The sequence below is a fragment of the Amblyomma maculatum genome, chromosome 10 (assembly GCF_055883805.1).
Source record: "Amblyomma maculatum isolate TAMU_Amacu chromosome 10, ASM5588380v1, whole genome shotgun sequence".
Classification (NCBI taxonomy): Eukaryota; Metazoa; Arthropoda; class Arachnida; order Ixodida; family Ixodidae; genus Amblyomma; species Amblyomma maculatum.
Genome location: NC_139353.1, coordinates 100268695 through 100340783, shown reverse-complemented (window position 1 = coordinate 100340783; position 72089 = coordinate 100268695). Strand labels below are relative to the sequence as shown.

Below are 72089 nucleotides of genomic sequence, written 5' to 3'. Positions count from 1 at the left end.
TTGCAAATCTTGTCCGAAATCCGCCACCAACAGTGGCGGAATTTGAAACGGAAGCGTCTGCCATCGAGAAGACGTTGTACAGCCGGATGCGCCACTACGAGCGACCACTTCAACCAGACTACTCATGCCACTACCCCAGCGCATCTGCAAGCGGAGAGAACCTTCGGGACATCATCCGGGAGATCGTGCGAGAAGAGCTCCGCAGAATGCAGCCATCATCGCAACAACCCCAGGTGGCGACGCTCGCGGACGTCGTCCGTGAAGAAGTCCAGCAGGCGCTGGGCGTTCCTGAAGCGACGGCTGCGACTGTTTCAGCACAAGAGGCAACAGCGATGAACTACGCTGGTGCATTACGTCGCCCTCCGCCCCGACGTGATGACTTTCCGAGCCCTCGCCGCAACCTGCCTGTTCCTGAAAACCGCCCCTTGGCTCCCGCCCGCCAAGCCTACCAACGACCAACAAGCCCCAGGAAGTGCGACAGCGAACAACTGCCCAATATGCTTCCACTGCGGTGAGGCCGGCCACATTCTGCGGCACTGCCCGTACCGACGAATCGGTCTCCGCGGATTTGCAGTCGACGCTCCACGACCACGCCCAGGTGAACGACCACAAGAAATTGACAACTACCTGCGTAGCGGTGAGATTGCGCCACCAAGCCGCCGGTTCAGATCTCCATCGCCGTACAGGGCCCGCTTTGCGTCGCCAGGCCGTAACTATGATGAGTGTATGCGTGGAAGGTCCCCAAGCCCGCGCAGGGGAAACTAAAGGCAGCAACCTTTGGAGGTGAGGTTGCTCAACGGCGAAAAGACGAAGATCCTCCGCCGCCGACGACCACTAACGACGACGCAGCCATTTCACTGCCGCTCCACACGACGTCATCGACGACAACACGAGCAGACTGCAAGCAGACACCGCCGCCCAGCGAAGTAACAACGGTATGCCCCGGCCATGACCTGAAGAAACGACGGAGCCGAGATCGGACACTTAGGCCCACGTGCAATGCGAGGACGCGAACAAGTGACCTTGAAGTTGATATCGACGGTCGCAGAGTCACTGCCCTTGTAGACACCGGAGCTGACTATTCATTCCATCTCAGGAAAGTTACAACCGCTTGGGATGGCCCGCTGATTCGCACCGCAGGTGGCAACCTGATTACGCCATCGGGACGGTGTACTGCAAGAATAACCGTAAATGGGCGTACTTACCCCACCAGCTTTGTGGTCTTACAGCAGTGCTCCCGCGATGTGATTTTAGGCATGGACTTCCTAAATGAAAACAGGGCTATCATTGACCTCCGATCCAAGCTCATCAAGCTCTCTGCAGACAAAGCCATACCTGCTACGACGACTTCGACGCAACACGTCGCTCTAAACGTCCTCGACGGAGAATTGACCGTGCCGCCCCGATCAAGCGTCGCCGTCAGCGTAGGTAGCACAGACATTGAAACCGCTGAAGTCATCGTCGAAGGAAATATTCAATTGCTCTTGGAACGAGGTATCGGCATCGCAAGAGGCATCGCGAAATTCCGGAAAGGACAAGCTCAGGTGCTGGTAACAAACTTCACTGAAGAATACCGGCATCTAAACAAGGGCACGACCGTCGCTTTTCTCGACGAATTAGCGGACCTCAAAGACGTATTCGCCCTCCACGACCAACCACTGGAAGACGCACCGGACCAATTCCATCAGCCCACATTTGACATCAATCCAGTATTGACCCACAGCAGGAAAAACCAGATTCGCAGTCTTCTTCGAAACTGCGGGGAGTGCTTCTCATCGTCATCGAAGGTACGACAAACACCACTGGCCAAGCATCGCATAATAACGGACGAACACGCCCGACCTCTGCGCCAAAGCCCTTATCGTGTATCGCCGCGAGAACGCCAGGCCATTCGCGATCAAGTTGAGGAAATGCTGCGTGATGACGTAATCCAGCCATCGAACAGCCCCTGGGCGACACCAGTCGTTTTGGTCAAGAAGAAAGACAGCACACTTCGCTTCTGCGTTGATTATCGCCGCTTGAATAGCATAACGAAGAAGGATGTCTACCCGCTTCCCCGCATCGACGACACTCTCGACCGACTCGGCAATGCAAGGTACTTCTCATCGATGGACCTAAAGAGCGGATATTGGCAAATTGAGGTCGACGAAAGAGATCGCGAGAAGACCGCATTCATCACACCGGACGGCCTATATGAGTTCAAGGTGATGCCATTTGGCCTCTGCTCCGCACCAGCCACGTTTCAACGAGTAATGGACACAGTCCTGGCAGGGTTGAAGTGGCAAATTTGTTTGGTATATTTGGACGACGTTGTTGTCTTCTCGTCAAACTTTGAAGACCACCTAAAACGACTACAGACAGTGTTGGAAGCCATCAAGTCATCGGGACTAATGCTAAAAGCAGAGAAGTGTCACTTCGCCTACGAAGAACTCCGGTTCCTAGGTCACATCGTTAGCAAGGACGGTATTCGCCCAGACCCGGAGAAAACAGCTGCAATCGCACAATTCCCACCGCCTGCCGACAAGAAAGCTGTGCGCCGATTCCTTGGGCTGTGCGCTTATTATCGACGATTTGTCAGAAACTTTTCGCGGATCGCCGAACCGTTGACGCAGCTTACAAAGGCTGACGTACCTTTTAAATGGGAAGCGCCGCAAGGAAAAGCCTTCGACGAACTCAAGCGCCGCCTGCAATGCCCTCCCGTACTTGGCCACTTTGATGAAAACGCCGAGACCGAAATTCACACCGACGCGAGCAGTGTGGGCCTAGGAGCCGTTCTCGTCCAGAAGAGTGCCGAACAGGAGAAAGTAATCGCCTACGCTAGCAGGTCACTCACAAAAGCCGAAGTCAATTACTCGACGACCGAGAAGGAGTGCCTTGCAATCATCTGGGCCACTTCTAAGTTTCGTCCATACCTATACGGCCGACCATTCAAGGTGGTAAACGACCATCACGCGCTCTGCTGGCTGGCTAATTTGAAAGATCCTTCCGGCCGCCTTGCCAGATGGAGCCTACGACTTCAAGAATTTGACATGACTGTAGTCTATAAGTCGGGCCGAAAGCATTCCGACGCAGACTGCTTATCCCGCGCTCCCGTCGATGCTCCCCCGAAGGACGATGACGACGACGCCTTTTTGGGACCGGTAAGCGCCAGCAGTTTCGCAGAACAACAGCGATCAGACCCTGAGCTGAAAGCGCTATCCGATTACTTCGAAGGAAAGACCGCTTCCCCTCCTGGTGTGTTCAGGCGACATTTATCATCCTTCACGTTAATCAATGGCCTCCTCGTGAAGAAGAACTTCGCACCCAACAAGACCGCGCAGCTTCTCGTAGTGCCTAAAACCCTTCGGCAAGAAATTCTGCAGGCGTTGCACGATGAGCCCACAGCAGGCCACCTCGGATTTGCGCGCACGTTGCGTCGAATCCAAGAGAAGTATTACTGGCCGCGACTGCCTGCCGAAGTTGCCCACTACGTGAAGACGTGTCGTGAGTGCCAACGACGCAAGACGCCACCGATCAGACCAGCAGGACTACTAAACCCGATTCCGCCCCCAATCCTGCCCTTTCAGCAAATTGGGATGGATCTCCTCGGCCCCTTTCCATCTTCGTCTATGGGTAACAAGTGGATCATCGTGGCCACTGACTACCTTACCCGTTACGCCGAAGCTAGAGCACTACCAAATGGTACCGCGGCAGAAGTCGCCAAATTTTTTGTCGAACAAATTCTCTTGCGACACGGCGCCCCAGAAGTGCTCATCACGGACAGGGGAACGGCGTTTACGGCAGAGTTGACGCAAGCCATCCTGGAATACAGTCACACAAGCCATCGACGAACAACTGCGTACCATCCCCAGACCAATGGCCTCACGGAGCGCCTGAACAAAACGATAGCGGACATGATCGCTATGTACGTCGACGCTGAACACAAGACCTGGGACACCATCTTGCCGTACGTGATCTTCGCGTATAACACGGCAGTCCAGGAGACGACCAGAGCGACCCCGTTTAAGCTTGTGTACGGCAGGGAGCCCACGACGACGCTCGACGCAATGCTGCCGCACGTAACCAGCGAAGACAACCTTGACGTCGCCGCCTACCTGCAGCGTGCAGAGGAAGCCCGACGACTCGCACGGCTGCGTATTAAAGACCAACAGCGCACCGACAGTCGACGATACAATTTACGACGACGCCATGCAGAGTACAATCCAGGAGACCAAGTGTGGGTTTGGACACCAATTCGCCGTCGCGGATTAAGTGAAAAGTTGTTGCGTCGATATTTTGGGCCATACAAAATCCTTCGCCGCGTCAGACCACTGGACTATGAAGTCATTCCCGACGGAACGTCAGCATCACAACGGCGACGCGCACGCCCAGAAATTGTACATGTTGTACGACTGAAGCCATATTACGCGCGTTAAAGAATCTGTGGTGTTTAAACTTTGCAGTGTTTATGTTTAAGTTTCTTTGTTTTGGAACATCGAGGCGACGTTTTTTTTTTAAGGGGGGAGTAATGCCGCGAAACCTTCAAACAGTATTTGTTGTTTTTTTAACAGCCGCCGGCATACAGGCTTATCACTCTGATTCTGGACCGCGTATCAGTTCCGTAATCTTTGTTTGTTAATGCTCGATGTCGCAAGTCACACCTTTATCAGTTTTGTTGTAGCGAAAGATGCACCGAGATCTGTCTCGAAGGTTCCGGCCACTCGGGTGTCTTTCCACAATGTTCCAGCCCGTGCTGGTAGCTGTTTGCGACGTTATCTAGATTGTTCTGTGCAGCCTTTAAATTGAGCGTTGCCGAGTGTGACGGGCATTCTTTGTTCGACGATCGACGAGCACGTTTGTTTCTATCGCCGCCGCCGAGTTGCTTAGTTCTTTTGCGGGCGCAAGTCAGCCCAAATAAAGAGTTTCTTTAGTGCAATCATCGACCCTTCATTTGTGTCGTCGCCCTCGTCACCACTACGTGACAATATATATTTCATTTATTATATTTAGTTGAGTAGAAAAATACGGCACTAACGCTTTCGCCTTTCACTTCTTTAGTTGCTAAAGTCGCTTCGTAATTTTTTTTTTTTTTAGTAACCAGCAATGTTCTAAATGTGGATTGCTTTTTCTCGAGGAAGAATTGTGTGCTCACATAAATTGAGAAGGCAGAAAGCTTTTCAAGGGGAAATGATAGGTCTAAGGTTAACAGATTGGAAGCATGCAGAGCGCATGAGCGAATAAACTGGAGGTACTGATATTTTAGTCGAAATAGCGAAGACGAAATCAGCGTGGACAGGCCTTATAATCGAAACCTATGAAAACTGTCTACGTTTTCGCTGGCTGTCTACGTTTTCAGAATTTAGTGACGTATTTAAGGTTCTGGTTCCTCGTGATTTTTAAGGGTTTTTTTCTGGCCGAATTCGCGGCAGAGAACACTTTTATTTTAGTGCAAATTAAGTTTTCAAAATCTGGTTTCGTGGGTTAAGCGAAGAAATTTCTAACAGGAAACTACACGTGTGAGTTGTGATTAGACGCGCGCCCTTTGTTATTATTTTCTTTTCATTTCACAAACTTGCCGTCAGTCATACTTTAGGAAACCCTCGATAATTGCTCTGCGTTTACAAGTGAGTACAATTTCACTTCGCTGATCAGCATTTTAGAGAGATAATAACCAATAAGTTCATTAACATTCGCCCTTTTAGCCCTACATCGCGGACACAGACGTTTTGGGGTAGTATCTCACTGAGCTGCCTGTCGTGATTTCTGGCATGGGAGAAACTTAGTATTCGTTTCGGTTTCCTCTTAATTGCTCTTTTAAAACACTTCAGTTTCGTATTTTGAAAAGCATCTGCTTTGTGTCGCAAAGGGGAGATTCTAAGGGGTGCGATTTCACTACCAACTCAAAATGTTAGATCGAGAACACGCAGTTAGCCTTTAAGTGTATCAAGAGGAGCCTATCGTACCAGCGGCCGGTAGGGAGAGAGGTGGGCCTATTCAGATTAGGAATTTCGCCGGAACAAGCTTAATCGAATGGCTGCGGAAGAGTCCGTTGCCCCTGAGTGAGCGTAGTGCGGCAGCTGTAACTGCACGCGTTGCTACAATTACCAGGATAATTAGTAAAGGTATGAATCCGTTTGCGTCTTTCCATACCACGAAAATGAAGCCTTCAAAGATAAGGAATCACTTGGGAGACCTCCCTTGACTTTCCCAAGCAACAAAGTAGATTATGTGAGACTTCTCTGCCTTTTAATTTCTTCAATCGTCCTCGTTCGAAATTCTTACATCATATTCATCAGAAATAACAGACCAAACAAAACACGGGGACCTACTTTTGGTGATTAGACCTATTGATGAAGGAAGCGGATTGCCGCGATGAAAGAAGAGAAAAAAATATTCACGCACTATGCTATTAACCGGGGCGTCGTTACAAAAACAGGGCAAGTCAGTTTGATAAGATACGTCAGCTAACTCTCCTTTCAGGCCTAGAACTATGTAGTTTCGAATCATACCGAAGGCGGAAATTATAGACGTTTGTGATATCATTCATTTATGCTTAGCAAAATGTTATAACGAAACGGAAAAGGCGGAAGCTGCCTCAGTCTGAGTGGGCACCTATATTCAATGCTATGTTAGTAATAATCTAGATGGATTGTCCAGAGTATGGCATACGTATAGAGTTTGCAGGGTTATTTATCTGATTCCAACTTATATATAAGAAAGCCCAAAGCTTTCTCGAAATAAAAATAAATCGAATGTTATTCGCATTAATGCGAAATGAAGTAAACGATAAAATCTTACCAACGCTGCAGCGTTCAATTCAATGACAACACGACTACACAGACAAGCCACTCTTTCATCGTCATTTCTCTAAGTATATTCTTATTTGAGATTATTTGCTACAGTTTTTGAGCAGTGGTAAACCCTCAATAATAATCAGTTGCTATTACCAAGCATATCCAATATTCCTCCTTTTTCTGATATCATATTTTTTCCGCCTGCTCTAAATATTAGTTAGCATGAACTAATCACTCTTTACAATTATGACTTCAAGCACACCGGTGTGAATAGGAAATTTGTCGAACGCACCGAAATCGGTCCAACCCAGTTGGTTCCGATGAAGCAGCATTAGCGTGGCCCTTTTTATTCAGCGAAAGCGAAGGCCGCAAATGTTTTCAAGTACCACGTGACAGCGGGCTTCATCGTCACCACGGAGAACTGCTTCGCACTCCCGAATGCACCGCGATTACGGCGCTTTCGTTCGCGACCTCGTAAAGCGCTGCCAGATTCCACAGCGCAGCTTCCTATTAGTGCGTCGACGAAATAAGCTGAGCAGCCGCCGGCGGCTCCTTTTATGGGCGGATGAAGTCAACAAGTTCGCAGGGGTCAATTGGATGCAGCCAGCACAGGAACAGGGAATTTGAGAAATATGAGAGGCGCCTCTATTCTATAGGGGGTAGAGTCTGGCTGATGATGATGAGTATGATAATGACGACGATGATTGATGCCGTTGGAATCGATTACGGGTAAAGTTTGTCAACACAGCTGCGCCTGGAATCCAATAAAGGCTCCGTTCGGGTTCCTAGACGTCAATTAACGTTTTTGGTATGGTCAATAAAAGAAGCTTCTTCAACTGTGCGGAGCCATTGCCGCTACAACACTAAACAGCATGCCATCAAACCTCGCGCTTCGTCTAGTAGAGGAATTGTTATAATGGTATATTTAAAATTGTTTTCATGCTCATCTAGCGCACAAACAAGCTGCGGTTGGACAGTAGTCGCGGCGCTCGACTACTGAAGCACGGACGCGGCATCGACTCCTGGCCTTGGGCGGCCACTTTTCGATAAAGGCAACAAAGAATGGCGACCGTGTGCTGCGCAGTTCCAGACTCATTAGAGAACCCTAGGTGACCAACATTTCCTGCGCCCTCCACTACGGCGATTATCAGAGCGTCGGTCGCTTTGAAAAGTTGAACCCCGTAAACCAAACCTAAACAACCTATAGAGCAAAAACAATTAAGAGAAAAGAAAGACGGCAAACATGGGCATTACTCCTAACTGCTTGCTTAGAGGAGAAACAGTACAGAAACAAAATAAATGACATGTTGATCTAGTATGACTAAACACAAGAGAACACTTTACACGAAGAAGCTAGACAGCACTATCGCAGTCACCGTGCCTTTACCTTAGCCCCCTCCCGCCCACTCCCACCAAAAAAAAAAATCACTTGGTACCAATTCAACATATTCGAGAAGTGTCATTGTCATGTGATCTTTCCACCTAATTCTCAACCACGAGACAATCCGTCACGTGACCACTCCAGTGGGGTGCGATCACTTTTTACAAGTCCTCCTAAATTACGTAAAATCCCTTTTCCAGGTGACTCTGATGCGGTGTCATAACTTTTTGCAAGCCATTCTCAATCACTTGACCCTTCTTTCTAATGTGAATCAAGAGTGACGTCATCATCATCATCATCATCATCAGCCTGATTATACCCACTGCAGGGCGAAGGCCTCTCCCATATTTCTCCACTTAACCCGGTTCTGTGCTAGCTGCATCCACTTGACCCCTGCGAACTTCTTAATCTCGTCCGCCCACCTAACTTTCTGCCGCCCCCTGCTACGCTTTCTTTCCCTTGGAATCCAGTTTGTTACCCTCAGCGACCATCGGTTATCCTCTCTTCGCACTACATGTCCTGCCCATGTCCATTTCTTCTTCTTAATTTCCACTAGAATGTCGGTAACTTGAGTTATTTCTCTGACCCACTCTGCACGCTTTCTATCTCTTAATGTTACCCGTACCATTTTTCGTTCCATAGCCCTCTGGGGTGTCCTCAACTTAAGTAGAACTCTCTTGGTTAGCCTCCACGTTTCAGCCCCTTAGGTGAGTACAGGCAAGATGCAACTGTTGTATACTTTCCTCTTAAGCGATACCGGTAAGCTGCTAGACATAATCTGCGAGTGCTTGCCAAATGCGCTCCATCCCAATCTTAATCTTCTTGTTATTTCCTTTTCATGGTCCGGATCTGCGGTTACTACCTGTCCTAAGTAGACATATTCGCCTACTACTTCCAGTATTTCGCTACCTAATGTAAACTGGTGTTCCTTCCCGAGGCTGTTGAACATTACCTTAGTCTTCTGCATATTGATTTTCAAGCCTACCTTTCTACTTTTTCTGTCTAGGTCATCAATTATTATTTGCAGTTCATCCCCCGAGTTGCTTAGCAAGGCAATGTCATCAGCAAATCGCAGATTACTGAGGTATTCTCCATCTACCCTTATCCCTAACTGCTCCCATTCCAAGTCTCTGAATACTTCCTCTAATCAAGCTGTGAATAGTACTGGGGAGATTGTGTCTCCTTGCCTAACACCTTTCTTTATGGGAGTTTTGTTACTTTCTTTATGCAGAACTATGGTTGTTGTGCAGCCACTATATATATCTTCCAGCACTTTCACGTACGGCTCGTCTACCCCCTGATTTCGCAATGCCTGCATCACCGCCGAGGTTTCAACTGAGTCAAATGCTTTTTCGTAATCAATGAATGCTATGTATAAGGGCTGGTTATATTCCGAGCATTTTTCTATCACCTGATTGATGGTATGGATATGATCGATAGTAGAGTGCGTTTCCGAAACCCTGCTTGATCCTTTGCTCGATTGCAGTCTAAGGTTGTCCTGATTTTATTAGTGATTACCTTAGGAAATACCTTATACGTAACAGACGGTAAGCTGATTGGTCTGTAATTTTTAAGGTCCTTAGAGTCCCCTTTCTTGTGAATGAGGATAATGTTTGCGTTCTTCCATGGTTCCGGTACCGTCAATGACACCAGGCACTGCGTATACAGGGTGGCCAGATTTTCTAGCACGATATCCCCCCCGTCCTTCAGCAAATCTGTAGTTATCTGATCCTCTCCAGCTGATTTCCCCCTTTTTATAGTTTCTAGCGCTTCCTTGACCTCGTCCTTCGTCACTGGTGGAACGTCTGTTTTTCCCTACCGCCAATCTCATTACGGTCCTGACTACTTTAGCTACTGTAGAGATCTCTATAGAACTCGTCTGCTACTTTGACTATCTTGTCCATATTAGTGATGACGTTGCCCGCCTTGTCCCTTATCGCATACATCTGGCTTTTGCCTATGCCCAATTTCTTCTTTACCGCTTTAAGGTTTCCCCCGTTTTTTACAGCATGCTCAATTTTGACCATGTTATACTTCCTTATATCGGCCACCTTGCGCTTATTGATTAGCTTTGATATCTCGGCCAATTCGATCTGGTCTGTTGGATTGGAAGCTTTCATACTCTGGCGTTTCTTAACCAAATCTTTCGTCTCCTTAGACAGCTTACCGGTATCCTCTCTAAGTGTCCTACCGCCTATCTCTACCGCGCACTCAGTAATGATATTTCTGAAATTATTGTTCCTTGCCTCTAGGGTAATGTCGCCATCCTCAGCTAGAGCTGAATACCTATTCTGTAGCGAGATCCTGAACTCTTCTGCCCTCCCCCTCACCGCGAATTCGTTGATGGGTTTCTTTCTTACTAATCTATTGCGTTCCTTCTTCAGATTTAGGCTAATTCGGGACCTCACCATCCTGTGGTCACTGCATCGCACTTTCCCGATTACCTCTACATCCTGCACAATGGCGGGGGTTGAACACATTATGAAGTCGATTTCATTTTTAGTCTCTCCGTTAGGACTTTTCCATGTCCATTTCCGGTTCTTCCGTTTGATGAAGGAGGGATTCATGATTCGTAAGTTATTGCGCTCTGCAAACTCAACTAGTAACTCCCCCCTGCTATTCCTAGAACCAATGCCATAGTCACCTACTGCCTTGTCTCCTGCCTGTTTTTTCCCTACCTTGGCATTGAAGTCGCCCATTAGTACAGTATACTGCGTTTTTACTTTTCGCATTGCCGATTCTACATCTTCATAGAAGCTTTCAACTGCGTGGTCATCATAACTACATGTAGGGGCATAGGCCTGTACAACCTTCAGTTTATACCGCTTATTAAGCCTAATTACGATGCCTGCAACCCTCTCGTTAATACTATAGAATTCATCTATATTAAACGCTATATACTTATTGACAAGGAAACCTACTCCTAGTTGTCGCCTCTCTGGTAAACCTCGATAACACAGTACATGCCCATCCTTCAGTACAGTATATGCCTCATTCGGCCTCCTAACCTCACTAAGCCCTATGACATCCCATTTCATGCCCTCTAGCTCCTCTAACAGCACTGCTAAACTAGCTTCACTAGCTAAGGTTCTAACGTTAAACGTTTCCAGTGTCAGTTTCCAATGGCGGCCTGTCCAGCGGAGCCAGAAGTTCTTAGCACCTGTCACAGGTCTGACCGCCGCCGTGGTCAGTTGTTCCGCAGCCGCTGGTGACTGAGGGCCGGGGTTTTATGGAGCTTATCATTGGAGGTTGTGGCCAATTACTGCACCAGGGTGGCCAACTCCTGTTCTGGTGAGGGAGTGCGTTGCCGGAGGTGTTCACCGGCATCAGGTCGCACCCCAAACCTGTATATGCAATTCCATCGACACGCGGATTTTTTTTTTCTTTCTTTATCGGTGCAGCGGTGGCGTAGCAGTAGAACATCCGCCTCGCATGCAAGAGGACCGGGGTTCAAATCCCGGTGCCGCGCAATTCTCCACCGGATTAAAAAAAAAAAAAAACGTCAAAATATTCTTAATCCGGTCACACTTACTCCCTTGACTTGGGCGGGACGCAATCACGTCTTGCAAGTCATGATGAATCATGTAACAGTTATTCGTCGCATAACTCGAGGAGAGGTCATCACTTGCTTGCAAGTCGTCTTGAATCACGTGGTACTTCTCATCATGACTTAGTCCTCACATCACATAAGTACAAAGTTCAAGATCTTCACTTTCCAAATTTATTTTTCTTCTTCATGGCACGTCGTGGCTTCAAGTGACTATAGTCTTCATTACATTACTTGTTTCAACATCATATGACTGCCTGTTGCACCGTTTACTTAGCATTATACTTAAGGAGTGATATACGAGCGATGAATAGATGTGTACAGTCATCAATCCTGTGACATTCGTTACCGCGACTTCTTGCGACACATGCTGCAGACAACTTCCGGAACGGCTTTTGCTTTTCGTAAGACTTATGAGGCTATTGCTTTAATAAATGAAATCAACGCTTTACACTTAACGCCATAGTTAACTCTAGCACAGTTGTCAGCCCCAAGAACAGTCAGTGTGAACACTCGACAGGGCATCGACCTAAACATACTCTTTCTAGCAATATTTCAATTGCCAGGCACTCAGGGTGGAACACCAAGGTTAACCCAACCAAGCAGAGGAGGCGAGGTCTGTTTACAGTCCGCAACACGTTCCTATCGTAACCACACCCTTATCTTTGAGTTATAGCTCCAGGTGCGTCATCCCGGCTCGTTGGTCTAGGGGTATGATTCTCGCTTAGGGTGCGAGAGGTCCCGGGTTCAAATCCCGGACGAGCCCGTTTTTTTTTTCTCTTATGACCGATTGTACCCGAATACCCTACTACCGACACTTCCAATCATTTCGTTCCTAGATTTAATTGTATTTCAAATATTTTGTCCTATATAATGTTTTCAAGACACAGGACCAAGTGCCTGAATGGCTTCCTGGAATAAAAGGTCGCTGCACAGGCCTGAATTTTAATGGTTCAAGCAGCCAGATTTCGTGTGGTTTTTAGCCAATGTTGTGTGTTTGTTGCGTAATACTCATGTTTAAAATCTGGGTTTGAAGTTGGGAATAAAGAAAAAAATGATCACTTATGCCTCTAAGACAAACGCAACCATTACCTTAGCCCTCCAGGACTTATGTCTGACTATTGACATGCATAGATATGTCCGCTGCAGCTGGTCACTATTTAGTCAATCACTTATTAGCGTGAAATTGTAATTGCTTACCTTGCCAATAACGTTACTTGATGTTACAAAAGCCCCTCGTGTTTTTTGTTCACAATAAAAATTGGCCTTGGAAAAAAAAAACTTATATATAGCTAGCACAGAACCGACGTTAATTGTAGAAATATGAGAGAGGCCTTCACCCTGCAGTGGGTATAGTCAGGCTGATGATGATGATGATTATATACTTCACTGTGGGCGCGATTATATTGCATAACGGGCCAGGTGAAGACTCTTGGTTCTTTTGATCGAATTTGGAATCGGCTTTATTGTAAGGGATTCCAGTTACAGCCACGTTGATAACTTTTTCCGAGTAACAATTTCAACATCATGACTAGCGATTCTATGCCATGTTTGCGCTTGTGGTGGAAGAGCACTTGAGTCTGCTCGATTCTTGCCAATAACATTGTGGTGCTTTTCAGCCTCCTCGGTAGATTTTCTGATACCGTCGCTGACCACATTGGAGAAGCCAAAAATCCGACGAGGCGAGTAAAAATGCACCATGGTCATGTCGGCATGAATCTAGCAGATCCAAGTGCTGGTTTAGAAAATTGGGAACCACGTATTGAAATCACTTCGTTGCAATCGGTGACCGAAGAAATTTGTCAACACAACTGCGCCTGCAATCTTACAAAGGGTCCGTACGGGTTACCAGACTGAACTGGTTTTTGACACTTTCAGTGACATAAGTTTCATCTATTATGTGACATCTATGCCGCTACATGGCAAAGCAGCATACCATCAAAAAGCGGGCTACATCTAGTATGTACATCGATGTTAAGTACTGTACAGCGGCGCTTATGGTACTTTAGCGCAAAAGCTTGTTGCGGTGGTTCAGTAGTCTGAGCGCTTGACTGCTGAACCGAGGACGCAAGATTAAGTCAGACTTCGGCAGCCCCTTTTTGATGGCAAATAACAAAGGCACCCGGGTTCTGTGCAGTGTCATCGGACGTTAAAGAACCGCAGGTGCCCGAAATTTCCGGTGGCCGTTCATAGCGTGAGCCGTTTTTGGAGGTTACATCTCATAAACAAAACCTAAACCAGCTATATCAAGAAAAGAAGGAACACGGTGAACACGGGCCCTACTCGTAACTGCTTTCTGAAGGGAGAAGCAGCACATACAAAGTGTTTGAGAGAAGCCTTCCACTTAAACGTAATACTTAGGAGGCAGAACAGTTATTTTGGAGGCACAATAATATCTTTGCTTGCGGACATTATAACTTACATCAATCATTTATTTTATTTATTTATTTATTTCAGACATACTGCCAGCCTACATAGAAGACTTTAAGCAGAAGTGGGATTACATGCATTTTTTAGGAATAAAATACACAGCTGAAAAGAAAAACCAGCTTAGCAAGAGGAAAACCTATGAAATCAAACATCATCATCCCGGTGTCGACCTGCCATCAAAAAATGGATTGAAAGACTTACACATCAGCATGCTCTTCGTACAGTGAAGGAATACATAATTAAAAGCAGACGTATGAAACCTCATGCGCAAAGAAAAAGTAAGAGCAATACAGGAGCAAACTGCCCGAACAGATAAAGAACGGCAAACGACATGTACGAGAAACGTCAATAGTAATAAAGAAGCACTACACGCGAATATATCAAGAACAGTTTTTCAATTTTGATAGCAGAGACTCGGCAGTCGGGCATTCTGCAATATCAGCAGGTATAGTGCGTTCCATTCGCTGACTGTTCTAGGGAAGAAAGAATGTTTAAACGCGTTGGTTTCGTAGGTGTATTCTTTCAATTTTTTAGAATGATTTGCACGCGTATTGCGCCAAATAACCGCATCAATATATAGCTTCTGGTTTATTCCAGCTTAGAATGTTAGAGAAAATGCGTGTACTTCAGTCTCTCATGAAGGCGACGTAACTGCAGAGGATCTAAATTAGCTTTTTGCACTAGAGCAGTTGCTGAGTGTGCCATCTGCAGGAACTATAAACAAATATTTCAGATTTTTCTTGAATGTTTTCGAGTTTGTTAATATTCATCCTAGTATAAGGATCCCATACTGCTGAAGCATATTCAAGAAGTGGCCTGATAAATGTTTTCTAAGCTAGAAGTTTTATTTGTTGAGTTGTCTGGCATACTGTTCTTCGCAAGTAACCAAGTATTTGCATCGCCTTTCTTTTTCAATATAACACACACGTTCATTCCTCCTGAGATCAGAGGTTAGAATTACACCTAAATATTTATAACATTTAACGGATTCTAGGAGGTGACTATAAATGGAGTACGGAAAGGTTAGGCGCTTACTTTTACGAGTTATTGTCATTGCTACTGTTTTCTTCTTATTTATTTTTATTTGTGATGTTGTCCGCCAGTTTTCTATGTTAGCTAGTGATGCATTTAACTCAGATTGTTCATTTGAATGTTTAATTTCATGGTAAATTATGCAGTGATCTGCGAAAAGTTTCATTTTCACGGACACATTGCTGACGATAATGTTCATCATCATCATCAGCCAGACTATATCCACTGCAGGGCGAAGGCCTCTCCCATATTTCTCCACTTAACCCGATTCTGTGCTAGCTGCATCCACTTGACCCCTGCGAACTTCTTAACCTCATTCGCCCACCTAACTTTCTGCCGCCCCCTGCTACGCTTTCCTTTCCTTGGAATCCAGTTTGTTACCCTCAGTGACCATCGGTTATCCTCTCTTCGCACTACCTGTCCTGCCCATGTCCCTTTCTTCTTCCTAATTTCCACTAGAATGTCAGTAACTTGAGTTATTTCTCTGACCCACTCTGCACGCTTCCTATCTCTTAATGTTACCCCTACCATTTTTCGTACCATAGCCCACTGGGTTGTACTCAACTTAAGTAGAACTCTCTTGGTTAGCCTCCACGTTTACTAAAAAGAAAAGAGGCCCCAGAACAGACCTCTGCGGAACGCCCGACCGGACCGGCCCATAACTGGAACACGCACCTTCAATCGACACGCACTGACGCCGCGTCGAAATATGCGCCGCTATCCAGGAAAGCAATTGTCATTTCCAAGTATTGGTTGCAGTTTTAATATTAACTTTTGGTAGGAAATGCAGTCAAATGCTTTCTCAAAATTTAAAAAGATAATATCTCTTTGGCTGTGTCTATCTATAGCTGCTGCAAAATCATGTACTCCCTCAACTAATTGTGTGACCGTTTACACCCCCCTGCGGCGAGGATTTATGTAATCATGTTTTTCAAGATAAGTGGCTACATGTTTAAAGACGATAAGTTCCATAATTTTGCCGCATGTGCACAAAAGTGAAATTGGTCTGTAAGACGAAAGAAGTGATTTGTTTTCTGATTTGGGGGTATCGGTGTGGTTTTAGCATACTTCCAGTCGTTAGGAAGTGCTGCATTTCACAGAGGTTTTCTTAATAAGAGCGATAGATACTTAGCGCACCATTCTGCGTACCTGAAAAGAAAGGCATTGGGAATCACATCAGTTCCCTGCGACCCTGTAGTATCAATATCAATTAAGAGCGATAGAACGCCTTCTTCAGATATACATATATCGTTTATCGGAGCGTTCGGGATATTGGCTGCGAGCTGCGGTATCTTGCCATCGTCATCTGTATATATGGAGCAGAAAAACTGATTAAAGGAATTCGCTATATGAGATTTGCCAGTAACAGTTATATTTGCAATAGACATAGTGGAGAATGGGTCATTTCTAGGTTAAAAATGTCGCCAAACATTAGCAGGGGATGAAAGAAGAACGTTTTTTATTATTATATTGTGGTAGTTATATTTTTCTGTTTTTACTGAACTCTTGAGCTGTTGGCGCATGCCGATAAGTTTCAGAACGTTAAACGTAGAGGGGCACTGCCGGATTATCATCTTTTTCGGTTTCCGTTTTAGACGTACAATCTTTTTAGTAATCCAGGGATTAGTGTTGCGTACAAATTTGCAACCACGTAGCACATACTCATTCACACATTTCAATGCGAAATTTTAAACATTATACCATAAACTGTTGACACAGTATGAACAACTAGACTCATAACAAGAAGTGAAATATGAAAACAAGCTATTTAGTGTGTCCAAAACACCAACGTCATCAGCACTTGTAAAGTTCGAAAGTACACGCTTTTCTTTCTTGCAATTCGTAATCACGTTGAGATGTAAGTTTAGGCATACCATCTTATGATCCGATATGCCGTCCATAACCTGCAGTTTGGTTCACGACGAAGCAAAATAGAGGCATTACCGTTTTGAATGCGTGTAGGCTGCCTGACTAGCTGAACTAAGTCATGGAAAAGAATGATATTAACAAAGGCTCTGCAAACCTTGCAACGCTTCAAGAAAATATTCAGTCTAGTCGATTGATGGAATAATAAAATCACCCGCTAAAAGTAAGTTATTGGAATATTTTGAGCACTCGCATAAAAAGCAATTCATTTCATCAAAGAAAGTAGTGTCTGTCAGCGCTAGGATGCCTATAAAATGCAGCTATAATTAATTTAAGCTGCTTCAAACAGATTTTATTAACGACGGACTCAAGACCAGATATGTCAGGCAGCCTAATTACGTGCAATGTATCTCCTAACATTTTGGCAACTTGGCCTCTAGAATTTGCATTCTTTCGATAGATTCGATAGTGGTTGTTGTTGTTGTTGTTGTTGTTGTTGTTGTTGTTGTTGTTGTTGTTGTTGTTGTTGTTGTTGTTGTTGTTGTTGTTGTTGTTGTTGTTGTTGTTGTTGTTGTTGTTGTTGTTGTGGCTGTAGGAAGAACGAAAAGAAAATGCCCGGGCCTGCTACTGGCTCTGTAGCTGAGCCACCTTTGCTGCCTCGTGCGGACGGAAGACAAAATGGAGAAGAAAAGAAAAAGAAGAGGGAGCGAAAGACGCGCGCCGCAACAACAGCCGTCATCCACCACCGAAGCAGTGGCGGGTGCAATGACGGCATACAACAGATAAAATTTTGTGGCTGGCTAGCCCACGCCGCAAGCGGCGTTGACCTACCGTCCCAGCCCCGCAGGGCCCGGAACTGCCACCCTTCACCACCTGTCACTTCGAAGTCACTGATTTCAGTGTGTAACCACGTTTCGGTTATGGTCAATGCATGAGGTCTGTGCGCTTATAAAATACTCTCAATATCCTCTGATTTATTAAGAATACTTCGTGCATTGCGGTTAAGACATTGAAAATGTTCCTGAGCGCTTGTCTCGATCCATTGTTGCCCTTCTGGTGCATGTTTACTTGGTTCAGGGCGTGTCCCTGCCGGTATCTTCTCATTTGTAGAGTCATCCCATACAAAGAACTCATTATCAACCTTAATTTTGTCATAGACTAACTTAACCTTCCCTCCCGATTTCCTAATTTCGGACGTGCTCTCCAACACTTCAGTTCAGTTCAGTCGTTCAGTCGTGTCCGACTCTTCGTGACCCTACGGACCATGTCACGCCACGCTTTCCGGTCTCTCACTATCTTCCTAACATCACATAACTTCATCTGCAGTGCCTCGAGGATACCATCTAACCATCGCGTTCACTGCCTACTCCTTCTCCGGCGACCCTCAACCTTTCTCAACATCAAATCTTTCCCCAGCGACTCCTCCCTTCTCATCAGATGACCAAAGTAGCTGAGCTTTACCTTAGAATTTGACCCTCCTATGAACAGTCAGGGTTTATGGACGACAATATCGACTGGTTTGATCTTCTGGCAGTCCAAGGAACTCTCAAGAGTCTTCGCCAGCACCACAATTCAAACGCGTCAATTCTTCGGCGGTCAGCCTTTTTCGCAGTCCAACTCTCGCATCCATACATCACAACATAGCACGAGTTATACGGATCTTGGTTGGCAGACTAATGTCTCTGCTCTTTATTAGGTGGTCAAGGCTAACCATTGCTCTCTTTCCCAGAAGCAGGCGTCTCCTAATTTCATGGCTGCAGTCTCCTTCCGAGGTAATCTTGAAGCCCAAGAAGAAAAAATCTGTCACAGCTTCCACTTCTTGTCCATTGATGCTACAGGACTTGATAGGGCAAGACGCCATGATCTTTGTCTTTTTAATGTTTAGTTTAAGCCCAAACTTCTCACTCTCCTCTTGTACGCGCATTAGAAGTCTCTAGAGTTCCACTTCACTTTCTGCCATTAAAGTGGTATCATCCGCATATCTAAGGTTGTTGATACGTTTTCCAGCAATCTTCACTCCAGCTGAAGACTCGTCCAGACCGGCCTTCCTCATGATGCACTCTGCATATAGGTTAAATAGGCAGGGCGACAGTATGCAGACTTGCCTCACTCCTTTCTCAATCGGAAATCAATCAGTAAGACCATGCCCTGTTCTGACTGTGGCCTCTTGTCCTTCATACAGGTTCCTGAGGAGACAGATGAGGTGAATTGGAACTCCCATCTCTTGGAGAGCTTGCCACAGTCTGCTGTGATCTACGCAGTCAAACGCTTTCGCATAATCAATAAAGCAGAAGTAGATGGGTTTCTGGAACTCTCTTGCTTTTTCCATGATCCAGCGAAGGTTGGCAATTTGGTCTCTAGTTCCTCTGCCCTTGCGAAACCCAGCTTGCACGTCCGGAAGCTCCCGATCCACATACTGCTGCAGCCTTCCTTGGAGGATTTTCAACATCACCTTGCTAGCATGCGAAATAAGCGCGATCGTGCGGTAGTTGGAACAGTCTTTGGCACTGCCTTTCTTTGGAATGGGGATGTAAACTGACCTCCTCCAATCCTGTGGCCACTGCAGGGTTGTCCAAATCTTCTGACATAATGTATGCAGAATGTTAACAGCGTCATGGTTGAGGTTTTGAAGCAACTCAGCTGGAATGCCATCAATTCCGCTAGCTTTGTTCTTAGCAAAGCTGGCTAAGGCCCATTCAACATCATTCTTCAGGATGCCCGGCTTCCTTTTATGCCTGGTTGGTACTGAAAAATCTTCAGAAATGGAAGTAACCGTATCCTTTAATTTATAGCAGTTCTGCAGTATGCTTACTTTTTTGCGATTGTCGATGAGCTTTAGAATTGTAGGACGTTGTCGTTCTTGCTCTTTGCGGCCAATACTGTGTATTCTTTCTATGGACGAAACTGTTATGCCCTATTTATCTACGAACACACCTTCAACTACTTTTGAGGCAAGCTCCTGGGGCCTTTCATCGAGGTTTTCAGTAATGCCATACAGTCGAACGCCTCTACAGCGAAATCACCTGTATAACGAAGGATTTCGTTTGTCCCGGCCGAATTCCTATCTTTCATTGGTATCGTGAACGCGTCTACAGCAACGACCATTACAACAAAGTTGCCTGTACAACGAAGGAATCTAGCCTCCCCTGACGGCAGATTTGTTGCTTTACAACGAAAACACGCAGCGGCACGGCCATTGCCCTGCGCAGCCGCGACCAGGCCACGGTGTACACGGGCAGCACCGCTCGACATGGCAGCAAAGCCGCGCGGCGAATTGCGAACTCGGCAGTCCTCATGGTAACCGCCACACCAACCAAAAAAAATGCCCAGAGGCCGGGCGATGAACATTTTGACGAGCAGCACTAGCGTTGCCTTCCGAAGCAATCAAGGACGGGAAGAAAGCGGAGGCCGACAATGATAGCAGTGATGAAGAGCCTGCAGACGAAACAAAACTTTTGACGACAAGAGAGGGGGGCGAGGGCGAAAGCTGTGCTAGAACCCTCTTACGCTACCTATGGCTTCAAGACTGCCAGAACCGAGACCCCCGTAAGCTACAGCCATATGTAACCATAGGTAGCCATAGGTAGCGTAAGAGGGTTCTAGCACAGCTTTCGCCCTCGCTCTTGATCACGTTCTACGTGACGCTGGCGGTAACAAAGGACGTTCCACGTCCGCCGCTGGGGTTGAGGGTGGCGCTGGTGAGCACTCTCAAGGTTCGTATACAGACAACATAAATACCCAAGCAAGTAGCAGGGGGGACAGCGGCCGATGTAGCTCAGTTGGAAGAGCACCGGACGTGATATTCAGAGGTCGTGGGTTCTGTTCCCACCATCAGCGCGTTGTTTTTTCTTCTACTTTGTGTTTAATTATCTTTCCCCTAAACAGATTACATTACTAATTTCTGAGATTACCCAAGTAAACATTAAAAAAATAGATAACGTACCATCCCCAACGCTTTCCATGGCCTCGCCGACTGTTGGCTTCTTTCCTTCATGTATTATAACGAGCAGATATCTGCATTTTAGAGTACTGAAAATGAAATAATGTCTCTTTCCTCTGTTGCGCCTCTCCGTGTTATTTCCTTGGAGGTTCAAGTTAATTAGTCACTAGGCTTCCCCTGTTCATCTATTCCCAGTCGAAAAAAACCACAGAACTATGTCAAAAATAAGACAGAATATTCTGTAGTTCTATTGTAAACGTCAGATTTTCCTGTAGATTTGTAGTACTTTTCTGTAGTTCTGTAGTTTTTCTGTAGTAGCTTTCTGTTGTCTGTAGTTCTGTCGCACTTTTCTCTTGTATCTGAAGAAAACTCTGATGTTACTTTAGAAAGTTCTTTCGGTCACAACAAGTTTTCTGTCAAAAACCACACAGACATTCTGTCGTAACAACAGAAATTTTTCTGTAGTTTTTTTCGACTGGGTTATATGTGACTTACATATTTAACGTAACTAAACTCGACAAAACGCTTAACAAGAAGAAGCTAGACAACATTGTAGAAGTCATCCTTCCTTTACCTCAGCCAAAACAATAGCTTGTCCCCCATCAACACATTCAAGAAGTGTCACTGTCGTGTGATTTTGGCAACTCATACTCCATCAGAATAGACTCTGTCACGTGATTTCGGTGGGATGTCATCACTTTTTACAAATCACTCTTAATCTCGCAATACCTCTTTTTAATGTGACTCTGATACGGTGTCATAATTTTTACAAGCCTTCCTCAATTACTTGACACTTGTCTATAACATGCGTGACGTCATCACAATTTGCAAGCTATTCTTAATCACGTCGCACTTACTGTCCCTTGACTTCGGTGGGACGAAACCACTTCTTGCTAGTCATGATGAATCATGTAAAAGTTAATCGTCACATGACTACAGTGAGGTACCATCACTTGTTTTCAAGTCCTGAATCCCGTGGCACTACTTATCATTACTTAGCCCTGACATCACATGATTAGTACAGAGTTGTGTATAACTCACATGACCCTCATTTACCACCTTTATTTATATTCTTCATGACATATCGTAACATCAGGTTACTAGCATCGTTACATGACTCCTTACAACGTCATATGACTGATTGTTGCGCTATTTGACAGCATTATGTCACTAAGGGCGATATGTGACAGATACAACGATGTACACCTTCGTCAATCCCGTAACCTTTCGAGAACGCAACTTCTGCGACGCATTCTGCGAACAACTTCCGGCGATGGCTTTTGCTTCCCGTTAGACAACTAGGACACTATTGATTTAATAAATGAAATCAGCGCCCGACAATTAACCGCATAGACAACTCTCGCACAGTTTTCACTCCCCCCCCCCCTCAGCGGTCAGCAGGAACACCTGACAGGAAGCATTAAGATAAATTCAATTAAGCACCAATTTCATTGTCAAGCACTCACAGAAGACCTCACAGGTAAACCCAACCAAGGTCTGCTGCTTATCCTCCGCTTCTGTTTATTGTCCTCAACCCCTAAACTTCAAGCTGCAGCTCGACGCCTTCCGTCGCGGCTCGTTGGTCTAGGGGTATGATTCTCGCTTAGGGTGCGAGAGGTCCCGGGTTCAAATCCCGGACGAGCCCATACTTCTTTTCTTAACCGCCTGTACCTGACTAGGTTACTTGCAAACACGCCCAATAATCTCGTTCTTAGCTTTACTTTTAATTGTAATGTTTTACCCTATATATCGCTCGCTTATACCTACAAAGATCAGTGCAACCATTACCTTAGCCCTGGCCGTTTTGTGTAGGATAATTCACATCTATGGATTTGGCCGCTGCAGCTGATAGCTAGTTGTTCAGTAGCTTATTAGCGGGAGATACTCATCATCATCATTTAATTAACACTTAAGACCCCTTTACAGGGTATTCAATAAAGAGGGAGGGGGGGCAGGTGACCTAGATAGAACAATACATGAGCAAAGCCAAATTTGTTCGAACGTTAGCAACAAAATCTAGTAAAACAATACATAAGCATACACGGAGAGCAATGAGGACCACGTATACAATCAGTAGATTAATTACCATGTAAAAACGTAATTAACGTTTCAGATCTCCCTCTCGTTTCTTAATCACAATGGCAAACATGCAATGAAAGCTGCACCTTAAATGTCCTTAACTGTGGGTGCAAATATATTGCATGTGGGCCGGGTGAACTGTTAGCTATGTTCTTTTAATTGCATTCGGCATCGGCTCTATTATGAAGGATTTTAGGTGCAGCCATGCTGATAAATTTCGTTCGCTTTACATATTGAGCGATGTTGCACTGACATTGCGTTGCCAAGCAAAAAAGTAAAGTTGGGCTCGTCCGGGATTTGAAACCGAGACCTCTTGCACCCGAAGCGAGAATCATACCCCTAGACCAACGAGCCGATGCCGATGCGACCGTGGGGCAGCTTCCTTTTCTGAGGTAACGGCCGTGTGACCGTGTAGAACAGGTCATGAAAAAGGAACTTCAATTCATTAATAGTGCTCTCAAGTACGCTTACAGTTCAGGCTGAAGAATACGTCTAGAATAAAGCAATATCTGGTCTGAAGACTACGCATACACGTTATTAACGCGAAAGCGTTACTTCGCTGTGTTCACAGATTTCTGTCCGCAGACCGTGTCCGCAAACCACGTCTGCAAAATCGTGTCCGCAGCAGTTGCGGGTTATTGAGAAGTGGTAGAGGTTATAGAGTGGTGTGAATCGATAAAGGCTGACGTAATGTTGCTGCAGAAATAATAATTAGACCAATGAGTTAATTAAGTAATTATTTACAGGCAATAAAATGAACGTTGTCCGCAGCAGTTGTAAATAATTGAGAAGTGGTAGAGGTTAATGAGTGGTGTCAATCGATAGGGGGTAACATAATGTTGTGTCCGAAATAATAATTAGGCTAAAAGGTACATTATTTCCTTGTGTCCCTGCGTGTCGTAGGGGTGACAAGAATGCAAACGGTTCTTCTAGGCTGATTCTGCATGAAAGGAGCGACCCGAGTTGACAGCTCCTGCCCGTCGCATAAAGGGAACGTGAATTCAAACATCATGGCAGGCTGATTTCCTTATGAAGGACCACAGACACGGACACAGCACAAAGGGACGAGCGGTTAGACCTGGCGTAATATTGTTTTCGCAATAATAACCTACGGGACAAAGTGCTTTACTTTCCGTTTGGTTCCACCAGGCTTTGTACGGCAGCGCAGCCTTTTTATCCTCTGTGAGAGAGCAGATATTTAACAAACGTCAGATGGTTGGGCTTGTTGATTTATGACTCGCGATGAAAACTTAGGACCAAAAATACAAGGACCGAGAATAATTCACAGGCGGTAGTGGTAACATCCGACAACTACTTATTGAGCATGAAGGGCACGGGAAGAGTGGTTTGTATGCCATTGTATCACAACTCTACATCGAGATAGCAAAGCATATCAGTCACGCAAGCTTATTTGGCAGCAGTGCGACAGAAGGGCCATTTACACAGTCATGTTTCAAGAGCAAAATCTAATCAGCCTGAAATATTTCACGTGTCAGCGCTTTTTGTATACTTCTAGGAAATATTAAAACATTTCGGAATTATAAAATTCAATGTTAAAAAGGTAAAAAGTGCAAAAATGTCGTACCAGTGAGCACTGGGCGCTGTATGCATAGATTATACTAAAGGAAAATGGCTATGCTAGTAACCCTCATATTCCGCTATCTAGCTATCTCTTATTCCGCTATTCTATCTCGCAAGTACCGTAAGTAGGAACCGTGATAAATGCACAGGCATGTTATTATTTGTAGTCACGAAGCCATGTGTGTTTCCCGCGCGGTGCCTACCGCCTACACAAAAAGATCCTCCGTGCGATCCAGGCTTTCCTTTCTACTAACAACAATCTCAACATTCATGAAATTCAGCATTGACGTTGCAGTTTGTCTCCTCTTAGGCGCTGGTTTTTGTAATCGGCGATTTCTTCAGCGGGAGTCAGATAACACCCCTGCTCCAGTTTAACTCTAACAGCAGTATTTTCCGAAACATGACTGATAACAGCGCTGTGGAAGAAGCCTTACGCAGCGACAACTGATATGGCGCACAGTCTTATCGAAATCGACGGAAAGTGTCACACTCGGACCGTTGACGAGAGTGTTCTCTGTTGCTGAAAATTTGTTTACCGTTGAGTGTGAGAGGTCTCAGTGCGCTGACTGTGCCACACTGAGACCTCTGTTGACGATTAATGAGGCCCTAGACATACACAACAAGTTGTAAAATGTGTGAATCTTTATAACCTGTTTAGTCATGGACAGCTTTAATCCTGCGTCTATATGCAGTGCGATCAATGCAATCGCGCAATCAGTTTAGCGGCCTGTGTATTAGGCTCTCGTTTCAAATGAAGTATTCGAAATGACAATGATTGCCAACTTCCACACCCCCAAGCCAGTATCTAACGAACTTACTGTTGTTGTTTTTACACCACCTAGGATTTGCTGATAGGAGTGGTGACAGAAAACATTTCTCTCTGGCTTTTTACAGATCTATGTGGAACAACCTAAGGGTCTGTATTCCGCCACTGAGGACTGTTAACCAGTCAAGAAAGTTACGACTTATTCAGTGAAGTTTGATTAATTGATGCATGCTAGGTTTTCGGGAACACCGGCGTCCATAATTTCAACTGCCAGTCTGGCATAAACATGAATGGGTCAATCAGCACCATCCGTTTGGGTGGTCGGATAGTGCGCAGTGCAGGATATTCCCGAAAAAAGTTTCACTGCAGTTTATGGATGGCAAACCAGCCACAAAGTACAACAGAAACAACCAGTATTATTTTGGCAACAGCGCAATATATGCACATGAAATAAATAAAATAAGGAGCAGCACTTTCCTATACCTGACATTTCAGAGGAAGGATCAGAACTGAGCTCCCGGAGCCATATACGGCATTAAGTTTCTTTTCTTGTACATTTGCCTATCACATCCCGCTAGCGTGTAAACAACGTGACAAAAGGGACACTGAGAACGTGTCAGCCAAATATCAATTCCTAAACTCGGTATTCCCGGATTTGGTTCACGTTCCAATTTCAAAATTAGGTTCCACGGGCCAGGTGAATAATCGATAAATCCATTGAGGCTCAATCCAGTTTCGAAGTCGATAAAGTTTGGGTTGCTGCTCGATGCGGATAAAATTCTAGAATCCCCTTGCCGGCGGTGACAAACGAGAATTTATAATTATAATATTTCCCATTATTGGCAGCAAGAATAATTGCTTGTTAAATAATTACGCAAACTATGCCGAGCACGATAGGCACTCAGTAAAGGAAAGATCAATTTATGTTTCGGTCAGTTTGTCATACTCTAAGCCTTAAAGAAAGATTTGTGCCTCTAAATATATAATAATATTTGTTACAACACATACATATTTACATTATACAATATTATATCATATATTAAAAACATATTGATATATAACCATATATGTAGCCACTATTATTGACCAACGCACACATTTACATTAGCTAGAATTTACATGTCTCGCCTCCATGCTCAAGCCACAGGGAGGTCACAGAGTAATGCGACTCAATAACTAAACATGTAGGCCATCCTTTCTCTCAGTAATGTGCAAGGTGACATGCATCAACGACTGCCCAAACTTGACAGGTAGAATCCTTCGAAGACATATCGCAACGACGTGGATCATTGTTCTAGGTGGAGAAAGATGAAGATGTCGCTGCGTTTGGATCCTTTCGTCGCTGTAGACGTCTGTTTTTACCGCCATGCCAAATTTTGTACTGGAATCTAATCGTTTGCCTCGCTAAATATTTCTAACATCGCTTGTTCCACACATGCCAGAGTCAATCTCCCGTGTGCCTTATGACTTGGTTTTTTATTTTTTTTTATTTCACCTTTTCGTTTTCTTTCGTCTGCCCCTCAAATCATTTTCTTTTTAGACATGTAAGTATACATCAAAAGCTTTCACTGCTGGCCAATTCTTGGCCGATCTCCCTGTGTGGGTATATATCATATGTTATTCGGTAAACAATAAACAACTTCTCCGCTATAAAGACTCATTCGGACACAAGCCGAGCCACTGATTAGGCTGCCGTCAGCACTGATGAATGTTGTGTTATGCGCTCTCTTCTCCACACAGGTAAGCCTGTAGTTGACTCCATTTACCTGCTTCCTGACCTCACTGGGCGCCCACACCGGATCCGTGGCTGGAAAGAGGCTCAGCAGAACGTTCTAAAATTTGCAGAAAATTAGTTCAGTAAAAATTTTCAGATGTCGCATGTATGAACATCGGAACAATCCATGGAAAAGCTAGTCTCCTTTGGGGACTTTCAAGAATGCACCCAGATTCGAAAAAGGCTTTTCGACTTCTCTGGCTACTCATACGCTTATATTAAACCAGGATGATACGCGTAGCTTTTAAACATCATGGGGAAATCAACTCGATTACTTGAAAATTCTAGAATAACGCGGATATGGAGCAAATGAAGACGGTCAGCCGGGATCTGACGTTGAGGTTTGCTGAAGCGTTTAGCGTTGGTGACGTCCTACATCGGCGAACAGCGTACCGTGTACAGGTTCTTCTGATCCCTCACCGATCATCTATTCGCCTTCACTGCAACTGTGCGCGTTGGACACATTCGTCGCCACTGCCGAGCGCCACATTGCGATGATTGCCGGCAGTCCAAGTACAGAGCGGAGGAATGTGGTTACGTACGCCGACAAGCTGCAGCATCACCTCAGTCCTGAAGATGCATTACAAGAACACATTACAGATGACACTGAATATTTTAGCAGGACTGGTGTCCTCCTTGCCACTACCGAGGCTCAAACTTCAAGTGGTTTTTGTTTTGGTTTGGTTTTTTGGTTTTAACGTCCCAAAGCGACTAGGGCTACGAAAAACACTGTAGTTGAGGACTCCGGAATTTTCGACCACCATAGGTTCTTTAATGTGCACTGATATCAAGTAGGACTGTAATAGTTTTGGAAGGGGGATAAAATGCGTCCAAAAAATAAATGGGAAGACGCAGCGCCTCAAGCCTTGGAAGACTAGATGTGATGACCAGGGAACCACCTGCTCTCCGTATAACACTGCAAATGCCTCAGAGAAAACTTCAACCCCAGCGGCCGTTCTTGTGCTGTAGCTTCAGGACCACTGCCCGCTTCTAGTGTCTGATAGACTCGCTACAATTAACGAGCTACTCCAAAAACGCCGTGCACTGTGAGCCTCTGACACGAGTGATCAGGATAACCAAGCAGAGAACAAGCACCGCTGTCGCAGTCAAAGCACGAGGGAAAGTGCCAGATTTCGCGGTCCAGGACGCCTGACGGGACTTCAGAGGTGCTTTCGCCGTCTGCCGACAGAAGCGTATGTGGAACTGTATGTAGAATTATATGCATTCACTATGGCGGACACCGAAAAGTTGGCATATGCAAAGCTCAACTTACACCGTCTTAGGTCTCTTTAAAGCAAACGCAAATCCATCAACATTTCCTCCGCCGAATGTGGCTGTTTGGAAGACAAAATCTAAGTGTGAGGAATAGACCGAGAATGGACTAGATCCTTTCTGGCAGATTTTAATACCTTTGCGACGCATGCTGTCGGCTTCAGACACACTTCGGTTTGGACTAGTCGGTTCACGGCCATGATTGATACTGAAGATGGCGCAGAGGGGCAAGTAATTAATCTGAAAACAGACAGGCGCCTACTTCGAGCTGAGATGTATTCCACCAAACTATGCATGCATTTTTATGAAGCATCCAGCCGTATCTCGGAAGCCTATCAGAAGGAAAACGCGAAACAAAAAACTATCACCCACAATGCCCATACAGATTACTGACGTTACTCTTCTTATCAATTCGACACCGATATTGTTTCATAAAGTTTTTAAGTTTTATATTGCACCTTTTCTGCAAGTTATTGTTGGCCATTTTATTTTCTATTTTCACTTGTTTACTGATGCAGATAGCTGCAAGAAAAGAAAAAATTGTGCCTTTTTTCATCTTGACGCACGCTCTTCTCAATTATGCTGGCGTTCTCATATTAGGTTGGTTGTTATCAGTTTCCATTTTAGGTGGCGTGTCCAATTGCATCCTGTGTTATTTTTCTTACCTATCCCACGCCAGTAATCTTTATGTTGACTTTTAGTGATGATTCTTGTTCGGTGTTTTATTTTTTTTCGCTGTCTTGATACGGATAGGTGCTTATATAATGAAACGTTTGGTCGATTAAGCCTCAGTTGAAAGCTGGCGCCCATCCTGTTGTTTTTGAGCTCCTTCCTTGTCGCTTTCGAGCCCTCTTCGGTATCAAACACGACTGTGGGCTCATAGGCGGATTTTTCCTTTTTATTTGTAAAAATATTTCTTGTTCTGGCCTGACATACAATATTCACGCAGAGGGCTGACTGATATGCTGCGATTCTCTGCTCAATATGAAACCATGGTGATTAATTAATGCTTAAGTTTTTAATACTATACAGCAAAGCGCGTAAGTCAGTTTGACAACTTGCTACTTTATTGGACTGTGACTGCCACATTGTGCTAATGAGGGCTTTTATGGCGTGTGCGACTTTATTGGTCGTGTCAGTCTTTATGCACATGCCGAGAAGAGTGGTAAAGCATTGGTACGTGTCGTAGAAGAATCACGGCTTGTTGATACAGGGCCTTCAAGCTGGGCTTCTCTTTCATTCAAACGCATTCAAGGGCAATGTCAAGGTTGCCTAGGTTGGACATCTTGCACATTAGCTTCTTTCGGACTGGTATGAGAAACTATACCAGTTTCGTTTTCTGATCATTGTTTGCTGACTGTTAGGCTCGGAAGCAATTATCATTCGTGAATTAAGCTACAGTGGGTGCTGCGGAACGTAACCTAAACGTCTCTGAAAGATCAAGAATTTGAAAGTCGCGGGCGTTCGCAACTGCGCCGAACTTCCAGTGTATTCCGCTATCGAAATATTAAGAGGGCCCAGATTTGAGGGAGCTACCAGGAACTGCAGTTGCATTACCGAAATTTAAAACACTAATATGGATAACATTATTTACTAACTGCTAGGCACCTTTCATGCATCGTAAGGCGCCATATATGCAATAATAAAAAGTCAACTAATAATATTAGTTGACTATTAACTTAAGATCAAATATTTGTTTGGGGGATGGAAAGCCAGGCGCCCGTGTGCTGCGCGGTGTCAGTGCAAGTTAAAGAACCGTAGTTGGTCGAAATTTCTGGTGTCTCCACTAGGACGATTTTCATAGCCTGAGTCGCTTTGTGAAGTTAAACCCCACAAATCAAACCTTTTTTTTTCTTTTTTGCGCTAAGCCGCCTAAGTTTAAATCAGATTTTCTTTTATTTTTTGCCTGTGGAATCCCTTGAACACCTAGAATAAACGTTAGACGATCCAACGGTTTCAATCGCACCTCCTTTGGGTTTTAGTACCTTCTATAGCATGATTCCGCGTCATTAAAATAAAAATGCTGACATTAACAGCAACGAAAGCAAGGTGGGACGGTAGGATGATCATGACTTCGGCAGGCGGAACATCAAATTCTTGAGAAATACAGACAATGCGAGTAAAAGAGGACACAACGGGGCGCTTCTTGTACTTCAACCCGGGACCTCTCGCACCCGGAGCGAGATTCATACCCCTAGATCAACGATCCCTTTTTTTTTTTTTCAGAATGATATTCGTTACACTGAAACAATGTCCTATGTACATGGCCTAAGTACAAATAATTAAGAAAAGAGCATCAACTCAGCACGATGCGCAATAGGATATAGCAAGTCAACAAACCTGCAAGCAAGAGGCAATGTATAGAGCACGTCGCGTACACTCAGCACCTCTTTGTAGCCGTCGAAAGAGCCAATGTCTGCATTTCAGGTGACTGCAAATGAAATAATATATGTCTTCCCTCTTGCGCCTCTCCGTGTTGTTTCCTCGGAGGTTCAAGTTAATTAATCAGAAGGCTTCCCCTGTTCGTCTGCTATATAGGGTATGCAGATTTAACGTGACTAAACACGACAAAACGCTTAAGAAGAAGAAGCTAGAAAACGTTGTCAAAGTCATCCTTCCTTGACCTCAGCAAACGAATTATTTGTCACCCATCCAACACATTCTAGAAGTGTCACTGTCGTGTGATTTTTGCAACTCATTCTCAATCAGAAGACCCTCCGTCCCGTGATTCCAGGTGCGGTGTCATCACTTTTGCAAGTCACCCTTAATCGCGTAATACCTTTTTTATATTACTTTGATTCAGTGTCATAATATTTGCAAGCCTAAATCGCTTGACATCTTGCCTACAACGTGAATTCAGCGTGACTTCATCACATTTTGCATGCTATTCTTAATCATATTACACTTATTGTCCCTTGACTTCAGTGGGACGAAACTACTTTTTGCTAGTCATGATGAATCATGCGACAGTTATTCGTTGTATAACTCGGGTGAGATATCATCACTTGTTTGCAAGCCGTCCTGAATTACGTGGCACTCCTTATCATGATTTAGCTGTGACATCACATCATTAGTACAAAGTTGAAAATAACTCACATGACCGTCATTCATCACCGTCATTTTTATTCATAACATATCGTAACATCAAGTTGCTAGCATTATACATGACTCTTTACAATGTCAAATGACTGACTGTTGCACTTTTTGAGAGCATTATATTAGCAAGGGCGATATGTGACTGATAAAACGATGTACGCCTTCGTCAATTCCGTGAGCTTTCGGGACCGCGACTTCTTGCGGCGCATTCTGCTGACAGCTTCCTGCGATGGCTTTTGCTTCTCGTAAGACATTTGATTCTATTGTTTCAATAAATGACATCAACGCCCGACAGTCAACCTCATATGTAACTCTGGCACAGTTGTCACCCCACTCACCGAACAGTCAGCATGAGCACCCGACAGGAAGCACTAATATAAATTCGATCAAAAGTTAAGTACACTTTGTAGCACCGACTTCATTGCCAAGCACTCAGAGAGGAACTCGCAGGTTAACCCACCAAGGTCTGCTTACCGTCCCCTTTTGTTTACTAAGGAAACGAGCTTCTAAACTTCGAGCTGCAGCTCACCGCCTGCCAACCCGGCTCGTTGGTCTAGGGGTATGATTCTCGCTTAGGGTGCGAGAGGTCCCGGGTTCAAATCCCGGACCAGCCCGTTTGTACCCGACTAGCCCATACTTGCAAACACGTCCGATCGTGTCGCTCCTACCTTTACTTTCAGTTGGAATATTTTACCTTACATAACGCTCGCTTATATCTAGAAAGATCAGTGCAACCATTACCTGGCTGCCTTGTGTAGCACAATTCACATCCATGAATTTGTCCGCTGCAGATGATCACTAGTTGGTTAGTAGCTTATTTAGCGGGAGATATTCATCATCATCGTTATCATTTATTGAAGCCTTACGGACCCTTTACAGGGTATGACATAAGGGGGGAGAGGGGGGGGGGGTGTACATAAAATAATACATGAGCAAAGACAAAGAGGTGGAAACATCAATCAAAAAAGTTAAGTAAAACAGATATATATGAACATACACTGAGAACAATGAGGCCAACCAATGCTATCAGTAGATTACTTAGTATGTCAAAAACGCAAAAAGGTTAATTGAAGGTTCAGATCGCGCTCTGGTTTGTTCACAATAAAAAATAGGCTATGAACGCAGCACCATATGTGTGCTAAACTGTGGGCGCAAATACAGTGCATGTGGGACGGGTGAAGAGTTAGCTTCGTTGTCTTGATCGCATTTGTCATCGGCTGTATTATAAGGGATTTCAGGTGCAGCCAAGATAATAAAATTTGTTCGCATTACATATCACGCGATGCTATGCAAAAAAAAAGAAAGAATTGGGCTCGTCCGGGATTTGAACCCGGGACCTCTCGCACCCGAAGCGAGAATCATACCCCTAGACCAACGAGCCTTTTTTTATTTCTTCTTCTTTATTACCAAATTTTTAAGCACACAGCATACACTCTGAATACACAACAACAAAGCAAAACAAAAGGAATGCTAAAAGCGCTATGCACGTACTGCCTAAAGCGCTAGATTTAAAAGGGCTGTACTGAAGCCAGCTGGTCCAGTACAGCTAGCCACTCCGGAGAATTATCTTGTGCACGCAGAATTTCTCTCAGGTATTCCTAGACCAACGAGCCGATGCAGAGGGGACCATGGGGCAGCCTCCCTTTGTTGAGGTAACAGCTGTGTGACCGTGTAGAACAGGTAGGAACACAGGTCATCCACAGGTAGGTAGCAACAGGGCTGGGGAAAAGAAAATGGTAGGTGTGACGCTAATAGACAGGAGCCATACAAAGTAGGTCAGAGAAATACCTGGAGGTAATAACATTCTAAATGAAATCAAGAAGAAGAATTGGGCATGCACAGGTAATATTGTGCGAAGAGAGCATAACCATTGCTCGGTTAGGGTAACAAATTAGATTTTAAAGGAAAGAAAGCGTAGCAGGGGCGGCAGAAAGTTAGGTGAGGAGATGAGGTTAAGAGTACACAGGAGTCACCTTGATGCTGTTAGCACAGGACCCAGTTAATTAGAGGAATATGGAAGAGCCCTTCGTCCTGCAGTGTGTACAGTCCAAGTGATAATTTTTAATTTTTTCTTGACTTACGCTTTCTTTCAACCAAAAGGTGTACGGTTCGACAGCACCATTCTCCGAGTTTTCGCGCGCGATAGTTGCGGCCTTCTTTCAATCTTCACATTCAGAATCGGTTGGCAGAATATGTAGAACATATATAGAATTATTTTAGGATTGATAGACATAAAATTCCAGCGTATTTTATAAATATGGCACAGGCAGGTGCGTCTACACTTCGCTTCAAGTGTGTGAAATCAATAAATAGCAAAACATAGAATAAAATATTGCTACATTATTAGGATCACAGCATATATTTCTTCGCATTATTGCTTCGCTTCATTAAATTGTGAAGGCAACAACTGCGAACTCATGAGCCAGTTTTTAATTATTTAAAAGTCACAATAAAATTTACGTGGAATTTTTTTCGCGATGTTCATCATATCGAATAACGTACATGCGTAGTCTTCAGACTGGATATGCCCCGGTAACATGGCAACGGTCAGGCTTAACATAGATGTCTGACCTCTAACTTTCCCTCAAAGTGAAAATCGTGCTCCCGTAACCTTTAACTTGAGAGTGGTCACGGGTTACTTGGTTGCCTAAGCGACTATGCCTCAAAGTCACATGGCGACCGCCAGGTGACGGACCTTGACCTTACAGCGGTAATGGGCCACTTGGCCTAAGTGACTATGTCCCAAAGTCACATGGCGAACACTAAGCTTAAAACAAAAGTTTGACCTCTAAATTTCCCTCGATGTGAAAACCGCGCTCACGTGACCGTGACTTTAACAGTGGTCACGGGCCACTTTGTGGCCTATATGACTGCCCCAAAGTCACATGGCGACCACCAGGTCGCGTGACCTTGACCGTGAAAGCGGTCACGGCCCACTTGGCCACCTACATGATTATGCCCCAAAGTCCCATGACGACCATCACGCTTAACAGAAGTTCGACCACTAAATATCAATCAAGTTGAAAACCGTGCATACTCGACGGCTAGCTACTTGGCGTAGTGAATAAACGAAATCTCGATTATTGTATTTACGCTTCAGACATTTCGATCATTCTTTAATTTTATTAGAAAGGGCGATATGTGACTGATAAAACGATGTACATTTTTTTTTTTTAATTACGTCGGCTTTCGGGACCGCGACTTCTTGCGACGCCTTCTGCTGACAACTTCCGGCGATGGCTTTTGCTTATCGTAAGACTTATGATTCTATTGTTTTAATAAATGAAATCAACGCCCGACATTTAACCTGATAGGTAACTCTCACACAGTTGTCACCCCACTCTCCGAACTGTCGGCATGAACACCCGACAGTAAGCATTAATATAAATTCTATCAAAAGATAGGAGCACTTTGTAGCACAAATTTCTTTCCCAACCACTCAGAGGGAACTCGCAGGTTAACCCAGCCAAGGTCTGCTTCACACGTGGTCTGCTTATTGTCCACTTCTGTTTACTGTGGAAATCAGCCCATAAACTTGCAGCTGCAGCTCCTGTCCATTCAACCCGGCTCGTTAGTATAGGGGTATGATTCTCGCTTAGGGTGCGAGAGGTCCCGGGTTCAAATGCCGTACGAGCCCGTTGCTTTTTTTTTTCTATCATTTGTACCCGACTAGCCCATACTTGCAAACGCGCCCGATCGCGTCGTTCCTACCTTTACTTTCAATTGGAATATTTCCCCCTCCATATCGCTCGCTTATACCTAGAAAGACCAGCGTAATCATTACCTTAGGCTTGACTGCCTTGTGTAGGACAATTCACATCTGTGGATTTGTCCGCTGCAGCTGATCACTAGTTGGTCAGTAACTTATATAGCGGGAGATATTCATCATCATCATCATTATCATTTATTGAACCCTTAGGCACCCTTTACAGGGTATCACATAAGGGGGGGGGGGGGGCGACGTACATAAAGTAATACATAAGCAGAGACAAAGATGTTGGAACATCAACAAAAAAATCTTGTAAAATTGATATATAAACATACACTGAGAGCAATGAGAACAACGAATACAATCACTAGATTACTAAGCTTGTCAAAAACGTTATTTGAAGTTTCAGATCCCGCTCTGGTTTCTTGTTAACAATAAAAAGCAGGCTATGAACGCAGCATCATGTGTGCCTAACTGTGGGCGCAAATATATTGCATGTGGGCCGAATGAAGAGTTAGCTTTGTTCTCTTGATCGCATTTGGCATCGGCTGTATTATAAGGGATTTCAGGTGCAGCCAATATGATAAATTTCGTTCGCTTTACATATGACGCAATGATGAGCTGACGAGTGGCTATGCAAAAAAAGAATTGGGTTCATCCGGGATTTGAACCCGGGACCTCTCGTACCCGAAGGGAGAATCATACCCCTAGACCAACGAGCCAATGCAGAGGAGGACATAGGGCAGCTTCCCTTTGTTGAGGCAACAGCTATGTGACCGTGTAGAACAGGTGATGAATAGGGAACTTCATTAATAGCACTCTCAAATACGCTTACAGCTCAAGCTGAGGAATACGTCTAGAGTAAAGCAATGTCTTGACTGAAGACTACGCATGTACAACGTTTATCTAAAGTTTACAGACCAGAGTGTCTACTTGTGAGGGATACTATGTGGCTCGTAATGCATTCCCAGGTTTCCACACTTGCTGAAAGCAAGAAGATTTTTCATCCTACCTTCTCCAATGTCTAGGACTTCCAAGAATATTACAGAAGTCATATTATACGGCTTAAAAGCAAACCCTCTGGGCTGTAAACGTTTCATAAAGGATGCACGTTATTATATATGATGAACATTGCGAAATAATTTCAAAGTATACTTTTTATTATGACTTAAGAATAACTAAATATTAGCTCATGAGTCCGCAGCTGTTGCCTCCACAATTTATTGGAGCCAACCAATAATGTGAAGAAATATATGCTGTTACCCTAATAATGTAGCAATATTTTATTCTGTGTTTTGCAATTTATCCAATTCAAAGTCTCGAAGCAAACAGTAGACGCCCCTTCCCGTGGCATATCTAAAACATACGCTGGAAGTTTAGTATTTTTATCAATAACAAAATAATTCTACATATGTTCTCGCTATTCCGACATGCGATTCCGAATGTGAAGGTTAAAAGAAGACCGAAACTATCGCGCGTGAAAGCTCGGAGAATGGTGCTACCGTGACATACACCTTTTGGCTGAAAGACAGTGAGTATAGAAAAAAGAAAATATACTGCACACAAAGTGTGTTACATGAATCTGCCGCTTCCCCATTCCTGTATATTTGATACATTTTGGCAGCGTAATCTCACGCAACTATGTATTAATCATTCGTGAAATAAGCTACAGTGGGTGCTGCGGAACGTAACCTAAACGTCTCTGAAAGATCAAGAATTTGAAAGTCGCGGGCGTTCGCAACTGCGCCGAACTTCCAGTGTATTCCGCTATCGAAATATTAAGAGGGCCCAGATTTGAGGGAGCTACCAGGAACTGCAGTTGCATTACCGAAATTTAATACACTAATATGGATAATATTATTTACGAACTGCTAGGCACCTTTCATGCATCGTAAGGCGCCATATATGCAATAATAAAAAGTCAACTAATAATATTAGTTGACTATTAACTTAAGATCAAATATTTGTTTGGGGGATGAAAAGCCAGGCGCCCGTGTGCTGCGCGGTGTCAGTGCAAGTTAAAGAACCGCAGTTGGTCGAAATTTCTGATGTCTCCACTAGGACGATTTTCATAGCCTGAGTCGCTTTGTGAAGTTAAACCCCACAAATCAAACCTTTTTCTTTTCTTTTTTGCGCTAAGCCGCCTAATTTTAAATCAGATTTTCTTTTTTTTTTTTGCCTTAGGAATCCCTTGAACACCTAGCATAAACGTTAGACGATCCAACGGTTTCAATCGCACCTCCTTGGGGTTTAAGTACTTTCTATAGCATGATTCCGTGTCAATAAAATAAAAATGCTGACATTAACAGCAACGAAAGCAAGGTGGGACGGTAGGATGATCATGACTTCGGCAGGCGGAACATCAAATTCTCGAGAAAGACAGACAATGCGAGTAAAAAAGGACACAACGGGGCGCTTCTTGTATTTCAACCCGGGACCTCTCGCACCCGGAGCGAGAATCATACCCCTAGATCAACGATCCTTTTTTTTTTTTTTCAGAATGATATTGGTTACACTGAAACAATGTCCTATGTACATGGCCTAAGTACAAATAATTAAGAAAAGAGCATCAACTCAGCACGATGCGCAATAGGATACAGCAAGTCAACAAAACTGCAAGCAAGAGGCAATGTATAGAGCACATCGCGTACACTCAGCACCTCTTTGTAGCCGTCGAAAGAGCCAATGTCTGCATTTCAGGAGACTGCAAATGAAATAATATATGTCTTCCCTGTTGCGCCTCTCCGTGTTGTTTCCTCGGAGGTTCAAGTTAATTAATCAGAAGGCTTCCGCTGTTCGTCTGCTATATGGAGCATGCAGATTTAACGTGACTAAACACGACAAAACGCTTAACACGAATAATTGTTGCACTCCTCCTTCATTTGCCTCAGCAAAAAAAAAAAAAAAAAGACAAGTCATTTGTCACCCATCCAACACATTCGAGACGTGTCACTGTCGTGTGATTTTTGCAACTCATTCTCAATCAGGAGACCCTCCGTCACGTGATTCCAGGTGCGGTGTCATCACTTTTGTAAGTCACCCTTAATCGCGTAATACCTTTTTCATATTAATTTGATGCAGTGTCATAATATTTGCAAGCCTAAATCGCTTGACATCTTGCCTACAACGTGAATTCAGCGTGACTTCATCACATTTTGCAAGCTATTCTTAATCACTTATTGTCCCTTGACTTCAGTGGGACGAAACTACTTTTTGCTAGTCATGATGAATCATGTGACAGTTATTCGTTGTATAACTCGGGTGAGATATCATCACTTGTTTGCAAGCCGTCCTGAATTACGTGGCACTTCTTATCATGATTTAGCTGTGACATCACATCATTAGTACAAAGTTGAATATAACTCACATGACCGTCATTCATCACCGTCATTTTTATTCATAACATATAGTAACATCAAGTTGCTAGCATTATTACATGGCTCTTTACAATGTCATATGACTGACTGTTGCACTTTTTGAGAGCATTATATTAGCAAGGGCGATATGTTACTGATAAAACGATGTACGCCTTCGCCAATTCCGTGAGCTTTCGGGACCGCGACTTCTTCCGGCGCATTCTGCTGACAGGTTCCTGCGATGGCTTTTGCTTCTCGTAAGACTTTTGATTCTATTGTTTCAATAAATGACACCAACGCCCGACAATCAACGTCATAGGTAACTCTCGCACAGTTGTCACCCCACTCCCCTAACAGTCAGCATGAGCACCCGACAGGAAGCACTAATATAAATTCTATCATAAGTTAAGTACACTTTGTAGCACCGACTTCATTGCCAAGCACTCAGAGAGGAACTCGCAGGTTAACCCAGCCAAGGTCTGCTTACCTAGGGAGTATGATTCTCGCTTAGGGTGCGAGAGGTCCCGGGTTCAAATCCCGGACGAGCCCGTTTTTTTTTAACCGTTTGTACCAGACTAGCCCATACTTGCAAACACGTCCGATCGTGTCGTTCCTACCTTTACTTTCAGTTGGAATATTTTACCCTATATATCGCTCGCTTATATCTAGAAAGATCCGTGCAACCACTACCTGGCTGCATTGTGTAGCACAATTCACATCGATGAATTTGTCCGCTGCAGATGATCACTAGTTGGTCAGTAGCTTATTTAGCGGGAGATATTCAGCATCATCGTTATCATTTATTGAAGCCTTACGGACCCATTACAGGGTATGACATAAGGGGGGAGGGGGGGGTGTACATAAAGTAATACATGAGCAAAGACAAAGAGGTGGAAACATCAATCAAAAAAGTCAAGTAAAACAGATATATATGAACATACACTGAGAACAATGAGGACAACCAATACTATCATTAGATTACTTAGTATGTCAAAAACGCAATTTGAAGGTTCAGATCGCGCTCTGGTTTGTTCACAATAAAAAATAGGCTATGAACGCAGCATTATATGTGTGCTTAACTGTGGGCGCAAATACATTGCATGTGGGCCGGGTGAAGAGTTAGCTTTGTTGTCTTGATCACATTTGTCATCGGCTGTATTATAAGAGATTTCAGGTGCAGCCAAGATAATAAAATTTGTTCGCATTACATATCACGCGACGCTATGCAAAAAAGAAAGAATTGGTCTCGTCCGGGATTTGAGCCCGGGACCTCTCGCACCCGAAGCAAGAATCATACCCCTAGACCAACGAGCCTTTTTTTATTCCTTCTTCTTTATTACCAAATTTTTTAAGCACACAGCATATACTGTGAATAACAACAACAAAGCAAAACAAAAGGAATGCTAAAAGCACTATGCACGTACTGCCTAAAGCGCTAGATTTAAAAGGGCTTTACTGAAGCCAGCTGACCCAGTACAGGTAGCCACTCCGGAGAATTACCTTGTGCACGCAGAATTTCTCTCATGTATTCCTAGACCAACGAGCCGATGCAGAGGGGACCATGGGGCAGCCTCCCTTTGTTGAGGTAACAGCTGTGTGACCGTGTAGAACAGGTAGGAACACAGGTCATCCACAGGTAGGTAGCAACAGGGCTGGGGAATAGAAAATGATAGGTGTAACACTAATAGACAGGAGACATACAAAGTAGGTCAGAGAAATACCTGGAGGTAATAACATTCTAAATGAAATCAAGAAGAAGAATTGGGCATGCACAGGTAATATAGTGCGAAGAGAGCATAACCATTGCTCGGTTAGGGTAGAGTGTAGTTAGGGTAACAAATTAGATTTTAAAGGGAAGAAAGCGTAGCAGGGGCAGCAGAAAGTTAGGTGAGGAGATGAGGTTAAGAGTACACAGGGGTCACCTTGATGCTGTTAGCACAGGACCCAGTTAATTAGAGGAATATGGGAGAGCCTTTCGTCCTGCAGTGTGTACAGTCCAAGTGATAATTTTTATTTTTTTCTTGACCTACGCTTTCTTTCAACCAAAAGGTGTACGGTACGACAGCACCATTCTCCGAGTTTTCGCGCGCGATAGTTGCGGCCTTCTTTCAATCTTCACATTCAGAATCGGTTGGCAGAATATGGAGAACATATATAGAATTATTTTAGGATTGATAGACATATATAATTCGAGCGTATTTTATGAATATGGCACAGGCAGGTGCGTCTACAGTTCGCTTCAAGTGTGTGAAATCAATAAATAGCAAAACATAGAATAAAATATTGCTACATTATTAGGATCACAGCATATATTTCTTCGCATTATTGCTTGGCTCCATTAAATTGTGAAGGCAACAACTGCGAACTCATGAGCCAGTTTTTAATTATTTAAAAGTCACAATAAAATTCACGTGGAATTTTTTCGCGATGTTCATCATATCGAATAACGTACATGCGTAGTCTTCAGACTGGATATGCCCCGGTAAAATGGCAACGATCAGGCTTAACATAGATGCCTGACCTCTAAAGTTCTGTCAAAGTGAAAATCGTGCTCCCGTAACCTTTAACTTGAGAGTGGTCACGGGTTACTTGGTTGCCTAAGCGACTATGCCTCAAAGTCACATGGCGACCGCCAGGTGACGGACCTTGACCTTACAGCGGTAATGGGCCACTTGGCCTAAGTGACTATGTCCCAAAGTCACATGGCGAACACTAAGCTTAAAACAAAAGTTTGACCTCTAAATTTCCCTCGATGTGAAAACCGCGCTCACGTGACCGTGACCTTAACAGTGGTCACGGGCCACTTTTTGGCCTATATGACCACCCCAAAGTCACATGGCGACCACCAGGTCGCGTGACCTCGACCGTGAAAGCGGTCACGGCCCACTTGGCCACCTACGTGATTATGCCCCAAAGTCCCATGACGACCATCACGCTTAACAGAAGTTCGACCACTAAATATCCCTCAAGTTGAAAACCGTGCATACTCGACGGCTAGCTACTTGGCGTAGTGAATAAACGAAATCTTGGTTATTGTATTTACGCTTCAGACATTTCGACCATTCTTTAATTTTATTAGAAAGGGCGATATATGACTGATAAAACGATGTACATTTTTTTAATTACGTCGGCTTTCGGGACCGCGACTTCTTGCGACGCCTTCTGCTGACAACTTCCGGCGATGGCTTTTCTTATCGTAAGACTTATGATTCTTTGTTTTAATAAATGAAATCAACGCCCGACATTTAACCTGATAGGTAACTCTCACACAGTTGTCACCCCACTCTCCGAACTGTCAGCATGAACACCCGACAGTAAGCATTAATATAAATTCTCTCAAAAGATAAGAGCACTTTGTAGCACAATTTTCTTTCCCAAGCACTCAGAGGGAACTCGCAGGTTAACCCAGCCAAGGTCTGCTTCACACGTGGTCTGCTTATTGTCCACTTCTGTTTACTGTGGAAATCAGCCCATAAACTTCCAGCTGCAGCTCGTCACCTTTCAACCGGGCTCGTAGGTCTAGGGGTATGATTCTCGCTTAGGGTGCGAGAGGTCCCGGGTTCAAATCCCGGACGAGCCCGTTGCTTTTTTTTTCTATCCTTTGTACCCGACCAGCCCATACTTGCAAACGCGTCCGATCGCGTCGTTCCTACCTTTACTTTCAATTGGAATATTTCACCCTGCATATCGCTCGCTTATACCTAGAAAGACCAGCGTGATCATTACCTTAGGCCTGACTGCCTTGTGTAGGACAATTCACATCTGTGGATATGTCCGCTGCAGCTGATCACTAGTTGGTCAGTAGCTTATATAGAGGGAGATATTCATCATCATCATCATTATCATTTATTGAACCCTTAGGCACCCTTTACCGGGTATCACATAAGGGGGGGGGGGGGCGACGTACATAAAGTAATACATAAGCAGAGACAAAGATGTTGGAACATCAAAAAAAAAAAATCTAGTAAAACTTATATATAAACATACACTGAGAGCAATAAGGACAACGAATACAATCAGTAGATTACTAAGCTTGTCAAAAACGTTTTTTGACGTTTCAGATCCCGCTCTGGTTTCTTGTTAACAATAAAAAGCAGGCTATGAACGCAGCATCATGTGTGCCTAACTGTGGGCGCAAATATATTGCATGTGGGCCGGGTGAAGAGTTAGCTTTGTTCTCTTGATCGCATTTGGCATCGGCTGTATTATAAGGGATTTCAGGTGCAGCCAATATGATAAATTTCGTTCGCTTTACATATGACGCAATGATGAGCTGACGCGTGGCTATGCAAAGAAAAGAATTGGGCTCGTCCGGGATTTGAACCTGAGACCTCTCGCACCCGAAGCGAGAATCATACCCCTAGACCAACGAGCCGATTTTTTTCTTCTGTAACAAAAAAAAATCTTTATTTACATATATATGTACAAGGCTGCAACTCTACCAATAGCCGAGTGCATTTATTGCTTCTCGTGTTAACGTCGGCCATAGGAAACGTGAGGGGAGATTAAGCACAATAGAGAATTATGTCGAGAGGTCTGGTAAGAACGGTTCAGAAAAAGTGTAACATATAGGCCTAAAGTGCGCCACTGAAAGACAAAGAGGAAAACGAGAAGAGAGGGAAAAAAATCACTTGGGCAACGCTGCGTGAACCATCAGCGGCACCCAAACCGTTCGTACTGTCGTGTCTTGAAGACCATCACAGCGCGCCAGCCTCGCCGTAGTTCCTCCTGCAGGCTTTCGTCGGTGCCAGAGGACTCCAGTGCGCTCACTGTCCACTCTGCTTTGTCCAATAGGTGCCGCCACGCTGGTTTCGGCCAACGCACACACTCCACCACATCCACGCGCGCACGCCATAGGGCATGCAACGCAAGCACTATCACACTGTCTCGAAGCTCTGGACGATCACAAGACGCGTCGAGACACAAGAGCCCTGGCCATATGACCTCCAAATCCGTGGCGAAAAATCCCCGAACTTCGTTCCAGAAGATGTGCGCCGTGTTGCATTCTATAAAGACATGTTGAACGGTCTCGCGTCGGCTACACAGGAGACAGTTTGGGCCCCAAGGTAGGAAGAAACCCCGCTCTTCTTGACGAGCTTTCACGGGCAAAACTCCTGTGTGGAAACGGAAGAAGAAATCCTTGGAGCCTGTTGGAACGGGCAGCTTCCTGACTCGCTTGAGGACATCAGTCTTGCCCACCCCTATGGGTGGTTGTCGATATACTGGAGGTTGCAGAAATTGTGCCAGCAAGTCCCAGTTCTCGGCTTTACTGCGAGCAGGTACTCACACTAAAAACGCCCTTGCAGCAGCGCCAGGGACTGCGCTACCTCCTTGTAGAAGGCTGTGGCTCTCATGCCGTGACCTATTGGCTTAGTTGTGGCCAACCAAGGGGCCAAGTGCGCCGAGCCTAGATACTGAGTGGCCGCGCGAAGAAAATTATCCTTTTGGCTTCGAAAGAAAATGAGCCTTTGGACTACAAGTTTAAGTTCTATGTTCACTAAGCCCAGTCCGCCCCGCTCCATGCTACAGAAGAGATTGCTTCGGCGCATGGGCTCTGCCATAGAGCGCCAAACGAAGACTGCCCATGATCTGTGTAGCCTGCCCACGGAGCCCCTGTCGATTGTGGTCACTCTGGCTGAGTATAGTACCGCCGGGTAGACCACCGCGTTGCATACATAGGCTCTCGTGAACATGGCTATGTGTCTCGCCCGCCATGGGTCTAGCTTCCTTTCAGCGGCAACTAGTTTGGGTTGCCACCTGTTCATGATCGCTTTGCTAATATCTAGATTAACGCCTAGATATTCGTCAATTTTTTCGGTCCATTCTACTCCAAAGAGTTGGCGGGGCTTCCCTCTCCAGTCTCCCAACCAGGCGCCTTGCGATTTTTTTTTTTAATTTTGTTCGGCTCCAGAAAATTGACAGAAGGAGTTTGCCAATCGAATCACCTCCCCCACTTGTTGGGACGTGCAAATGAAGGCTGCATCGTCCGCGTATGAGAGGACGCGCAGTTCTTGGCCGCCGAGATCTAGACCCTTGATGGTTTTAGACGCAAGTACCATGCGACATAGAGGTTCCAGATAAAAGATGAAGAGAACAGGCGACATCGGACACCCTTGTCGTACTGATCTATTCACCTACATCGGCACGCCTGGTATACCGTTAATGACGATTGCAGTACTAATTTCAGTGTAACAAATTTGGAGCCAATCTATTAGGTCGTCACCTACTTCGCACTGCTGAAGGAGAGAAAAGAGGAAAGTGCGGTCAACCTGATCAAACGACTTCCTCAAATCGATCTGGAGAATGACCAAAGGAAGGAGCCCTACATCCGCCGCCTCGCGTACCGTCCTCATGCGGTGTAAGTTGGTATTTATGGAGCGCCCTTTGAAGCTGCATGTTTGATGCTTTCCCACCATGGTGCTGAGAGCGGTCTCGAGTCGACGAGCGAGAGCTCTAGCCAGAATCTTATAGTCCGTGGAAAGTAGACTGATTGGCCTGAAATCGGCTACGTCGGGGGTAGATTCGAGGGAAGGTTTCTTAGGAATCAGGACTAAACTACTGCGCCGCATAGAAGGCGAGAGAAGTTTTCGTTTCCTTATATCCTCGAACACCTCCGCTAGTACTGGGCTGAGTTCACTTCTAAAGCATTGGTAAAATTCGGCTGTTATGCCGTCCGGTCCGGGTGATTTATTCTTAGGGAGTTTAGCAATTACACGCTATATCTCGTCAGCAGTCAATGAGGAGTTTGTTGCCTCCCTAACCTCCTGAGGAACTTTGGGTAGTTCGCTCAGGACATCGGATGGCACGGGATCCAGCGGTTTTCCTGCCTGGAAAAGCTTGCGATAGTATTCATCGAAGACCTGCGCCACTTCGCCATGCCCTCGCGCAGCGGTGCCGCTGTTAATAACCTCCCGTTTACTAACCCGTGCAGCCTGCTCCCGTTCGAAGGCAAAAAATATTTTTGATGGCTGCGCCTCGTACTGCACCCTTTCCTCCCGACTGCGGATGAGTGCGCCCCAATAATGCCGTTTTAGTTCTGATCGAAGTTCCTCTTTAACTTTCCGAATGTCATCAGAAAATTCTCCCGGCATCTCTTCGTTGGCCCCGACAAGGCCCTGAAGAGTGCCTGTGAGGTGCCGGATTTTAGCTTTAGCGGACGCGGCAATTTTTGTTCTGATCGCTGTGGCAATGGTTCTGACTTTTGTTTTAAATAACTCCCACTCTACTGCATTAACCGATCCAGACTTAAGCCTAGCAATATCCTGATTTACTTTATCTAAGAACTCTTCGTTGCAAAGGATAGTCGAGTTCATTATCCACCGTCTTTCCACTGTTTTTCCTGTTCGACATGTTAAAGCACCCAGCACGCACGAGACCAGGCCATGATCAGAGGAACACACAGGAGTGACGGTGTAGCTGCGGACGCGTTGGAGCGCCTCACCGCAGTCATAGATGCGATCGAGGCGAGCCTGTGCTGTGCCGCGCCAGCGGTGTAGCGCGCAGTCGACCCCGTTCGTCCGAGCGCCACGTCCACCAGGTCAGAATCTCGCACGACCTCTCTTAACACCCGAGGCCGACGCATACACACCGCCTCCCCCGCCCGTTCTATCACTCGTGCTGAGTACGCAGTTAAAATCACCTCCGAAGTATACGATTCCGGGGACAAGAAGAAAAAGACGGAGAGATCGAAAGAGCTCGGACCGTGCCGTTGTCTCATTCGGGGCGTAGACACACACAAATCGGGTCAGCTCCCTCCCCACAAGGGCATCAACGAGACAAAAGCGCCCGTCCTCTCCCAGCTCGCAGTCAACAATGGTGACATTATCTTTTTTCCTAATGAGAATGGCGGTGCCTCCTGCTCTTGAAGTCGTGATTGTCTGGAAACACCAGAATTGAGCTCCAAAGTAACCAACGAAGAATTTAGCATCATCTACACTTGAAATTTTGGTCTCTTGTAAAAGAGCTACGTCGACGCTGTTTTCATTAATTAAATCGAGAAGCCATCTTTTCCTTTTGTTTTTATAAGGCTCACCACGTTAATGGTGGCCACTTTAAGCGACAGCTGGGAGGGATCCATTGTGGAGGGAAAGCTTACCGGACTGGTGGCATGCGCCCCTCGATACCGCCTACCGAAGTGCCCCTCTCCACCTAGCAGGGGTGGCTGGCGGCTGCAAGTGCTTTCCTCGTCACGCGGCGGCCTTCTCTCTTCCCCTCCTTGACATTGGGCTCGTCAATGGCATCGGTGGGGTTGGTGTTGGTTTTTTCGGACCTGTCGTTTCTGCTTCTTTCCGCAGTTCACATTCCTTCCGTTGTCGTTCCCTCCATGTTTCCCCCTTTCTCTCTCTCCAGTTGTCTGCGGTCCTTTTATTTGGAGACCGGCTTATCTGATTCCGATTCCTGAGGCCCCTTGACGTTGTTCGAGAGAGCTGCATGTTCATCGACCTCCCTGATCACAGTGGCATCTATGGTGCTGGGCTCGTCCAGCGTCTCGGTTCGCTCATCCTGCTGCGCGGTGGCCGCTTCCGAGTTCGCGCTGCTGCAGGCCCGACCATCAGGGAGAGGAGACCCAGCTTCCCCGAGAGTTGGGATCACTGCTTCTTGTGGGGAAAAAATGGAGGCTTCGGTTAATGCACCCGCCGGACTTTCCCTGTCTGGTGGCGATTCCATGGTAGTCGCCATCTTTTCCATGTCCTCTGCGTCCATGAAATCATCTAACGGTTGCTTCGCAACCCCACGCCTCGTTCTAGTTGCATAATACTACGTGCAGTCTTCCTCGCGGTGTCCGATGGAGCGACAGGCCTGACACCAGGGAGCCCTGCACTGCCTGCGTAGGTGTCCGGTCTGTCGACATCTCAAACAAAGTGGTGCTCTGCCGGGCACGGCGATCAGGACCGGGCAGCCATAGATAGTCACCTGGTGGGGTATTTCATCGAGTGATGTCGGTTCCCGTGGTGCGATCTGAACTATTCGCGTGCTTGAACCGATATGCTCCAGGCCCGGGCGGCGCCACTTTTCGCGTCGCACCCCTTTCACCTCACCGAAGCGCTGAAAATGGTGTATTAGCACCTCGTCAGGGATTTGGGGCGGGATCAAGTGGACTTTCACATCTAACTCCTGCTGATTCTGATTAATCACCAGACATTTCCTGTTCTTTACAAATATTTCCGTCTTTGCATTTAACACTTCCATGTCATGTGGAGCCTTGAAAGTGAGCATCCAAACATGATTAAATTGGAAAACTCCTAGGTTGGTAACTGTCATCATGTCAATGAACTCCGAGAGCGCCGCCGCGATGTCATCGATTTTGTAGGGACGGACAGATGGGTCACAGTGTGAGAAAATAGAGTTTTCATTCAGCTTGCCTGTTGGTAGCGTTGGCAGCAAAATCCTGTATTCCGGGACGAAGGAAGAACCATGGGGCGCCGCGGAAAACTGGTTTGGCGCGTACGCGCCGGCCGCTCCTGAGGGGCCCGTTCTCTCCATGACCTCTCCCTCCGAGTGCGACGGGGAGACCAACGAGCCGATGCAGAGGGGACAGTGGGGCAGCCTCTCTTTGTTGAGGTAACAGCCGTGTGACCATGTAGAATTGGTAGGAACACAGGTCCACAGGTAGGTAGGAACAGGGCTGTGGAAAAGAAATTGGTAGGTGTAACGCTAATAGACAGGAACCATACAAAGTAGGTCAGAGAATAACCTGGAGGCAATAACATTCTAAATGAAATCAAGAAGAAGAATTGGGCATGCACAGGCAATATAGTGCGAAGAGAGCATAACCATTGCTCGGTTAGGGTAGAGTGCAGTTAGGGTAACAAATTAGATTTTATAGGAAAGAAAGCGTAGCAGGGGCGGCAGAAAGTTAGGTGAGGAGATGAGGTTAAGTGTACACAGGGGTCACCTTGATACTGTGTTAGCACAGGACCCAGTTAATTAGAGGATTATGGGAGAGCCCTTCGTCCTGCAGTAAGTACAGTCCAAGTGATAATTTTTAATTTTTTCTTGACTTACGCTTTCTTTCAACCAAAAGGTGTACGGTACGACAGCACCATTCTCCGAGTTTTCGCGCGCGATAGTTGCGGCCTTCTTTCAATCTTCACATTCAGAATCGGTTGGCAGAATATCGAGAACATATATAGAATTATTTTAGGATTGATAGACATATAAAATTCCAGCGTATTTTTTTAAATATGGCACAGGCAGGTGCGTCTACAGTTCGCTTCAAGTGTGTGAAATGGATAAATAGCAAAACATAGAATAAAATATTGCTACATTTGGGATCACAGCATATATTTCTTCGCATTATTGCATGGCTCCATTAAATTGTGAAGGCAACAACTGCGAACTCATGAGCCAGTTTTTAATTATTCAAAAGTCACAATAAAATGCACTTGGAATTTTTTTCGTGATATTCATCATATCGAATAACGTACATGCGTAGTCTTCAGACTATATATGCCCCGGTAACATGGCAACGATCAGGCTTAACATGGATGTCTGACCTCTAAAGTTTCCTCAAAGTGAAAATCGTGCTCCCGTAACCTTTAACTTGAGAGTGGTCACGGGTTACCTGGTTGCCTAAGCGACTATGCCTCAAAGTCACATGGCGACCGCCAGGTGACCGACCTTCACTTTACAGTGGTAATGGGCTACTTGGCCTAAGTGACTATGTCCCAAAGTCACATGGCGAAAACTAAGCTTAAAACAAAAGTTTGACCTCTAAATTTCCCTGAATGTGAAAACCGCGCTCACGTGACCGTGACCTTAACAGTGGTCACGGGCCACTTGGTGGTCTATATGACTGCCCAAAGTCACATGGCGACCACCAGGTCACGTGACCTTGACCGTGAAAGCGGTCACGGGCCACTTGGCCACCTACGTGACTATGCCCCAAAGTCCCATGGCGACCATCAGGCTTAACAGAAGTTCGACCACTAAATATCCCTGAGGTTGAAAACCGTGCATACTCGACGGCTGACTACCTGGCGTAATGAAGAAAGGAAATCTTGGTCATTGTATTCACACTTCACACATTTCGACCATTCTTGTACGGGCACCCATTCGATGTCACGGATCACCACGCTTCGTTCTCGCCGTCATCATTGAAAAACCCAAACGGCCGTCTCGCATGCTTGTGGCTTCGACTACAAGAGTATTATATCCGAGGCGTCCATCGCACAGGGCACAAGCACTCCGACGCAGGCGCTTAAGCCACTTCGCTTTATCCCGCTCGCCAGTACACCCGACGTTCTGCTGCCACGTGCCTCCATCCAGCTCCGCCTTGTCTTCCTTGTACGTCGACGACATACCATCAGACCAGCGATAAGAGTCGTGGCTTGCATTACTCATCGATATTCTCACGAACTCTTCACTCTCGTCGACCCCTCGCTTGCGCCCTTCGTTTTTAAGCGCAGCATTTTGTTCTTGACCATCTCCTCTACCGACGCAACTAAATGCCAGATTTCCGTAAATGGATGCTCGTCGTACCTCGCCAGGAACGTAGTGCTATCTGCGCATCTTAACATAATTCCCAATGTGACTATCCGGGTGTATTCAAGAGTTATGTACGGTTGCGACGATTTTACGTTCCAGGATTTTATAAGTTCGTCATTAGGTATGTGCGCTCGTGTGCCGACTGCCAGCGTCGCCAACCTCCTCGCTCAAAACCGCCTGCTACACTACAGCCTCTCCCGTGCCCAACCGACCGTTTGATCGAGTCGGCATCAATCTGTGCGGACCTCTGCTGTAGTGCTGTGCACGGGTTCGGGCCGACCCGAACCACGGGCCGTGTTTGGGCCGGGCCTGGGCCAAAGTATTTTTGTCTCGGGCGGGCCGGGCCGGGCACCCCGATCACAAACATATGCAACATTTGTGAAAAGGCGAATGCGGCCGTATGGTGCAATAAGCGCCTAGACCGCACAGCATTTTCTCGCGGCGTCCTCAAGTGAGAACTTCCGAGTTCTTTACCGGCGTCGACTCGCCTTTCGTCCCCGTCTCCTCGCCGCGAAAGGCCGCTTGTGGGCTATAGTTCGTTTAAAGTTTTGCATCGCCGCTTTGATAACACCGGCGCTGAAGTTTATGTGTCGGTTAGAAACTTCACGCCACGCTGTCGCCAATCACACGTCTCGATTGTGACGCACTCCTACCTCGACATGGCCTCGTTTGAATCGCGACATAGCTCAAAGCTTCTGCAGTGCAAGGGTTTCCTCTTGCTTTTGTTGTTGCGATATTTTCACTTGACAGGCGAGGCGCTGCGATCGCCGCAGGTTGCAACCGTGTGGCACCTCGGCTCTTCAATGTTTTTTGAACTGTGTGCGGAAATATTGTTCTTTTGTGTACGAAACAAAGGACAGTGACCCAGTGAGTACCTCCGGTGAGTGCGGAGGGATTTTCGTAGATCTGAAGTCATCGTTTTTCCGCCTGCAACAACGTTTTCTGCGACAGACTGCTAACCCTAACAACACCCAGACGCAGCTCAGCTGCTGCCCTGGCCGGGCTGTCAGGACGCACCATGCCGAAGCCGGCGCCGGTTCGCTCACACCCGAGTGGCGCAAGTGCGGGAGCTGTGGGTTCATCAAAAAGTGTAGGCACCAAAAAAACTGAAAGCAGCCTCCAAGAAAAGGCGTTCCGACGCCCAACGCGCGATGGAGAGGACGGAACGCATCAGCTGCCGAACGCGGACGCTGAGAGTGGTCTTTCTGTGGGACTCACTAATACTAAGGAGCAGCACGCAAGCGACCAAATGGACACTGAAGACGAAAGTGAGATCGTCGGCGACTACGGCGACTGGACTTTAATCAAGAAACGGAAACCTCAAAGGAAAGTGAAGCCTGAACAGCTTCGTCTTGAACGGGTAAGTCGACCCCTCTTTCCACTCTCGATCAGGCCACTCAACCGAGTACATGTGCATGATATACCTAAACAAGCCATTACAGAGGCGTTAGAAATGACCGCAAAAAGTTGGGAATTGGCAGATTTGGCTGCTTTCCGCTACGATGTGGTAGCAAATCGCGTCAAGGTCACTGTTAGAGATGAGGAACACGCAAATAGGCTCACCGCATTAACGCGACTGGCCGGGAAAGTGAACGGACGCGTCTGCACGTACGAGGTCACGATTGAACGAACGCCAACACGAGGCGAGGAAAAAAGTCGCGGTGTTATCAAGGTGCGTCCTGGTCAAACCATTGAGTACATCAAGGACCACCTAAGATGTGAAACTGCAACTATTCTTGACGCGCGTCTGCTAGGAAAGACAAACATGCTGCTGTTAAAATTCGATACAGAGCAGCTACCCAAAAGGCTCGTTTTTGATTACGAAATCACAAGGGTCTACGAGTACAGACCGAAAATTATTGCCTGCTATAACTGCCACGGACTGGGACATATTGCTAGGTATTGTCCAGCAGAAGAGGTTTGTAAGGAATGCGGACGGCTGCACTCTAAAGACACAGAATGCGATCAAGAGTTATTCTGCGTCGCCTGCCAGAAACCGGGCCACATTTCAATCAATTCGGCTTGTCCTAGTCGTGTACCAAAAGAGCCTAAAGAAAATAAGCAGAACCCTGATGCAGTTAAGGGAGAAGTTACATGGGCAGACAAGGCGCGACAGAACTCGTCGACAGAAACTGCGCTGCCCCCTGTTTACCAACAACAACTGGAAGAGTTGCGAAAAGAAAATCAGCAACTTAGAGAAATGCTGGAGAAAGTCCTTGCAAGGCTACCACCGGAACAAGACGTTCATGCATCTCAGACGCAGCGGCAACATGCTTCAGCCTGGCCCACTGGGCAGATGCAACGCGTGCGTTCGAAAAGCCGGCCCGGACGGTCGTCCAGTCGTAAAACAACTGCAAACTCCATAAAGCACCAACATACCGAAACATCACTGACTCAAACGCCAAAGACTAATCAGACGACAAAGGCACTTACCGCACAAGACTCGGCGTATGCGCAAATGCTGAGCATCATGAGGCAAGAGCGACACAACGAGACACAGCGTCTAGAAAAAAGCCTGCGGGATGAGTTTCAAACGATAACAAACGCGATACAGACTCAGATTGAGGCAATTTTTATAGAGTTGCACAAAAGCATCCAACACCAGAACGATGAGCCAAAAAGACGTAAGCCCGCAGAGGCGCAATAAGAATCAGATCAATATGTCTACAATGGAACTGCAGAAGTTTCACGCAGACTGGACCTACCCTAAGGGAACAAGTTAGAAAATTGAAGCCTCTGGTCATCCTTTTGCAAGAAACAAGAGGACCTTGCACTATTCGGGGTTACCGTACATTTCAGCAGCCTACCATACTTCACCAGAACAGAGGAAACCAACATGCACAGGGTCAAGCTGCTCTCCTTGTCAGAAACGAATGCACAGCAACCGAATTACAAATTCCTGATCTAAGTAATGAGTTCAGAGAAGTAATCGCTGTTAAAATGTGTCCTCCTGGGCAGCGGCCCATGGTGGCAGTCTCCGTGTATTATAGGCCTCTGACTGGCAGTCATAATACCGACTCATACGGGTGGCTCGCCAAAGTCCTGGCCCTGTCAGGAAGCCTCCCCATCCTGGTGGGAGGAGACTTCAATGCTAAGCACCCGACTTGGGGCTACGCCACAGCTGACCCAAGGGGACGCATGCTGCACGACACTGTAGAAATGTCTGGTCTGTACATATACAACACCCCGGACACACCAACGCGCATAGGACTACACGCCCGACAACGAGATACGACACCAGACCTGACGTTGGCCACACCAGGATTCATCAGACAATGGGAAGTCGAACAGACAACATGGGGAAGCGACCACTTACCAATTTTGATCACCCTTAACCGAAAAAAGATTCGTGAAAAAAGGCAAACGGTTACCATCGACTGGGAAAAGTTTCGGACAGTCACTGGCGGCAACTTCATGGACTTCGAGCAATTCAGTGCCATGGTTGCGAAAGCACGGCCATGGTCCCAAGACACAATAATATGTGACGACACTACCACACACATGGATAGGCACCTTGCCAACTTGTGGCGAAAGGTCAATATCCTTACGCAACAATACAGATATAAAGGAAAGCGCCACAGGGATCTCATGAGCCTTAAGCGCCAATATCGACTCATCAAGGAGTACCAACAACAGCTCGAAACAGATTCATGGCACACCACTTGTGCGACGCTCGGACGCAAACCCGGCCTTAAAAAGCTGTGGGGAATTCTACGAAGCCTGCTGGGGAAAAAGAAAAGCACACCACCACTGGCAGAGCTGTTCCTGCGCGAGAACCCAGCTGCACTCGAGGAAAAGGTGATCCACACGTTCTTCCCGCATGCTTCTGAGATACCCACGCCACCATTGCCGGCGATCACGATTGACAACACAGTGATGGAACTTGAAAAACCATTTACATTTGGCGAACTATTGGCAGCATTAGTCCACGGCAAACCGAAATCGGCTCCAGGACACGACGGAGTAACATGGCAGGAGCTCAGAAATCTTAGCGACGAAGCCCAAGATCAGCTCTTAACTATCATAAACGATTCATGGGAATCAGGAGTGGTGCCAGATGCACTAAAGCTATCATTGATATATCCCATACCGAAATCAGGGAAGGACCACACAAAACCAGAGAACCTACGGCCAATAGCTCTCACATCCACTATCTGCAAATTGATTGAGCGAATGATAGCCGCAAGAATACAGCATTATATCGAATACGTACAGCCTGGGTTGCATCCAGCCCAGGCTGGATTCCGTCCGAATATGGGCACGCATGATTGCCTTTGGCTGCTCCGCAGGGTAATCAACCGCAGGTCTCGCAAACAGACACTGGATTACATCCTCGCGGTTGATATGCGCAAAGCATTCGACAATGTAAACCAACAGGTAATCCTACAAGAATTAGCAAAAAGATATCCCAGCCAAAAAGCATACAACTGGATATGCAGCTTCCTTCAAAGTAGACCTATTAGGCTTCATGGCAAAGCTTCGGGATGGAGCCCCAGAACCTATTACTTGGATAGGGGCGTGCCCCAGGGCTCTATCCTCGGACCTTTGCTTTTTAACTTGGCCATGACCCGCGTAGCAGAAGCGCTCGAGCGAGACACTTCGGCCCGCTTCACCATCTACGCAGATGATGTCACCATATGGACAGAGGCAGTGGATTACCCAAATGAAGAAGTCATGCAGACGGAGCTCCAAGCAGCAATCTTCAGCCTCACTGACAGCTTGGAAGCATTGGGGCTACAGCTCTCACCTGAAAAGACACAACTCATAAGCATAGACGGCAAGAATTCTACAAACGCCAAAAAGCAGATTACACTGCATCTTGGACAACACAACATCACGTCTGCAAATGGGCAGACAAAAATCTTGGGGGCACAGATTTCTAGTTGCAACAGTACTCGTAAATGGATTCGTACATTGCAACGTAACTGGACCCCGATGTTGCATATGATTCGCCGGATTTCAAACAAATACGGTGGAGCCCGGCAAAAATCGTGCCAAACACTGTCTAGAGCGGTTGCTGTAGGCAGGATTTTGTACGGGGCACCTGTCTATGAGTTTTCTAATCGCGACGTTAAAGACATCGAAAAGCTACACAGGGCCACTCTTCGCACCATTACTGGGCTTCCTAAGCACACGAGAAATGAAGAGCTGCTTAAAATGGTCAGCATACCACCCATACAAGACATTATAAGAGAAGCAAAAATAAGAATGCGATCCCGACTGGAAAACACGACCCAAGGGCAGCAGATCATGGCATGGGACAACCGAATCAACATTGCTCCGAGGCCCCTGGGGACAGACACTTCACCCCCGTGGGAGGCGCCGGTAATCGCACTAAGGCCACAACGACCTATTAGTAGACGGAATGTGGTAGCTAGGCAACTTTTAGCACAGAGAACTGCCCTCACAAGACCACTCAATACAATAGACATCTACACTGACGCTGCAATTAGAAATGAAAGGGTGAGTGTGGCATGGGTGTGTGTGCCAGCGCCTCAGCACAACGGACAGCACACGTGCCACCTACCTGGAGGAACAATTTTACACTCCGAGTTGCTTGCCATATGGGGAGCCATAAATACCATTACGACCGCTGCAGCCAGAAAAGATAACTTCAATGGTTATCGAATTTTAACCAAATCATATGCAGCGATTGCAGAGCTGACGGCACCAACTACAGACGACGCAGTGGCCAAGGACATCAGAAAGAGGCTGAAGGGAATGCGGGAAGTTGGAATAGAAATTCAAATTATATGGACACCGGGACATACTGGCACGGACGGGGGAAACGCAGCCGCGCAAGCGGCCGCCGCGCAAGCGGGTGGGCTTGCTGAAACGTACAATGCCCCACACCCCAACTCCATGCCTACACCGACAGACTTAAATCCTTACCAAACAATGCTCACTAAAGGCTCCTCTGGCAGATCGATGATGCACTATGTACGCACAAAAATAAAACACGACAGTAAGCTTAGATTACATGAAGCGACACCAACGCCGGTGTTTGAGGACACGAAAGGGCTCACTCGACCACAAGAAATATTTCTCAACAAAGTAATAACAAACGCTGCTTACACACCGCACATACTTGACAAGTGGTTGCTCCGAAGACACGAAACACTCAAACACAACATATGCACGCACTGTCAGGAACAGTGTACAGCAGACCTAGAACATCTTATATGGCAATGTCCATCGTTTTCACAAGGAAGAAACAAAATTACGCATATTCCACACGACGACATGCCCACATTAGCAGGTCAGGTTATATCAAGCACCGAAATACAACACTCCATTGCTACATACGGCAGTGAGAGCGGCCTGCTTCGAGTAGTGTGAGAGAGGTCGACTCACAGCGCGAAGATCGGCCGCATGGCAAGCAACAAGCAACAGCTTGAAGAACCGTTAAGACGAAGAAGTTACACTCCCATCCCTCCTAACTCCCCAAGAACCCAAACAGCGGCCGAGAGCCATCCCTTCCTTTCAATAAAGGCTTCATTCATTCATTCACTTGACAGGCAGGCGGTAAGCCAGGCGAGTTCAACGAGTACCTGGTCACAAAATCAATAATAATAATTGGTTCATAAGAAAGGAAAGGCGCAATATCAGTCACACGATCTGTGGGCACCTGACCCCCGCCGTGAGGAAAGGCAGGAAGTTCGGAACGAAATCGAAAAAAGAGAAAGAGGAGCCGTAGTGGAAGTCTCCGGAGTAATTTCGACCACTGGAGATCTTTAACGTGCGCTGACATCGCACAGCACTCGACGTCTCTCCGTTTCGCATCCGTCGAAACGCAGCCGCCAGCGGTCGGGATCGGACCCCGGTACTCCAGCACAGTACTCAGGCGTCGTACCACTGCACGTTACAGAACCACAGGTGGCCGAAATTTCCGGTGGGCTTTCACAGCGTGAGCCGCTTTGGGGAGTTAGACCTCCTAAACAAAACCTAAACCACCTATATCAAGAATAACACGGAAGACGGCGAACACGGGCACTACTCGTAACTGCTTGCTTAAGGAAGAAACAGCAGGTGCAAAGCGTTCGAGAGAAGCCCGCCATTTAAAAGTAATAATAATCTTTGGGGGGAAAACAGTTATTTTGGAGGCACAATAATTTCATTGTTTGCGGACTATATAGCCTACATTAATCATGTTATCTAGTTTAGCCAGTAATCCAAACTGTAATATATTACTTTATCACCTGCGTGTTATACATTTCTAGTTGCATTAGATATTCGTAGCTGTTTATTAGTAAAAGCCTAACCGTCTACACAATTTGTAAACGCCAAAAGCTTTTGTGCTTTGCCTCAAAGAATGTTCAAATTTCCAGTCGTTTTTGAAAGTCGCCCACATGCGGAGGTGGTGACGCGTGGTCATCTGTGCAATGCCCCATCTGGAACAGTAAAAAACCGGAAGCAGAGCCGCACAGGTGGGACGAAAGTGGTCATAAGCGTGCCAAGAATGGGTTCACATCTATGGCGCCGAAAATGTTCCGTATATTTCAGTATTGAACTGTGCAAAAGACCCAGATTCGCTCGAGCTACAACAAGAACTGCAGTTGCGCTATCGAAATTTTAAAACCTGATCTTGATAATAATACTTAATGGCTTCTAAGCCCGTTACACACATCGTAAGGTGCCATATATGAAATAAAAAAGCCAACTCATAATATTAGTTGACTATTCACTTATGATCACATATTTGTCTGGGGATGAAATGCCAGGCGATTGTGTCCTTCGAGGTGTCAGTGCAAGTTGAAAAACCGCACTTGGTCGAAGTTTCTGATGTCTCCACTTTGGCGTCTCTCATAGCCTAAGTCGCTTTTGGATGTTGAACCACTTAAATCAAACCTTTTTGTTGTCTTTTCTGAGCAAGCGGTTTCCAGCGGTTTCTATCGCACCTCTTTAGGGTTTTATATTTTCTCTAGGATACATCGGCATCATTAAATTAACAAATGATGACACTAACGGTAAGGAAAGCAATGGTGGACGGTAGGATGACCATGACTTCGGGAGGCTGAAAATGAAATTCTTGAGAATGACGAACAATGCGAGAAAAGGGGAACCCAACGGGGCTCGTCCGGTATTTCAACCCGCGACCTCTCGTACCCGAAGCGAGAATCACACTCCTTTTTTTAGCATGGTATTGGTTACACTGAAGCAATATCCTATGTACGTGAACTATGTATGAGTAATTATGAAAAAAACATCAAATCAACTCGACGTGCAACGGGATATAGCAACTCAACCAAACTCTAATAAAGAGGCTATATATAAAGCCCATCGCGAACTCTCAGCACCTCTTTGTAGCCGTCAAAGGAGCAAATGTCTGCATTTTAGGGTACTGAAAATGAAATAATGTCTCTTTCCTCTGTGGCGCCTCTCCGCGTTAATTCCTTTGAGGTTCAAGTTAAGTAACCAGAAGGCATCCGTTGTTCATCTATTATATGTAGCCTTCAGATTTAACATAACTAAACTCTTCAAGATGCTTAACAAGAAGAAGCTCGACAACACTGTCGAAATCATCCTTCCTTTACCTCAGCCGAAACAATAACTTGTCCTCCATGCAACAAATTCAAGAAGTGTCACTGCAGTGTGATTTTTGCAACTCATTCTCAATCAGGATAGACTCTCTCACGTGATTTCGATGGGATGTCATCACTTTTTACAAGTCACTCTTAATCTCGTAATACCTCTTTTTCATGTGACCCTGATGCGGTGACATAATTTTTGCAAGCCTTCCTCAGTTACTTGTCACTTGTCTGTAATATGTGTGACGTCATCACAATTTGCAAGCTGTTCTTAATCACATCACACTTATTGTCCCTTGACTTCAGTGGGACGAAACCGCTTCTTGCTAGTCGTGATGAATCATGTAACACTTATTCGTCATATGACTAGAGTGAGGTAACATCACTTGTTTTAAAGTCCTGAATCCCGTGGCACTACTTATCATGACTTAGCCGTAATATCACATGATTAGTGCAGAGTTGCATGTAACTCACATGACCCTCATTTACCAATTTTATTTATATTCTTCATGACATATCGTAACATCACGTTACCTTCGTTACATGACTCTTTATAACGTCATATGACTGACTGTCGCGCTATTTGACAGCATTGTATCACTAAAGGGAATATGTGACTTATAAAACGGTGTACACCTTCGTTGATCCCGTAACCTTTCGGGACCGCAACTTCTGCGACGCATTCTGCTGACAACTTCCGGCGATGGGTTTTGCTTCCCGTAAGACATACGACACTCTTGATTTAATAAATGAAATCAGCACCCGACCTTTAACCTCATAGGCAACTCTCGCACAGTTTTCAACTCCCCCCCCCCCCAGCAGTCAGCATGAATACCCGGCAGGAAGCATTAACATAAATTCTATTAAGCACCAATTTCATTGCAAAGCACTCAGAGAAGACTTCGCAGGTAAACCCAACGAAGGTCTGCTTATCGTCCGCTTCTGTTCACTGTGGAAACCAGCCCTTAAACTTCAAGCTGCAGCTTGTCGGCTTCCATCCCGGCTCGTTGGTCTAGGGGTATGATTTTCGCTTTGGGTGCGAGAGGTTCCGGGTACAAATCCCGGACGAGCCGAAGTTTTTTTTCTTAACCGCTTGTACCTCACTAGGCTACTTGCAAACACGTCCAATAATCTCGTTCTTAGCTTTACTTTCAACTGGCATGTTTCGCCCTACATATGGCTCGCTTATACCTAGAAACATCAGTGCGACCATTACCTTAGCCCTGGCTGCTTTGTGTAACACAATTCGCATCTATGGATTTGGCCACTGCAGCTGATTGCTATTTGATCAGTAGCTTATTAGTGGGAGATACTCATCATCATCATTTATTAAACACTTAAGAACCCTTTAAGGGTATTCAATACAGTGGGAGGAGGGGGGGGGGGGGCAGGCGACCTACATAGAACAATACATGAGCAAAGCCAAAGATGTTCAACCATTAAAGACAAAATCTAGTAAAACAGATATATATAAAAATACACTGAGAGCAATGAGGACAACATATACAATCAGTAGATTACTTACCAAGTCAACAACGTTAACGTTTTAGCACTCTCTCTGGTTTCTTATTCACAATAACAAACAGGCTAAAGTAGCTGCACCTTAAGTGTCCTTAACTGTTGGTGCAAATATATTGCATGTTGGCCGGGTGAACTGTTAGCTATGTTCTCTTGTTTTCATTCGGGATCGGCTGTATTATAAAGGATTTTAGGTGCAGTCATGCTGTAAATTTCGTTCCCTTTGCATATTGAGCGATGTTGCGCTGACGTTGCGTTGCCATGCAAAAACGTAAAATTGGGCTCGTCCGGGATTGGAACCCGGGACCTCACGCACCCGAAGCGAGAATCATACCCCTAGACCAACGAGCCGATGCAAATGTGGGGCAGCTTCCTTTTCTGAGGTAACGGCCGTGTGACCGTGTTGAGCAGGCCACGAAAAAGGAACTTCGATTCATTAATAGTGCTCTCAAATACGCTTACAGTTCAAGCTGAAGGATACGTCTAGTATAAAGCAATATCTAGTCTGAAGACTACGCATGCACGTTATTAACGCGAAAGCGTTACTTCCTGTGTTCACAGATTTCTGCCCGCAGACTGTGTCCGAAGACCGCGTCTGCAAAATTGTGTCCGCAGCAGTTCCGGGTAATTGAGAAGTGGTAGAAGTTATTGAGTGGTGTGAATCGATACTGGCTGACGTAATATTTCTGCAGAGAAATAGTTAGGTCAATGAGTTAATTAGGTAATTATTTACAGGCAATAAATATAAAAAATGTCCGCAGCAGTTGTGAGTAATTCAGAAGTTGTAGAGGTTAATGAGTGGTTTCAATCGATAGAGGGTAGCCTAATGTTGTGCCAGAAATAAAAATTCGGCTAATAGGTACAATTTTTCCTTGCGTGTCTACGTGCGCTAGGGGTGACTAGAATGCAAACTTTTCCGGTAGGCTAATTCTGCATGAAAGGAGCGACCAGAGTTGACAGCTCCTGCCCGTCGCATAAAGGTAACGGGAATTCAAGCATCTCAGCAGGTTGATTTTCTTATGAGGGACCACAGACACGGACACAGCACACAGCGATGAGCGGTAGACCTGTCGTAGTATTGTTTTCGCAATAAAAACATACGGGACTAAGTGCTTTACTTTCGTTTGTTTCCACCAGGCTTTGTACGGCAGCGTAGCCTTTTTATCCTATTTCAGAGAGCAGATATTCAAAGAAAGTCAGATGGCTGGGCTTGTTGATTTATGACTCGCGGTGAAAACTTAGGGCCAAAAAGACAAGGACCGAGAATAATGCACAGGCGGCAGTGGTAACATCCGTCAACTACTTATTGAGCATGAAGGGCATGGGAAGAGTGGTTTGTATGCCATTGTACCACAACTCTACTTCGAGATAGCAAAGCATATCACTCGCGCAAGTTTATTTGGCAACAGTGCGACAGATGGGCTATTTACACAGTCTTGCTTCAAGAGCAAAATTTATTCAGCCTGAAATATTTCACGTGTCAGCGCTTTTTGTATACTTTTAGGACACAATAAAACAAATAGGAATTATAAAATTCAATGTTAAAAAATGCAGAAGTGTCGTACGAGTGAACACTGGGCGCTGTATGCATAGATTATACTAAAGGAAAATGGCTATGCTAGTAACCCTCTTATTCCGCTATCTAGCTATCTCTTATTCCGCTATTCTATCTCGCAAGTAGCGTAAGTAGTAACCGTGATAAATGCACAGGCATGTTCTTATTTGTAGTTACGAAGCCATGTGTGTTTCCCGCTCGGTGCCTACCGCCTACACAAAAAGATCCTCCGTGATGTCCAGGCTTTCCTTTCTACTAACAACAATCTCAACATTCATGAAATTCAGCCTTGGCGTTGCAGTTTGTCTCCTCTTAGGCGCTGGTTTTTGTAATCGGCGATTTCTTCAGCGGGAGTCAGATAACACCCCTGCTCCAGTTTAGCTTCTAAGAGCAGTATTATACGAAACATGACTGATAACACCGCTGTGGAAGAAGCCTTACGCAGCGACAACTGATAAGGCGCACAGTCTTATCGAAATGGACGGAAAGTGTCACACTCAGACAGTTGACGAGAGGGTTCTGTGTTGCTGATGATTTGTTTGTCGTTGAGTGTGAAAGGTCTCAGTGCACTGACTGCGCCCCACTGAGACCTCTGTTGTCAATTACTGAGGCTCTAAAGATACGCAACAAGTTACAAAATGAGTGCGTCTGTATAACCTGCTTATTCGTGGACAGCTTTAATCCTGTGTCTATACAGTGCGACCAATAAAATCGCGCCATCAGTTTCGCGGCCTTTGTATTAGGCTCTCGTTACGAATGAAGTATTCGAAATGACAATAACTGCCAACTTCCACACCCCCAAGCCAGTATCTAACGAACATACTGTTGTTCTGATATCACCTAGGTTTTGCTCAGGGGAGTGGTGATAGAAAACATTTCCATTTCTTTCTGGCTTCTTTACTGATTTATTGATGTGGAACAACCTAAGGGCCTGTATACCGCCACTGAGGACTGCTAACCAACCATGAAAGTTCCGACTTATTCAGTGAAGTTTAATAACATGATGGATGCTAGGTTTTCGGGCTGCACCAGCATCCATAATTTTGACTGCCAGTCTGACATAAAAATGAATGGGTCAGTCAGCACCATCCGTTTTGGTGGTCGGATAGTGCGTAGTGTGCGATATTCCCATACAAAACGGCGTCACTGTAATTTCTGGATTGCAAGCCAACAACACAGTCGAACAGAAACAACCGGTGTTATTTTGGCAGCAGCGCACTATGCGTGCATAAAATAAAGGAAAAAAAGGAGTACTTTCCCATTCCTGACCTGTATTCACAAGAAGGATCAGAACTGAGCCTCATAAGTCATATTCGGCATTAAGTTTCTTCTCTTGTACATTCGTCTCTCACGTCCCCCTAGCGTTGAAACACCGTGAAAAAAGGGACGCTGAGAACACGTCATCCAACTGAGTGTTCGTGAACGCGAAATTTTCCGGACCTGGCTCAATCCGATATTTCCGGATCTGGGTCAATTTTCAATGAACTTCGAATTATCTGCTTGCCACAATTATGTGAAACCTTACTCTTGTGGCGGTATGAAAACTGTGCTCACAATAACAACTACCTGGTGATGAAGCTGTCAGGGTTACAACGCGAAGAGTCAATATACACTGCCCGAACGACACCCAAATGGCATGTACCAAACATCCGAACAAATTATGGTTACCAAATGCTTAGTCACACTCTACCGCATCAATTAAATAGTCTGAACGAATGTTTATATAATAAAAATCGGTTGCTTTATATTTGTTCCTGTTTGTAAAAGCGATATTATGCAATGTACCACTGCAATGCCCTCTGTAGGGTGTGTCGGCCTCGTCAAGCCTTTCCACTAGCTTTTTGCCCGCATACCCAACCTCCTCAAGATTTTAATCAGGCATTATTCCGATTGTTATTCGTATTCTTAAGTTCCACAGGGTCAGAATTAGACTCCACCAGGCAGGTGAATAATCGATAAACACATTGAGGTTCAATCCAGTTTCGACGCCGGTGAAATTTGGGTTGCTGCTCGATGCGGACAAAATTCTAGAATGCCCTTTCCGCCGGTGACAAAAGAGAATCTATAATCATAATATTGCCCATTGTTAGCAGCAAGAATAATTGTTTGTTAAATAATTACACAAACTATGCCGAGCACGACAGGCACTCGGTAAAGGAACGATCAATTTATGTTTCGGTCAATGTGGCATAACCTAAGCGTTAAAGAAAGATTTGTGCCTCTAATTATGTAACAATATTTGTTACAATATATATATATATATATATATATATATATATATATATATATATATATATATATATATATATATATATACATTATACAATAAATATATCATATATTATAGACATATTTACATATAACCATATATGTAACCACTGTTATTGACCAACGCACACATATATATGTCCCGCCTCCATGCTGACCACAGGGAGGTCAGAGAGTAATGCTACACAATAACTAAACATGTACACCATCCTTTTTTTCAGTGAAGAGCAAGGTGACATGCATCAATGACTGCCTAACCTTGAAAGTTAGAATCATTCGAAGACAAATGACAACGAAGTGGCTCATTGTTCCAGGTGGACAAAGACGAAGATGCCGTTTCTTTGGAAGCTTTCGTCGCTGTAGATGTCTGTTTTTACCACAATGCCAAATTTTCTACTGAAATCTCATCGTTTGCCTCGCACCATATTTCTAACATCGCTTGTTCTACACATCAAAGTGTCAATCTCCCCATGTTCCTTATGACTTCATCTTTTATTTCATTTATTTCACCTTTTCGTTTCCTTTCATCTGACCCTCCAATCATTTTTCTTTTTAGACATGTAAGTATACATTAAAAACTTTCACTGCTGGCCACTTCTTCGCCGATCCCCCTGTGTGGGTATATGTCATATATTATTCGGTAAACAATACACAACTTCCCCGCTATAATGACTCATTCGGACACAAGCCGAGCCACTGATTAGGCTACCGTCAGCACTAATGATTGTTGTGTTGTGCGCTCTCGTCCCCCCCCCCTAGGCAAGCCTGTAGTTGACTCCATTTACCTGCATCCTGACCTCACCGGGCGCCCCTACCCCACCGTGACTGGAAAGATGCTCTGCAGAACGTTGTTATTTGCAGGAAATTATTTTAGTCAAAAGTTTAAGATGTCGCATGCATGAACATCGGAGCAATCAATGGAAAAGCTAGTCTCATTTGGAGACTTTAAAGAATGCACCGAGTTTCAAAAAACGACTTTTCGACTTCTCTAGCTACTCATACGCTTACATGACACCAAATACGGTTAGCTTAGATTATGGGGAAATCAACTCGATTACTTTAAAATTCTGGAATTTCGCGGATATGGAGCGAATGAAGACGGTCAGCAGGGATCTGACGTTGAGGTTTTCGTTTAGCGTAGGTGACGTCCCACATCGGCGAACAGCGTACCGTGTACAGGTTCTTCTTCTGATCCCTCACCGACCATCTTTTCGCCTTCGCTGTAACAGTGCGCGTTGGACACATTCGTCGCCACTGCCGAGCGCCACATTGCGATGATTGCCGGCAGTCCAAGTACAGAACGGAGGATGTGGTTACGTACGCCGACAAGCTGCAGCATCGCCTCAGTCCTGAAGATGCATTACAAGAACACATTACAGGCGACACTGAATATTTTAGCAGAACTAGTGGCCTCCATGCCGCTGCCGAGGCTAAAAATTCAAGAAGGTTTGGTTTTGGTTTGATTTTGAGGTTTTAAAGTCCCAAAGTGACATAGGCTTTGAGAGAGGCCGTAGTGGAGGACACCGGACATTTCGACCACCTGGGGTTCTTTATTGTGCACTGAGTTCAAGTAGAAGAGTACCGGTTATGCAAGGGCAATGAAATGCGTCCAAAAAATAAATGGGAAGGCGCAGCGCCTCAGGCCTTGGAAGGCTAGATGAGATGGCCAGCTCCTCGCGAGGAACCGCCTGCTCTCCGTATAACACTGCGGATGCCTCCACGAAAACTTCAACCGCAGCGGCCGTTTTTGTGCAGTAGCTTCAGGACCACTGCCCGCTTCCAGTGTCTGATGGACTCGCTACAATTGATGAACTGCTCCAAAAACGCCGTTCACTGTGAGCCTCTGACACGAGTGATGAGGATAACCAAGCAGAGAACAGGCACAGCTGTCGCAGTCAAAACACGAGGCAAAGTGCCAGATTTCGTGGTCCAGGAAATCTGGCTGGACTTTCAGAGGCGCTTTCGCCGTCTGTCTACAGACGTGTATATGGAACTGTAATTAAAATTATGTGCACTCACTATGGCGCACACCGATGAGTTGGTATTCGCAAAGCTCAACTTACGCCGCCTTAGATCTCTCCAAGGCAGACGCAACTCAATCAACATTTGCTCAGTGGACTTAGGCTGTTTAGAAGAGGAAGGCTAAAAGTGAGGAATAGGCTGAGAATGGACTACATCCTTTCTGGCAAATTTTAATATATTTGTGATGCATACTGTCGGCTTCAGACGCACTTCAGTTGGGACTAGCCACTTCAAGGCCATGTTTGATATTGAAGACGGCGTAGAGGGGCACGTAATTAAGCCGAATACAGACAGGCGCCTACTTCCAGCAGAGATGTATTCCACCAAAACCTGAATGCATTTTTATGAAGCATTCAGCCGTATCTCGGAAGCCTAACAGAAGGAAAACGCGAAACAAAAAACTATCACCTACAATGCCCATACAGATTATTGACGTAACTCTTCTTACCACGTCGACGCCGAGATTGTTTCTCGAAGTTTTTAAGTTTTAATTTGCCCTTTTTTGCAAGTTAATGTTGGCCATTTTGTTTTCCAATGTCACTTGCTTTCTAATGCAGGAGAGCTGCAAGAAAAGAAAAAATTGTGCCTTTTTTCATCTTGACGCACGCGCTTCTCATTCATGCTGGCGTTCTCATGTTAGGTTGGTTGTTATCAGTTTCCATTTTAGGTGACGTGTCCACTTGTATACTGTGTTATTTTTCCTGCCTATCGCGCGCCAGTAATCTTAAGGCTGACTTTTGGTAATGATTTTTGATGGGTGTTTTTCGTCGCTTTCTTGGTGCATATAAAATGCTGCGTTTGGTCGATTAAGCCTCAGGTAAAAGCTTTCGCCCATCCTGTTGTTTTTGAGCTCCTTCCTTGTCACTTTCGTAACTTCAGTATCAAAGATGACTGTTGACTTATAGGCAGCATTTTTCCTGTTTATTTGTAAGACTCTCTCTTGTTCTGGCCTGACATGTAATATTCATGCACAGGGCTGACTGATATACTGTGATCCTCTGCTCAATACGAAGCCATGGTGATTAATTATTGCTTGAGTTTTTAATACTATATAGCAAAGCGCGTGAGTCAGTTTAACAAATTTCTAGTTTATTGGACTGTGACTGCCATATTGTGCTGATGGGGGACTTAAATTGCGTGTGCGACTTTGTTGGTCGTGTCAGTCCTGATCCACACGCCGAGAAGAGTGATGAAATATTGGTACGTGTTGTTGAAGAATCAGGGCTTGTCGATACAGGGCCTTCAAGCTGGGCTTATCGTTAATTCACAGGCATTCAGGGTCGCCTAGGTTGAACATCGTGCACATTAACGTCTTGCGGACTGGTATGAGAAACTATACCAGTTTCATTCTGTGGTCATTGTTTGCTGACTTTTAGGCTCGGAAGCAATTATAGTTCGTGAATTAAGCCACAGTGCGTGCTGCGGAACTTAATCTTAATGCATCTGAAAGATCAAGAATTTGAACGTCACGTGCGTTCGCACTGCGCCAAACTTCCAGTGTATTCCGGTATCGAATTGTTAAAAAGGCCCAGAGTTGAGGGAACCACAGCAGGAACTGCAGTTGCACTACCGAAATTTGAAACGCTGTTATGGATAATATTTACTAGCTGCTAAACAACTTACATGCATCGTAAGGCGCCATATATGCAATAATAAAATTCAACTAATAACATTAATTCACTACTCCCTTAAGTGTCCTGCGCCGTGTCAGTGCAAGTTAAAGAACTCCTGTTGGTCAAATTTTCTGGTGTCTCCACTACGACGTCTTTCATAGCCTGAGTAGCGTTGGGAAGTTAAACCACATAAATCAAACCTTTTTTTCTGCGCAAAGCCGCCTAATTTTAAACCAGATTTTTTTGTTGCCTGAGGAATCCCTATAACACCTAGCTGAAATGTTAGACAATCCAGCGGTTTCTATCGCACCTCCTTCTGGTTTTAGTATACTCTATAGCATGCTTCTACGTCATTAAAATAAAAATGATCACATCAACAACAACGAAAGCAAGGTAGGATGGTGGGATGACCATGACTTCGACCGGCGGGACATCAAATTCTTGAGAATGACGGACAATGCGAGTACAAGAGGACACAACGGGGCGCGTCCTGTATTTCAACCCGGGACTTCTCGCACACGGAGCGAGAATCATACCATAGATCAACGATCTTTTTTTTCAGCATTATATTTTTTACACTGAAACAATGTCGTATATACATGGCCTATGTACAAATAATTAAGAAAAGAACATCAAATCAACACGACGCGCACAAGGATACGGCAAGTCGACAAAACTCTAAACAAGAGGCAATGTATATACAGCACATCGCGAACACTCAGTACCTGTTTGTAACCGTCCAAAGAGCTAATGTCTGCATTTTAGGCGACTGGAAATGAAATATGTGTTTGCCCTGTTGTGTTATTTCCTCGGAGGGGCAAATTAAATAATCAGAAGGCTTCCCCTGTTTGTCTGCTATATGTGGCATGCATATTTAACATAACTAAATTGTCGCAGTCATCCTTCCTTTGCCTCAGCAAGCAAATCATTTGTCACCCATCCAACCCATTCGACAAGTGTCACTGTCGTGTGATTTTTGCAACTCATTCTCAATCAGGAGACCCTCTGTCACGTGATTACGGTGCGGTGTCGTCACTTTTTGCAAGTCACACTTTCACACTCTCTTTCATATAACCCTGATGCAATCTCATAATTTTTGCTAGCCTTCGTCAGTCATCTGACGCTTGTCTGTAACGTGGATCTAGCATGACGTCATCACGTTTTGCAAGCTATTTTTAATCTCGCCACACGTATTGTTCCTTGAATTCGGTGGGATGCAAACACTTCTTGCAAGAAATGATGAATCATATCAGAGTTATTCGTCGCATGACAAGAGTGAGGTATCATCAGTTGTTTGCAAGTCATCCGGAATCACGCGGCACTACTTTTCATGACACAGCCGTGACATCACATGATCAGTGCAAAGTTTCATATAACTGACATGTAACTCATTTGCCACGTTCATTTTTGTTCTTCATGATATATCGTGACATCACGTTACTAGCATCATTACATGACTCTTTACAGCGTCATATGACTGACTGTTTCTATTTTACAGCACTATAATACTAAGGGTGATTTATGAGTAATAAACCGATGTACACCTTCCTCAATTCCGTGACCTTTCAGGACCGCGATGTCTGGCTACGCATTATGCGGACAACTTCCGGCGATGGCTCTTGCTTCTCGTAAGACTTATGATTCTATTGTTTTAATAAAAGAAATCAACGCCCGACATTTAATCTCATAGGTAACTCTCGCCCAGTTGTCACCCAACTCTCCGAACAGTCAGCATGAACACCCGACTGGAAGCATTAATACAAATTTATCAAACGATAAGTACACTTTGAAGCACAAATTTCATTGGCAAGCACTCAGTGAGAAATTCGCAGATGAATCTAACCAAAATCTGCTTATCGTCCGCTTGTTTCCTGTGGAAACCATCTTTTAAACTTCGAGCTGCAGCTCGCCTCCTGCCGTCCATGGTCGTTGGTTTAAGGGTATGATTCTCGCTTAGGGTGTAATAGGTCCCGGGTTCAAATCCTGATCGAAGACATAAGTCTGACTGGCCGCCAACAGCTCGCTTTGGCGGCAGCACGACTGCAGTCAACAGCGCTGATCTTGGAGCTAGCAAGTAAGTCTGGTGTCAGAGCCGCGTAATCGCGGAGCGTTGGAATTGCTTGCACCCGGCAAAAAGCACATGGTAATGACTGCGGATTGGCCCTGTTCCGCCACCCTGTGTAATTGCTTTGGAAGTCCGAGTTAATCAAAAGGCTTACTCTGTTCCTCCGCTATAAATGGCATGTAGATTTAACATGAATAAACACGACAAAACATTTAGCGCGAAGAAGCTAGGCAACATTGTCCCAGTCATCGTATCATTACCTCAGCCTCCAAAAACGTCCCCTCGCAACAATCCAACATGTTCTAGAAGTGTCATTGTCATGTGATATTTGAACTCATTCTCAGCTCATTGACGCACTGTCAAGTGCCTCGAGACTCCGGTGGGGTGTCTTCATTTTTTGCAAGTCCTCCTAAATTATTTAAAATCATCTCTTGGATGGGACTCAGGTGCGGTTTCATAAATTTTGCAAGTCATCCTCAATCACTCGACACTTCTGTCTAATGTGAATGCATTGTAACGTCATCACATTTTGCAAAATGTCTGAACAACGTAACACTTATTTTTCCGCGACTTCGGTGGCAAGCAATAACTTCTTGCAAGTCATGCGTATTGAAGTGATTCCGTTCCAAGGGATTCCAAATGATGCCATTCGTCGCATGACTCAAGTGAGATATCATCACTTGTTAGCAAGTCATCCACGTGGCACTACTTTTCATGACGGTGCTAACATCACATGACCAGTACAGTTTCATATAACTTACATGATCTTCATTTTCCGCATTTATTTTATTCATGACATACCGTGGCATCAAGGGACTGCTCATAATTGCATTGCTTGTTGCAACGTCATAGTACTGACAGTTGTGCTATTTACTTGCCATTATATAACTAAGGGCGATATATATGACTGATAAAATGATGTACACCTTCGTCAATCCCGTGACCTTTCGGGACCGTGACTTCTTGCAACTCATTCTGTGGACACTTCGGAGCTCGCTTTTACTTCTCGTAAGACTTCTGAGACTATTTATTGCTTTATTAAATGAAATATACGCTTGACGTTTAACATCATAGCAAACTATCACGCAGTTTTCTGCCCCATGAACAGTCAGCATGAATACTTGACAGAGGGCGTTACGAAGACACCGATTAAAATATAAATACTCTTTCTAACAGTAATTTTAATTGCGAAGCACTCAGAGTGGCACACGAAGCTTAACTAAAAAAAAGTCTACTTATAGCCAAATTCTCGTTCAAATCAACCTCTGTATTTTAAAAAGCAGCTCACTGCTCACCCACCCGGCCCGTTGGTCTAGGGGTAGGATTCTAGCTTAGGGTGCGAGAGGTCCCCGGTTCAAATCCCGGATGAGCCCGATCTTTTTTTTTTCCTCTTGTACCCGACCAACCGGCTTCCGACGCTTCCAACCACTTAGTTCCTAGCTATATTTTACCTTAGCCCTCCCGACCTTATATATGACAATTTCCGCTGCGGCTGATCACTAGTTGGTCAGTCACTTATTAGTGTGAAGTTTTGATTACTTACCATGTCAAAAAAGTTACTTGACACTACAGAACCCCCTCGTGTTTCTTGTTCACAGTAAAAATAGGCCTTGAAAAACACCTTATCTGTGCTTAACTGTGGCCGTGATTTTATTGCATATGGGCCGGGTGAGTGCTTTTTGTTATTTTGATCGCATTTGGCATCGGTGTTGTTGTAAGGTATTCCCTATATGCTACGTAGATAAATTTCCTCTAGTGAACGATTGCAACGTTATGACTGTGATTATATGCATTGTTCCTGCTTATGTTGCAAGAGAACTTGAGTCTGTTCGATTCTGGCGGATACTATTGCGGTGCTTTTCAGCCTCCTTTGTACATTTTCTCATGCCGGCGCTCAACATATTGGAGAAGCCAAGAATCCAATGCGGCGACTCAAGATGTACCGGAGTCATGTCGGCAGGAATCGAATAGATACAAGTGCTGCTTCAGAAAATGGGGAACCAGGTACTGAAAGCGCTTCGTTGCATTCAGGGAGCGAAGAAATTTCCCAACAAATTGCGCCTGGAATCCAACAAGGGGTCCGTACGGGTTCCGAGACTGAAATGATGTTTTTGACATTGTCAGTTACACAAGTTTCATCTACTATGTGCCCTCTAAGCAGCAACATGGCAAAGCCGCATACAATCAAACAACGATCTACATTTAGTGTTTAAATTGTTGTAACGGTACCTTACAGAGGCGTTCATTGTCAATTTAGCGGAAAAGCCAGCCGTGGTGGCTCAGTAGTCTGAGCTCTTGACTGCTGAACCAAGGACGCAGGATTGATTCTCGGCTTCGGTGGCCGCTTTTAGATGACTGCAAAAAACCACTCCGCCCGTGTGCTGTGCAGTGTCAGCGCACGTTACAGAACCACAGGTGGCCGAAATTTCCG

At 45.3% G+C, this 72089-nt stretch overlaps 6 non-coding genes across 6 annotated transcripts; 3 read left to right on the top strand and 3 right to left on the bottom strand.

Annotated features, from left to right (window-relative positions):
* The first annotated feature begins 12395 nt into the window (after positions 1 to 12395).
* Positions 12396 to 12467, top strand: TRNAP-AGG (transfer RNA proline (anticodon AGG)). The gene has a single exon. It is a non-coding gene; the product is annotated as a tRNA-Pro (tRNA).
* Positions 12468 to 22542: 10075 nt separating this feature from the next.
* TRNAP-AGG (transfer RNA proline (anticodon AGG)) lies at positions 22543 to 22614 on the top strand. Its single transcript has one exon. It is a non-coding gene; the product is annotated as a tRNA-Pro (tRNA).
* Positions 22615 to 32846: 10232 nt separating this feature from the next.
* Positions 32847 to 32918, bottom strand: TRNAP-CGG (transfer RNA proline (anticodon CGG)). Its single transcript has one exon. It is a non-coding gene; the product is annotated as a tRNA-Pro (tRNA).
* A 9987-nt stretch (positions 32919 to 42905) lies between these two features.
* Positions 42906 to 42977, bottom strand: TRNAP-CGG (transfer RNA proline (anticodon CGG)). Its single transcript has one exon. It is a non-coding gene; the product is annotated as a tRNA-Pro (tRNA).
* A 16641-nt stretch (positions 42978 to 59618) lies between these two features.
* On the top strand, positions 59619 to 59690 carry TRNAP-UGG (transfer RNA proline (anticodon UGG)). Its single transcript has one exon. It is a non-coding gene; the product is annotated as a tRNA-Pro (tRNA).
* A 724-nt stretch (positions 59691 to 60414) lies between these two features.
* On the bottom strand, positions 60415 to 60486 carry TRNAP-CGG (transfer RNA proline (anticodon CGG)). The gene has a single exon. It is a non-coding gene; the product is annotated as a tRNA-Pro (tRNA).
* Between the last annotated feature and the right edge of the window lie 11603 nt (positions 60487 to 72089).